At 36.1% G+C, this 72089-nt stretch overlaps 4 protein-coding genes and 1 long non-coding RNA gene across 7 annotated transcripts; 2 read left to right on the top strand and 3 right to left on the bottom strand.

The window, feature by feature from the left end:
- Positions 1-21463: 21463 nt before the first annotated feature.
- LOC137732528 (uncharacterized) lies at positions 21464-23619 on the top strand. The gene is made up of 3 exons (XR_011068345.1): positions 21464-21622; positions 21727-21868; positions 22607-23619. It is a non-coding gene; the product is annotated as an uncharacterized lncRNA (long non-coding RNA).
- Positions 23620-28427: 4808 nt separating this feature from the next.
- LOC137731640 (18S rRNA (guanine-N(7))-methyltransferase RID2-like) lies at positions 28428-33050 on the bottom strand. Its single transcript, XM_068470810.1, has 8 exons — positions 32824-33050; positions 32614-32697; positions 32438-32493; positions 32247-32303; positions 31585-31634; positions 31244-31396; positions 30710-30845; positions 28428-28894 (listed from the first exon to the last, which is right to left on the bottom strand). The coding sequence occupies exons 1-8, from the start codon at positions 32993-32995 to the stop codon at positions 28730-28732; spliced, it is 873 nt and encodes a 290-aa protein (XP_068326911.1). The 5' UTR covers positions 32996-33050; the 3' UTR covers positions 28428-28729.
- A 3194-nt stretch (positions 33051-36244) lies between these two features.
- On the bottom strand, positions 36245-43669 carry LOC137731593 (pumilio homolog 6, chloroplastic-like). The gene is made up of 10 exons (XM_068470749.1): positions 43531-43669; positions 41851-42526; positions 40276-41558; positions 40053-40194; positions 39837-39944; positions 38808-39020; positions 38588-38698; positions 37581-37775; positions 37251-37422; positions 36245-36683 (listed from the first exon to the last, which is right to left on the bottom strand). Exons 2-10 carry the CDS (start codon positions 42481-42483, stop codon positions 36670-36672), a joined length of 2871 nt encoding a protein of 956 aa, XP_068326850.1. The 5' UTR covers positions 42484-42526; positions 43531-43669; the 3' UTR covers positions 36245-36669.
- An 8865-nt stretch (positions 43670-52534) lies between these two features.
- Positions 52535-58953, top strand: LOC137731904 (mitochondrial outer membrane import complex protein METAXIN-like). The gene is made up of 6 exons (XM_068471158.1): positions 52535-52837; positions 53757-54091; positions 54200-54276; positions 54448-54508; positions 57707-57869; positions 58488-58953. The coding sequence occupies exons 1-6, from the start codon at positions 52696-52698 to the stop codon at positions 58658-58660; spliced, it is 951 nt and encodes a 316-aa protein (XP_068327259.1). The 5' UTR covers positions 52535-52695; the 3' UTR covers positions 58661-58953.
- A 3627-nt stretch (positions 58954-62580) lies between these two features.
- Positions 62581-67306, bottom strand: LOC137731915 (protein ALTERED PHOSPHATE STARVATION RESPONSE 1-like). Of its 3 annotated transcripts, XM_068471177.1 has the most exons (6): positions 67182-67246; positions 65610-65700; positions 64349-65521; positions 64024-64235; positions 63676-63899; positions 62581-63576 (listed from the first exon to the last, which is right to left on the bottom strand). In XM_068471177.1, the coding sequence occupies exons 3-6, from the start codon at positions 65487-65489 to the stop codon at positions 62853-62855; spliced, it is 2301 nt and encodes a 766-aa protein (XP_068327278.1). In that variant the 5' UTR covers positions 65490-65521; positions 65610-65700; positions 67182-67246; the 3' UTR covers positions 62581-62852. The 3 variants fall into 3 exon arrangements, with proteins under 3 accessions (XP_068327278.1, XP_068327277.1, XP_068327276.1); XM_068471176.1 differs by lacking the exon at positions 65610-65700 and having other exon boundaries at positions 64349-65609; positions 67182-67306; XM_068471175.1 differs by having other exon boundaries at positions 64349-65700; positions 67182-67254.
- Between the last annotated feature and the right edge of the window lie 4783 nt (positions 67307-72089).

Here is a 72089-nt window from a genome sequence, read left to right as displayed (position 1 = left end):
CTTTTTCCGATGTAAAGCAATCTTCTCGTCAAAAACAAATGACAATATTTCAGTTTCTATGCTGAAGCCAGTGATCTAATGTTGGTATTGTAATTATGAAAAAGAAAATCAATTTTATAAAATCTACAAGAGCTAAAAAACAAGGTCATGGGAACTGTTAATTTCACACAAACAAGTATATTCTTTGATTCATCTTACCACAATATTTCTACACTATTAAAATGAATATCTATAGACGAAGTAAAAATGATTTATGAGTTTGTACGTTTAAGTGCTAGGTTTAGTTATGTTGATGATCAATCAAATAGTCTGCCAATCTCTCAATTATATTTTCCCGATAAATCTGAATCAAGATTAACCGGATAGAGACCATGGGCAAATGCATCATGCATATGAAGCGGTCCATGGCACTTCAGTTGACCCAATTTGTATCTGACTATCACTCTCACTCCATTCAAATAGGATTGAAAATGTTTCCTCATTGTATCGATCTCATTACATGAAGGATTTGGGTATTCATGCTCAGAACTGAAGACAAAGTAGGCCTAATGGTTAGTGAAAATATTGCTCGGAATTTTTAAAGTTTCTAGAAACTATACAATATCGACTCATATTTTAGTTAAACATAAACATCATAACACGATATCAACTATTTGAACTATACATTTTTCTGCATTTGCTAAAAGATCATGTTTTCAAAAAAGAAAATTTGAAAAAACGAAATCCAATGAGAAGAATAGAGTGTAAACAACAATCGATGGTTAAATATAAATCTAGGGATTATGGATTATGATGTCAAATTCGAAGTTGAGCCCTTCACGAAAATAATAAAGTTTGTCATTATGAGCGATTGTATATTTTTTTTTACATTTTTCACACTTCTACATTAATTATTATTAATTTTTCACTTTAAAAAAAAAAAAAAAAAAACACTATCCATGAGGGTTTAGAGGGTTTTAAAAATCTAAACAACAATGTAAAGTATTATCTAAACGTTGGTGATGCAATTACGAGCATTTATATATTCTTTTACTTTTTTTTTTTTTTACTTGTATATTAATTATTATAAATTTTTATTTATTTTAGACTCCCTAAAAACACAAATCATGAGGGTTTGTAGGGTTTTAAAAATTCAAACAACAATATACCCATCGTCAAAGTGTAGAGGATGCGATAATGAACGTTTGCATATTTTTTTCACATTTTTCACACTCGTAAATGAATTATTGTGAATTTTATATTGTGCTTTGGTTTTAAATTGCTTAGTATTTTTAATGTGCATTGGAAATTTTTAACCTTACTTACATGAGTTTAAATACTATGGCTATTGTAGTAGCTATTATGATTTTTTTAGTAGTTTAAAATTATCAAACTAACCTTGTTCTCAATGGGTTGAAATGAACTACCTCATATAAATCCGTCAAGAACCCGTTAATAATAGGTTCTTAACTTGTAATCCGATAACGACCCGATTAGTTATCGTGTTAACCCAACACAAATCACACCCACCAAGAAAAAGTATTTTGTTTTGGTTCAACCCATAATCATATATGAAATAGCAGGTGGTCTAAATTTAGCAACACTTTCCCCCGGATCCATTGTGGGATAATCTAGAACTTAGAGTTGTAAATTTTCTAAATTATTACATATTAATCGAACCCTCTTTGTCAACCAAAAGATGGTGAAAAGACTATTTAGTCTTCTATCGTAACAAAAAGTTAAGGGCTTATAATGTGATTTCATAAAACGAAATTTTACTGTTTTTTGTTTAAGCATCACCTACAAGTGATTCTAATATCTCTAATTTTAAAATTAAAAAATTAAAAAAAAAAACATTTCTCCCTCTCTCCCTGCTCCCACGTTCTGTCACTCTCTTAATTTCTCCTTCAATCTTAAAAACAAAAAAAAAAAAAAATTCACACACACTTTGTGTGTAGGCATATACTAGTATACTTTATGGAAATGGTAAACCAATTCGGAGAATTTCTAGCACAAGTATTTAATTAGCTCAAACCTGTTTACTATTGAACTGGGACCAAGATATCCTTTTCGAAATCCGAAGAAGTTCCCATGGATCATTTGTCAACTTCTCAATCAATGACTTCTTCGATGGGAATAATAAAATAATCTTTTTATTAGCATTCCGACGAAGAAGTCATTGATTCTTTCGATCAGGATTCATATTGAACTGTTGTTCTTGTGTCGTATTAACAGATCGTGTAAGAAATTGTCAAATCTATCATTTTTGTAGGTTATATTGTGTCAAATCATTTGATAGAATTAATTAAACATGTTAAGTAAAGATTGATTAACATATGATATGTCATAAACTACGCAATTCACACGGCATCATAAGAGGCACTTTGCCATACCTAATGGAATCCACTTATTCAATCGCAACCACAATTCAGCTTCGAGGCTATGGAGTTTGGAACTCATAATTGGATCAGAAACGTTGATTTATTTTTTAAGTCCCTATTTATATTATTTTTACAAAATTCATTTAATTAAATTTTTTTATTCAATTTAATTTGAAATTATTTGTCCATATAGTCGTCACAATAAAATTTTAATGTTTTTTAGAACATAATATTCGTTAATTTCTTTGAACTCAAATAGATGTCTTAAATATTTACGATTTGGCTAATATTTTGTAAGAATAATCAATAAGGTGCAACTTAAAAAATAGACCATTCAAATCGTTGAAGTGTTTGAGCCAATCAACGCACGCATATATATGTATGTATTTATATATGTATGTATGTATGTATGTATATGTGTGTGTGTGCGCGCGCATGTGCACGCTAAAGGTTATGTAAAGTTTATATTTGTGATACGAACCGGCATGAAGGCAAGACATGAACGTAGAAATAACACGGATGCATGCAGTTTTCTCCAACTAATCATGTGTGGAAAATTTCAAGTCACCATCCACTCATGTATACTTTTCATTATGGATTTTTAGTCGTTCTTTCGTTTTACATACTAAATGAAGAAAGAACACCGTTCCCAGTCACTAGCAATTAATTATTTAATTCACAAATCTGCATACAAACATGTACCTACGAAAAGTTTAGTCTGTTTTCCATTATTTATAACTCTTTAGCTCAAAGCTTCCGTCTCCAAATCAACCAGCCAATGCATTGAAGCTGGATCCTATTGACTTTGAAATGAAACTCAGGTAAAAACCTAGTTCCCAGCCAGCTAGGTTAAGAGTTATGAGATGCCATAACTGAGAATTAATCCAAATATCACAGGTAATCAAATTATCATGCATCTGCCAGAAAAATAATTAATGATAAGATCATCTTCAACTTGCGTAAGTAAAATAGGCCTCAACAAAGATAATGATCTTCTGAATTATATGTAAATTTGTAATGAGTTCTAATCAAAGTATTCTAAATTTACATCACAGCGTATTTGTCTATGCCCTTTTATATTCAAGTCTAGAAGTGATTCCCAATAGATTTATTTTTTCTGGAAGTGATGGCCTAGCGTGTACAAAAATGTGAAGAGTTAGTATCATTCTTTGGGAACTTTAACGAACAGCTCTCGATACTATTCACTTTAACGAAAAACCACATTTTTACACTAAAAAATCAATCATTGTACTATTCACTTTACCCTTTATTTTATCCTTATCGTAAAAACTCAAAATTTTCAAGTCATTTTCATTAGTTTTCCTTTCTTTATATTCCCCTAAAATTATGCATAAGATTTTGAACCTTCATACAAAATCAAGGCTCTTCAGGAAGACATTAATGACACATTGTCCTATAAATAAAGCAATGCATCTCTATCATCTCAAGGAGAACATTATCAATAGTTGAAACTCTCCCATCCACGCCAAGCTTAGCACAGTTGGAAAACATAAAGTAGAATATAAATACTAGTGTTATGTGTACATCATGACATTTAATTACATTAATTCAATTCTAGAGTTACTTCTTCTAAAACATGGGGTTATAAGTATCAAACAACCTGCTTTACAAACAACACAATGCATCTCTATCATCTGGTTTAATAGTTGCATTATAAATATTTGAAACTACCTCATCCATGTCAAGTTTCACTAAATCAGCATGTGGAGGTTAATATCTATTTTATCCTCTCTTAGCTCATTACTAGCACAATTTCCACACATAAAATGAAATATAAATAGTAGCGTAATGTGCACAACATGGACATTAACTTCAGAAATCCAATTTGGAAGTTGCTTTATCAAAAAATAGGGCTATTGCAATATGTATGAGTAGGTGATTTGGGCTAACCTAGTCCATTTATAAGCGAGCTAGGCCTATGCAGTCCATTTATATGCGAGCACGTTTCAAGCCTAAGCTCGTTATTGGATTGAACAACGAGGCACAAGTTATGTATCTGTGTTAGTATAGCGAAAAGTTTGGTTTACATCCATGAGGAATCAAGTTTGAAGGTCATTTATGGAGATATCAAGGTTACTTAATGTGGTACTTGATCGAAATCATTACCCAAATATATCTCACTATGAATTGGCCAAGGTTGATGAAAAGGTTATAACGCATATTGTCAAAGAGTTCAACATGTTACTGTTCATATAGCACACTAGAGATCCACTTATACTGGGCAGGGAAAGGAATGATTGTCATTCCTTACAGAGATAACTATGGGCCTTTTATATTTGGGATTAGTGTGACACCAAGTAAGTTTTGCATATGTTGTAGAATATCTGCAACGACTCTCTCATCAAGGGAATATTTGCTAATTCCTTTTATTATTACACGAATCTAGTTTCTAGTCATTCATCTCAAGAAAACTCGTAAGTTCCCAAAAACTTGTAATTCGGTGTCCATCAAACAAAGATACATGCATGACTAAGCCTTAATTTTTTCAACGCGTATGTGGTGCTTGAAGAAGGACCTTCCTTGCTCCTCAAAACCAAAATGTGAGTTTAGGTTCATTTAATTTTTTTTCTTTCATGAACATTGGTAGGATGCTAGGATCATCTTAGTAAATTGGTTGGGTGTATAGTCCAGTGATTTACTGATACTTTTGTTGGATGTTGGTTAATCTGTCAATTCTCTATATTATTAGGATTGTTTAGAGTTGAATATGTTTGTTTGTATTTTCTTTCTCTTATTAATGAATTGATGGTTTGTGAGCTTAGAGTCAAGGTTCGAATGAGGTCTAACAAACATGCAACAACTTATGAGTTTATGGTCGTGATGGGGTGTCATACATAAGAATTTTGGATTATAAATATTTAATACTATTCTTGTCACACGTGCAGATCATTTTATATTTATCAATTGTAGGGGGAGGAAGACGAAATTGAGGGTCATACGTATGAAGAGAACTTAAGCAGTGCCAGATCGTCACGCTTTGTTCCATCGTCTCAAAAGTGGAGTTATACTAGTATGGGGGTGTACATGGACAAATCTGATGCAAATTGCATTGCAACAAATGCATTATCTTTGAATATGACCGGTCCAGATTTTTATCAAGCAACGCACGTTGCCCATTTCTATCTCAAGTATTATGCCCTTTGCATGCTAAAAGGCAGCTACAAAGTGGGGCTCTAACTTTTTTAGATAATGTTTATAGATGACCAGACATTTATTAGCCTCGGAAAATGCTTATTTGACATCTCAATTCAAGTGAGTGCAATTGTTATTGCGAATTTTTATTTATCATTTGTGATTGTTTGCTAGTTTATTTACAATTTTTAGTTTGTTGTATGATAAATGTGGTAGAAGCAACTTGAAAGACATTGCCTGGGATTGGATCATGAAAATCCCTTTGATGGAGGGTAGATTTACCACCAACTTTCAAATGTAGACGTTTATTTAAGTTCTCATTGCTCATTTGAACTAATGGTTTAAGCCTTATGTCAGTGCTGCCTAGTTTTCCTTTTCTGCCTAAGGTACTACTTCATGTAGGCTTTCTTTCATCCTTTGAATAGAAGTTCATTGATTTGATTTTACTGTCACCTGATTTTGTTTTCACTTCTTTTCTTTTTAGGAGGGAGATGTAGGTAGTGTTTAGCTAGTTTTATGTGTACAAATATATTATACTCGTTTTAGGAAGTTTGTTGCAACAGGGTTTAGCTGTAACTGGTACCCTATTTCATGACTTATCTCTAGTGGAATCGAAATACGAAACTGGAATTATTGTTGTTACATATTGAATTAGTGGTTTAATTCATATGCATGGTAATTTGGTCTTATAAGACTATAATATTATGGATGAAGCAAGAGATGTTGGTAAAGGCATTATTAGAGAATTCTACAATATTACTATTTATGGTAGCACAGTGGAGATCCATTTATTTTGGGCAAGAAAATGAACGACTGCCATTCCATATTGAGGTGTCTATAACACCAAGTAAATTTTGCTTATGCTATAGAATATATGCAAGTATTATCTCATCTATTAGATTTACTCAAATAAAAACATACTTGTTTTGGAAAACTTTGATCCTCTAACAAAAAGTGTAAGTAGCATATCTCATGGTAAAAGTCATGTACGTATAGGCACATCAGTTGGAATTGGGTAGCGAAGTTTGAAAGTCATTCATTGAAATATCAAGGTTACTTAATGTGCTACTTGATCAAAATCGTTACCCAAAGATATCTAGCAATGAATTTGCCAAGCTTGATGAAGAGGTTATAACTCACATTGTCAAAAAGTTCAACAATGTTACTATTCATGTAGCACACTAGAGATTCACTTATATTGGGCATGGAAAGGAACGACTATCATTTCTTACAGAGATATCTATGGGCCTCTTATATCTGCGATTAGTGTGACACCAAGTAAGCTTTGCATATGTTGTAGAAAATTTGCAATGACTCTCTCATCAAGGGAATATTTTCTAATTCTATTGATTATTACATGAATCTAGTTTCTAATCATTCTTCTCAAGAAAACTCGTAAGTTCCCAAAAATTTGTAATTTGGTGTTCATCAAACATCATAAGATACATGTGCGATTGTGCCTTAAATTTTTCAACGCGTATGTGGTGCTTGAAGAAGGACCTTCCTTGCTCCTCAGAACCGAAATGTGAGTTTAGGTTCATTAAATTTTTTCTTTCATGAACATTGATAGGATGCTAGGATCGTCTTAGTAAAACGGTTGGGTGTATAGTCTAGTGGTTTATTGATACTTTTGCTGGATGTTTGGTTAGTCTGCCAATTTTCTATATTCCTTGGATTGCTTAGCCAAAGGGTTAGAGTTGAATATTGTGTGTTTTTATTTGCTTTCTCTTGTTAACGAATTGATGGTTTGTGAGCTTAAAGTCAAGGTTCGAAAGAGGTCTAATAAACATGCAACAACTTATGAGTTTAAGGTCGTAACTGGGTGTCATACATATGAATTATGGAGTATAAATATTTAATACTATTTCTATCACACATGCAGATCATTTTATATTTATCAATTGTGGGGGAGGAAGATGAAGTTGAGGGTCATACATAAGAAGAGAACATAACCACTATCGGACCATCACACTTTGTTCCATTGTCTCAAAAGTGGGGTTATAGCAATGTGGAGGTACATAGACAAATCTGATGCAAATTATATTGCAAAAAATGTAATATCTTTGAATATGATTGTTCTAGATTTTTATCAAACAGCGCATGTTACCCCTTTCTCACTCAAGTATTATATGCCATTTGCATGCTAAAAGGCAACTACAAAGTGCAGCTCTACTTTTTTGAGATAATGCTTATTTAACATCTCAATTCAAGTGAGTACAAATGAATTTTTGTTATTGTGAATTTTATTTATCATTCTTGATTGTTTGCCAGTTGATTTGCAATTTTTAGTTTGTTGTACAGTAAATGTGGTAAAAGCAATTTGAAAGACGTTGATGGGGATTGGACCATGAAAATCCCTTTGATAGAGGGTAGATTTACCACCAAATTTCATATTAGACTTGTTTATTTAAGTTCTCATTACTCATCTGATCTGATGGTTTAAGCCTCAAGTTAGTGTTGCCTAGTTTTCTTTTTCTGCCTAATGTACTACTTCATGTAGGCTTGTTTTCATCATTTGAACAGAAGTTCATCGATTTGATTTTATTGTCACCTGATTTTGTTTTCTTTTCTTTTCTTTTCTTTTTGGGAGGGAGACGTAGGTAATGTTTAGCTAGTTTTATGTGTACAATTATATCATACTCATTTAGACCATCTCCAATGGATGGGCTAAAAGCCAAATTTTTTAGCCTGGAAAATTGAGCTTTTAACCCAGAAACAGTTTTTCTGCTCCAATCATTATGGCCTAAAATTTTAGCCCAGGATTATTAAAGAATGAACTTAGGCTATTTTTTTCCTTAAATTAAATTTTTTTTTTTTTTAAATAAATATGTAGACTATCGTAAATTAATTTTATGAACATTTTAATCTAAAAATATTTAAATTCCGATAAATATTGAAAAATCACTAAATTTTCCACAAAGCAAGCCTTCAACTTTCACTTCACCAACCGTTCCGCCGCCATTGCAATTTTCTTGAAACTTTGCAATGATTTTATCTCACAAAACTTTCTTATTTTGATTTGTGCCAACTACACCATCTTCGCTAACAGAAACTCATGCCAAGCATAAAGCAACATCTTCCTCGCAAGTCCAATTACGACCTCTAATATGCTCTCTTGCCATGTTGAACAATTTGGAAATGGAAAGAAATGGTAGAAAGATAAATTGGAAGAATTGTAGGAGAAAATTGAGTTTTGTGTGGATGTTTGAACAAATACATAGGTATTTAAAGAGTTTTTGGGTGAATTTTGAGTTAAATAATTTTTTTTAATTATTTTAGCCGTTGGATTTAAATTTGGGCCGTTAGATCTTTTTTTTTTTTTTTACCGTTAGATTTGATTATATTCGATCTCAGTTGTTGGATTCAATGTATTTTAAAATAACATATTCTTAAAAAATTAAATTTGAATCTAGACCGTTGGATCAACCAACGATCCTTAGATCTCAGCCCTTGGTTTAAAAATAGAGCCGTTGGGGTTTTTTTTTTTTAGGTGGCCGACAACCTATGATAGAGGGGCCCACCCCTATCAGGCAATGTCTGCAAGGCCATCGCGTGGGCGCGTTGGAGAGTGACCGGGCCGAGAGTGGCCCAACTGCCTGCGAGTCCACTCGCATGGGGGGGTATTTGGCCCAGCTTTGGCATTTGGCTTGGGTTGGAGTGGGTTTGGGGGGGAAATAAGGGGGCAAATTTGGCATTTAGCCCATTGTTGGAGATGATCTTAGGAAGTTTGTATGTTGCACAAGGTTTAGTTGCAATTGCTACCCTATTGCATGACTTATCTCTAGTGGAATAGAAATATGAAACTGGAATTCTTGTTGCTACATATTGAATTAGTGGTTTAATTCACATGCAAGGTAATTTGGTCAGGAAAGACTTTAATATCGTGGACAAAGCATCGGGTGTTGGTAAGGCATTGTCAGAGAATTCTACAATATTACTATTCATGGTAGCACACTAGAGATCCACTTATTTGGGGCAAGAAAATTAACAACTGTCACTCCTTACTGAGGTGTCTATGGGCCTCTTAAATCTCCTATTGGTGTGGCACAAAGTAAGTTTTACTCATGTTGTAGAATATCTACAAGTATTATCTCATCTATTAGATTTACTCTAATAAAAACGTACTTGTTTTGGCAAACTTTGATCCTCCAACACAAAGTGCAAGTAACATATTGCATGGTAAGAGTCATGTACCTAGAGGCACGGCAGTTGGAATTAGGTGCGCTACAACAGTCATCGTCATCATCATCATACTATTAACACTCGATATTCTTCAGAAGACAGGTCACCTAGGATGACAAAAAAACATTGGAGGATGGTATATTCTATATTGTCTGTCATCTGATTCAATAACTGCAATATAAATAGTTGAAACTGCCTCATCCACAACAAGTTTCACTAAATCAGCATGTGGAGGTTAATATCTATTTTAGCCTCCCTTAGCTCGTTACTAGCACAATTTCTAAAAATAAAGTGGAATATAAATAGTAGTGTGATGTGCACAACATGGTCATTAACTTCAGAAGTTCAATTTTGAGGTTGCTTTATCCAAAAATAGGGTTATGGCAATACATATGAGTAGGCGAGCTGGGCCGACCTAGTCCATTTTTAGGCGAGCACGTTTCAAGCCTAAGGTCATTATTGGATTGGACAACGAGGCACAAGATATATATCTGTGTTAATATAGTAAAAAGTTTGGTTTATATCCATAAGGAATCGAGTTTGAAGATCATTCATTGAGATATCAAGGTTTTTAATGTGCTACTTGATCGAAATCATTCCCAAAGATATCTAGCTATGAATTGGCCAAGCTTGATGAAGTGGTTGTAATGCACATTGTCTGAGAGTTCGACAATCTTATATTCATGTAGCACACTAGAGATCTACTTATAATGTTGGGGAAAGGAATGACTATCATTCCTTACAGAGATATCTATTGGCCTCTTATATATGCAATTAGTGTGACACCAAGTAAGTTTTGTATATGTTGTAGAAAATCTGCAACGACTCTCTCATCAAGAGAATATTTGCTAATTTTTTATTTATTAATACATGAATCTAGTTTCTAATCATTCGTCTCAATAAAACTCGTAAGTTCATCAAAACTTGTAATTCAGTGTTCATCAAACATCATAAGATACATGTATGACTAATTCTTAATTTTTTTCAATGCGTATGTGGTGCTTGAAGAAGGGTCTTCCTTGCTTCTCAAAACCAAAATGTGAGTTTATGTTCATTTAATTTTTTTTCTTTCATGAACATCGATAGGATAGTAGGATTATCATAGTAAATTGGTTGGTTTATAGTCTAGTGGTTTATTGATACATTTGTTGGATGTTGGTTACTCTGCTAATTCTCTATATTACTAGGATTATTTATCCAAAGGGTTAGATTTAAATATTGTGTGTTTGGATATGCTTTCTCTTGTTAACGAATTGATGGTTTGTGAGCTTAGAGTCAAGATACGAATGAATGTGTCATACATACATGCTACAGCTTATGAGTTTATGGTTGTGATAGGGTGTCATACATTTGAATTTTGGAGTATAAATCTTTAATACTATTCTTCTCCCACATGCAAATCATTTTATATTTATCAATTGTGGAGGGATGAAGACGAAGTTAGGGGCCATACATATGAGGAGGACTTTAGCATTGTCGGACCATCACACTTTGTTCTATCATCTCAAAAGTGGGGTTACAACAGTATGAAGGTGTACATGGTCAAGTCTGATGCAAATTACACTGCAACAAATGCATTATCTTTGAATATGACTAGCCCATATTTTTATCAAATAGCATGTGTTGCCCCTTTGTCACTCAAGTATTATTAGCTTTGGATATTAAAAGGCAGTTACAAAGTGCAGCCCTACTTTTCCGAGATATCGTTTACATAAGACCAAACATTTAGCATAGACATCTCAATTTAAATGAGTACAAGTGAATTTTTGTTATTGTCAATTTTTATTTATCATTTGTGATTCTTTGCTAGTTAATTAACAAATTTTAGTTTGCTATATGGTAAATTTAGTAGAAGCAATATTCAAGACATTATCGGGGATTGGACCATGAAAATCTCTTTGATGGCAGGTAATTTACCATCAACTTTCAGATGTAGACTTGTTTATTTAAGTTCTCATTGCTCATCTAATCTAACAGTTTAAGCCTCAAGTTAGTGCTGCCTAGTTTTCCTTCTCTGCCTGATATACTACTTCATGTAGGCTTTCTTTTATCACTTGAACAGAAGTTTATCGATTTGATTTTAAGGCCACTTGATTTTGTTTTATTTTCTTTGTGGAAGGGAGACGGAGGTGGTGTTTTGCTAGTTTTTTGTGTACAAGTATATATATTTTACTTATTTTAGGAAGTTTGTATGTTTCAACAGGATTTAGCTGCAATTTGTACCTTATTGCATGAGTTCTCTCTAGTGGAATGGAAATATGAAACTAAAATTATTGTTGTTACATATTGAATTTATGGTTTAATTCATGTGCAGGGTAACTTGGTCTAGAAAGACTTTAATATTATGGACGATGTAGGTGGGGTTAGTAAGGGCACTGTTAGAGAATTCTACAATATTACTGTTCATGGTAGCACATTGGAGATTGACTACCATTCCTTATTGAGGTGTCTATGAGCCTTTTATATCTGCTATTTTTGTAACACCAAATAAGTTTCGCCTATTTTATAGAATATCTGCAGGTATTATCTCATCTATTAGATTTACTCTAATAAATACATACTTGTTTTGTTAGACTTTGATCCTACAACAAAAAGCATAAGTAGCATATTGCATTTTAAGAATCATGTACCTATAGGTACAAGGGTTGGAGTTGGGTGTATCATCGTCATCATATTATTAGCACTCAATATTCTTCGGAAGAGAGGCCTCCTAGGATGACAAAAAGATTGGAGGATGGTATTTCATATTTCTTTATTATACTTTCTATCCTCTGATTCAAAAGAAAATTAATGAAAATGATTTCAAAATTTTGACTTTTAACTAAAAATCATCTAATAATTTTATTTAAACATTAGGACAAAACTCAATATCCAGTTAGCCCAATAAGATTGCCCAAGCAAAATAACTTAACGATTTTTCGATTTCACCCCTAATTGGAGCCTTAGCCCGTTTATTTGCTCCGTTTCACTATAGATGAAGAGAGAGAAGTGCTTCTGTGAATCGTAGAATTTCTACAGCTCTCAGATCATTTCTATGGCTGCCAATGCGTAGCCTTCTCGCATAAAACCTCTATCTTCTTCTCGGGCTGCCAAAGCGTAGCCTTTTCGTGTCTCCTCCACCGTTTTACTGCTATTGGTGGTGAGTTTTCCGAAATCAAATTGTTTTCTGTTCAAATCACGTTGTTGATGACTTTGTTATTGCTTATTTTTTGCGGTTTGAGTTTTGATTTGGACCAGAAGTGTGCAGTATAGCAAGCATCATCTCATCGCCTGTTAATTAGGCGCACGCCTAATTGTTTGAAAGCAAAGCAGTCTGTTTTTGAACCCGTTGATGAAGATGTATTTGTGTGAAATGTGCACATAAGATGTTGGATTAACTAATATATCCAAACTACCCAGAAGCATAGGAGTTTAATTCATTACTAATTGGCCATTTACTAGTTATAAATGGATTGGTTCCATATTATATATATATATATATATAGAAAATTGTTATTGGTACTTCAAAAATCTCATACTACACTCCTCACAAGTGTATTTTTCTTTCCAAATATAAAAAGTTTAGAGTGTAGAATGAGATTTTTGGAGTAGCAATAACAATTCCTTATATATATATATATATATATATATATTAAATGCATCTGAAACTTTAGATGATCGTAATCTGTTTATTACAATTGGTGCCTGGTTTTGTAACTTGGTAGCTGTGACAAAGTCCTTGTTATTTGGTGTTGGGGGGGATGGGGCAAGGCCCCGAAGGTTGCCACACAGTACTTTAACTCTAATTCCAGGCTAAAAAAAAATGGATAAATGGCAAATGGTACAAATTGTACAAGCGGGGCAAGATAAATGGACCTAGCTAGAAATTAACTGCAGATGACAGAAAACCTAATTTGTATCTGGGCTTTGTGTACAGGTTATTGTAGCAGAAGTATCAACACAAAGATTCAAGAATATTACCAAATGACTAATCCTTGGTAAGAACTGACACTCCAACAAAATACAATCATTTTCTTTTTGATCGAGTAGCTTTGCACTATGTAGAATTGCATAAGATGAGGTTTAGAACTTTATTGCATTTTTCTTTTCTCAAATAAAATTTTGTGTAGTTAACAATCGCACAATCCTTTCTGTTTGTTCGCATAAAACAAAATATATATTTGCGGGATCATGCCCTTCTTTTATCAAAGCGTCGCTTTTTTGTAACTTATAATTGAATTATGAATTAATTGGATTTGAATATTTTAACTTTTATATGTACTTACTATGTCATTTTCTCACCAATGGAGTTCAGTGACTGCATGACTAAACAGCCTGCAAGCCCTTGTTGACCATAATGCAATCATACTACCTGAAAAGAAAGATGATTGTAGAAGTTATTTTGTTGCATACGATTATCGATGTCTAAAGTTCTTGTTTTTCTTTTTTTTCATTTTTCTTTTCATTGTAACTAAATGAAAAGTTTAATTCTCTCCTCATGCGCTTCCTTTTCATGTAGCTTCCTCAAAATTGATACTTTCAAATTTAGTTCTAAAAATGGTGTGGCAGTATTTAGTTTTAGAAATAGTGGTAGTGTTTAGTTCTAGAAATAGTGGTAACGTCAATGTTTAGTTACATAAATAGTGATAGTATCAGTATTGAGTTCTAGAAATAGTCAGTATTAAATTTAAGAAACAGTGATAGTATTAGTATTTAGTTTAATAAATAGTGATATTATGTCACATCCCGGCCCGGGGCGGATCACTTCCCGGGCCCACTCCACCACCGTAGCACGATATTGTCCGCTTTGGGCTTACCATTCCCTCACGGTTTTGTTTTTGGGAACTCACGAGCAACTTCCCAGTGGGTCACCCATCATGGGATTGCTCTAGCCTCCTTCTCGCTTAACTTCGGAGTTCCTACAGAATCCGAAGCCAGTGAACCTCGTGCTAGGTAGGGATGGGAATATACATATAAGGATCACTCCCCTGGGCGATGTGGGATGTCACATATTACTAGTATTCAGCTTCAGAAATAATGATAATACTTGTTTTCAGTTTAAGTAGTTAGTGTTAAGTTTAAAAAATAGTTATAATAGCAGTGTTCAATTTAATAAATAGTGATAATATACACGTTCAATTGTAGAAATAGTCAGTATTCAGTTTAAAAAAATAGTGATAGTACTAGTATTCAGTTTAAGAAATTTACAAGACTATCAAATCTACCACAATTAATTCACCACGGGCATAAAGGACCCATTGTAGAAAACCCAATTTTACCACGGACATTGAAAGTTCGTAGTAAATAAATGGTTTTAACAATGGGCAAAACTGGCCCGTAATAGAAAATATTAAAATAATAACATGCGAGTAAAGCTGATAGGAGCATATTTATGCGACTTTGTTATTTTATTTCTTTACATTTATTTAGTTAATTTCCATTAATTGTAGTAATTTAAGTTATTTTCGTATTATTGTAGGTCTAGTTGGTAAAGATGACAATAAATAGCTAATTGGAGCAATTTGGAGCAGTTTTGGACTTAGATTGGATAGCATGCGTGGATAGCATATGGGCTGGACATTTCTGGTGTTTAAATGGTGTTAGATATGTGCTAAAATATGGAGAAATTAAAGTTGAGGCTTGGAAGGCAAAGAATTACACAAAAAACAGGAATCCTAGTTGGAAAGGAACATTATTTTATCTTATCTTATCTTATCCAATCTTATTTTATCTTATCTCCAGCTACAAGAAGGAATCCTAATCACATTCCAACACTCTCTACCTGATTCTTAGAGTCCTAAAATAATTCAAAATGCTAAAACCTTTTCCTCCTTGGATTCAGTCGTTCCCCCTATATATATGAAATTCCTGCAGCGATTTAGAGTGTGTCGCGCCTTCCATTCATCCATTGAAGTTGTTGGAGTTTTCAGAGTTCTTTCTCTCTTTGTTTTAAGTTTCAATATTTATTTTAGATTGCTTTTCAGTTATGATGAACATGTGTGACTAGGTTTCTTTTTAGCTAGAGGTGAATTCGAAGCCATGATCATATGTTTTATATAAATTGATTACATCCAATTATTGTTTCATAAAACATGAATGCGATTTACTTATCTACTTTATAAAGAACTTATTCTTATATGTTTATTAAGGGTGCACACTTAGTTGCATGCAGGGATTTGATGCTAGAATATATGGGAATTTCACCTAATCGTTATGAACTTATGTTTGTAAGTAGTAAAAGTCACTAGTCATGATTGAGTTAAGTAAATTCTTAGCAGGAGTATCATGCTTTTCATAGTTACGAATGTTTTGTCAATGCATATGATTTTCACAGAACTTAATGATCTTCAAGATGTATCTCTATCATGCTTTTCATAGTTAGGGAACTTGAGAAGAATTATTTGGTTGCGTCGTTGAGTCCAATTCAATGACCTTAGAAAAATCTGAGAGTTAATTAGTGCTATTCATGATTAATTTAGGGCATTGTCGTTCTTGATTTATAGAAAACATAACTGGAAATCGATTTGTATACAAATGATTTATGTGTGGAGAAGAATCCTTTAGCTATTCTTTCATCTATATTTCATTCACAACTTAATTTAATTTCTACCATTTACTCTTGTTTTTACTAAATTCGTCCAAAATCCCCCCCCCAGTCATTGTTTTGTTGTTAGTTTAACTTAGTTTTCAGTTTTATAAGTTTAATTTGTGTTGATTAGCATCCCTTCTAACCCCCGGAATAAAACGATCCCTACTTACTCGTACTACAATTGCATAATTTATAGGGTTTAATTTGTGTGTTCGTTTCTACCACATCAAAAGCCCATTGTATTTAATTGATATGACCACAAGGGTAGCCGGTTGTTTAAATAAATTTAAGGGTAAATCTCAATTACTATCCTCAAGTTTCGTAGTTTTCAACATTTAGTACATGAAGTTTTTCTCGTCCTAGAGTTATACCTAAAGTGTTATTTTGGGACAGTCTCATACATCCGTTAGTCTGGCTGTTAAGTCTCCCGTTAACTGATGATGTGGTGCTTATGTGGACAATGACTGGGCGCCATGTGTCATTAAGGGGTCCACGTGGAAATTAAAAATTCAAAAAAAAAAAAAAAAAAAATTTCAAAATTTAGAATTGGAACAGTTAAAAGTGAAAAATCAAAAGTGAAAACCACTTTTCACTCGAACACCACACCCCTAGAAATCTCGATCCCCCATCTCCGTCTGAAACCCTACCAACTCGTTGTCGCTCAACCTCGCTGTCGGTCCAACTCACTGTTAGTCACATGTCGTCGTACGTTGCGCACACCTTTGCACATCAAAGAAGGGGCACCGTTTCTAGGCAAGGTTGTCGTGAAGGCATCGATGGCGATGGGGTGGCAAAAAAGGAGGATTGAAGTAGCTGAAACACCAGTTTATTGTAAGTAACCTACCTTTTTAGAAGTGTAGATAATATGGGTTTAGGTTTTCTGATTTTTCAATTTTGAATTTTAGAGATTTGTGAGTTCCAATCCCTTTTTTTTTTATTTATGGTTTCTGGAATTGTGTTTTGCAATGGGTTTCTTGCATTGTTAATTGTTTTCAATGTGTATGTGGTTTTGTCTTCATTCATGGTCTCAATTGCAACCTTAAAAAACCATGTATTCATGGTCCTAATGGTTTTGTTTTCACCTTTTTGTCCTCATGGTCCTACAAGTTAGTGTTTTAGGTTAACTTTTTGGGTTTAAAAACTTTTTTCCTTGACTTTCCAGGCATGCCTGAATTATTTACCCTTAAAATTAACCACGATGGGAAGTGGTCTGAAAATGCATATACGAGAGGGTTTGAGGCTTGGTTTGATTACATAGACAAAGACTTCATGTCTTTTTTCGAGATTGATGAAATGATTAAGGAGTTAGGATATGACGGGTTTATCTTGTATCACTATAGGATTCTAGGGATGTCTTATAGGGAGGGATTAAGGCTTATTGAACGGGACCAAGATGTGGGTAAAATGTGCAAGTATGTTCCAGGGACTAGGGAAATAGAAATGTACCTAGAACATCTAAGTCTGAAACAAGCTGCCATGAAACATAAGCTTTTAATGAATCTAGATGAGAGTGGCATATTAAAAAAGGTGTCACTATAAAAGATATTCATGAATCGAGGGTGGCAATTTCGATTACAATGGGAAGTGGATCAAAATTGAAGAAGGGTAGAGCAAAAGGGGGTGCTGATCACTTAGAAAAACTGCTATTTCTTTTGAATGACATAGCCTACAATGGTGATGATGAACATGAGGCTGAAGCAACTGAGGGAGGACAAGGAAGTGGAGATGAGGCTGAAGATGGTCCTCTCAATGCTGATAGGAGCATATTCATGCGACTTAAATGGCTTGTTCTCGTGCATTTACGTTATGTTTCTTTAGTTATTTTAGTCATTTATGCTTCTTTTGTGTGTTTTCAGGTTCTAAGGGCAAAGTATGCAAAAGGATGCCTTTTGGAGCCTTTTGGAGCAAATTAGAGATTGGAATAGATATCATATGCTTGGAGCCAAGAGGATGGACGAAATTGAAAACTTGAAGTAGGAAAGTTAAATCCTAAAAGACCTCATGTTTGAGCATCATTGAAGACTCCTACGCATTTTAGAACACAAAAACAACATTCCTTGCTACCTTAGGACAATGCCGTGTGTTTTCCTTGTGTCTCCCTTCCTTGCCGTGCAAGGAAGGGCTTTGTTCCCTCTTTTAAAACACTTAAACACTTCCTTAATCATTCAACCACATAACCATACACTTATCACTTATCACAACAACAACCATTGCCGTGACTTCCCCCTTTGCATTTCAGCCAAGCCACATGCATTCCCCCTTTAATCCACATGCATTTCCAACCTAGCATTCCCATTCTTTAATCCAATTCAGCCACTTAATCATTCAACCACATTCACCCATCACCTAGAATAAACCATTGTCGTGCACTCCCACTCCAAATTTCCAGCATTCCATTTCAGATTGCATTCCCATTCACACACCAACAACACCACTCATTGCACATGCATTCACTCCTTAATCCACATGCATTTATCATCATTCACCCTAGCTTTAATTCACATGCAAACACATTCATTCCAGCCATGCACATTTAATCATTCACTCCCATCAATGCCGTGAGTTCCCATCCCATTTCCAGATTTCCACAACTTTTCCTAGCTGTTTTGCACATGCATTCCCTTCATAAATCAGCCACATGCATTCCCCTTTGCATTTCCAGCTTTCCACCAAGTTCCTAGCTGTCATATTCCCTCTTTTTCACCTATAAATAAGCATCCATTGCAGCCACAATTCATTCATTTCATTCACCACAAATCAATCACACAAGACACCATCACAAACACAACCTTTGTGCCGTGCATCCCCTTCCATTTTCTGCCGTTTTTCTCCTCCATTGCAGCCACTCCAACCACTTCCCATCCCTCCAAAACACTTCACACCATCACACAACCTATCCTTAGACCTTGTGCCACAACAAAGAGGAAGAGAAGAGGGCCTAAACGTTCATACAATTCAAGTTTGAGTTGTTGGAATGTTTAGGTGTTTCTTTGATTTCAATGTTTAATTTCAATTCTCTTTATCTTGTACGTATGAGGAACTAAAACCCCTTTAGCTAGGGGGTGATTCGAAACCATGTTTATGCTTGCAATATGAATTGATTACCTTTGGTTGGATTCAATTTGTTTAACCGTTTGATTGATAACTTATTTATGTATGTTTATTGAGAGTGCACAATTAATTTTCATGCATGAATATGACGCTAGAATATAAGTGAGTTTCACCTAATCGTTATGAACTTATATTCACAAGTAGTGGAGGTTGCTTATAAACAATCGCATTAAATGAATTCTTGGCACTAGTTTCATGCTCATCATAGTAACGAATGCCTCGTCAACACTTATAGTTTTCATGATGCTTAATGATCTTTGATTGTATCTTTATTGTGCTTTTCACGTAAAGGACTTTTGGAGAATGTTGTGAATTGCGTTGCGCAAACCCATCCAATTCATTAACTTAAGGAGAATTTGACGGTTAATTTAAGCAGACCTAATTAACCCGGAGTATTGAGTTTCATAATTTATCGAAAGACCAACTGAAAATCAATCTTCTATACAAGTGTAACATGTGTGGAGAAGAACCTTCTAGCTAGCATTCCATCCATATTTTCATCGCATTCATATTTACATTTTGCCCTTAATTATAATCTGTCCATTTAATTTAATTTCGTCAAAAACTCAACCCCCCCCCCCCCCCATATTTTGTTAAGTCTTAGTCATTTGATTTATTTTAGTATTTTACGTTTGTTTAGTTTTGCATTCTTTGAGTTTAGTTTAGTGTTTTAAACTCTATTTTACGTTTTTGAGTCAGTTTCCAAGTGATTTGCAATCCCTCCTAATCCCCGGTTAAGAACGATCCCTACTTATACATATACTACAATTGTCAAAAAGAGGGTTTAATTTGTGTGCGTATAAATTCTCACATCAAATGCTAATAATCAATGTGATGAAGATGATGAAGGTGATGAAAATGAAGAAAAAAGGAAGAAAAAGCAAGAAAAATGAGGTATAATTTTGATATTTTTTGTTGATTTTTCATTTCTTATGTGAATTTGTTATTTGTGAAGAGTAGTATATGTGAGTGCTAATGTTTTATGGGTTCATTACTTAGGCCTCAACATCTAAGGCATCGCAACCCTCTCAATCATCACAGCCATGCACTCAGGAAGCTCCACAACCTTCATCTCAGACAACTCAAGCCTCTCAAACCACTTCAAAGTCTACTGTAAGAGGTCAGAAAAGGAGGAGGAATGTTTCATGATGTTGCTTTAATGCTTTAAATTGTTTAAGGGTTCATTTCAGATAGATCTTTAGTGTTTTGGACAGATCTTTGGTGTTTTTGGTACTCTTATTTTGGTTTAGTTGTGTACTTATATTTTGAAAGAACACCTTGACCCATTAGTTGTTAAAGTTGTGGTCTTTTGATACTTTCCTATGAATTGGAGGGTGTACAACTTGGAATATTGACCTTTGTTGTGAATTGAAAGTTGTTAACAATTGAACTTTGTTGTGAACCCTTGAAACTTTGTTGTGAACTTTGTTGGTAGTTGGTAGTTTAAAAGATGAATTTGCAGATTTAGAATTGAAAGTCTGTTTGGAATTGAATTTACAAATTTGGAATAGAAAGTTGTTGCTTTTTCCCTATTTAATTTTTTTTTTTTCAAAAAAATTTGGCAAGAAAAAAGGAAGGTAGTACACAGTTATGGTTTAAAATGTTGGGTTTTTTGAATTTTTAATTTCCATGTGGACCTCCTAATGACACGTGGCACCCAGTCATTATCCATATAGGAACCACGTCATCAGTTAACGGGAGATTTAACATCCAGATTAACGATGCATGAAACTGTCCCAAAATTAACACTTTAAGTATGATTCTGGGACAAAAAAAACTTCATATATCAAATGTTGAAAACCACAAAATTTGAGAGTAGTAAATTGAGATTTACCCTAAATTTAATCACAGTGCCTTTTTGAAATCAACCACAGTTCATAAATGTTGTAGATGTAATTTATTTATTTAATCAACGAATATAATAATATAATCTGATATTTGTTATTAGTAAAATTCCCAAAATATACCAATTCCATATCTGACGACACCAACCACCAAGTCTCACCCATTCGCTTCCATCGGTGGTTTCTCCGAACTAAACTACTCATTTCTCTCTCAAAGTCCCACCCCAAACCTTCACCCCCGCCCCCCACATTTACCCCCACCTTCTTCGCAATCGCAACCGTCTCTCTAAGAAAACCCTAGCAGTCGTCGCATCGTGCTTCCGTCTTCGCGATGCCAAAGTTCACGCCGACCACCGGGAGCTGGATGCAATGTCCGGCCCTGTTATGGGAAAGATCTCCCTCAGGTAGTCATGCTCTCATTTTCAATTTTGATGTCCTCGAAGACTCAACGATGCTATCTTCGAGCCTATTTTTGTTTCCCTAATTTTTTTTTTGCCATTTTGTAAAGGAACTGCTATTATGTGACTAATAGAAGTAGAAACGAAGGAAAAACGGGTTGAAATTTGGGTTATGCCGCCGGTATGGATGTTTTTGCAAGTGGCTGGGTTATGCAGAGAAGGGGAATGTCGAATTTATTCGTGCTGAAGGAGGTATGAATTAGGGGAATTCTGAGGTGCTTAGCTTGAATTTGATATGTGATTGTTCCTTTTGAGTGTGGCCTGATAGAATTGGATTTAGATTTATTATGCAGTTTCATTTTTTAAAGAACAATTTCGATCAAGTTTTCTGTTATCAGTGAATTTAGTGTTTGATATTCTCAAATATTTTAGTATGGGGATCAATGTTTGCACTGTTGAACTTCAAGCATCTAAGGATTCCAATTTTAAGGATGCGGGTCTGTTGTTCTTTAAATACAACTTTCGTCGACTAGTCTTTTATTAGTTTAAAGGTCTTAATGCTTCTTTCTCTTTTACTTTTGCTTTTATTAACTCAGGGTTATACAATTTGCAAGTTACTATTGAATTATATTTGATACAATACAAGGTACAACAATAAATCCGTACCGTTCAATAATTATTTGGATTAAGACGAACCTCTACTCATTTGTTTGCATACACTTTTCGAACCTTAAGTTCTGTATTTACTCCATTCATTGTATATACAATGTTAATTTTACACTCATGCTCCTGCCAAAGTTGTTTTGTATATCTGTTCGAGTCTTTATTGGTTAATTTTTGGCTTCTTGTGTGGATTGTTGGAGACTCGTACATCTGTTCAAGTCTTACTGGTTAACTTTTGGCTTCAAGTTTTGTATATCTATTCACTTTTCTTGATTGAGATCTAATGTATATTCCCACCTATAGATCTATATGCTTATGTCCATGCAGATAGAGAGAGGCAACAATTGTTGAGGCTCAAGCATTATGGGCGTTCATTCTAAATGTCCTTGTTTGGAGGTGTCCAAAGAAATGTTAAGTCTTCAAATGACAATGTTCTTGTTATTAGAGGCGTATTTGATACTTTGTGGGTAGTTTGGTATTTCTTAGTATAATTTATCGATTTTGTTGTTAGCTTTAGTGTATAGTTTGTAATATTTGAATCATGATTTTTTATGGAATTATTAAATCATAGTAAATGTGCAATTTTATATATATATATAGAGAGAGAGAGAGAGAGAGAGAGAGAGAGAGAGAGAGATAGAGAGAGAATGATTTTATATTTTTGGAAATTTTGTATAACGGATTAGACTTGGTCAATCTGTAATTAGGGGTGGGCACGGGCCGTGCCGGGCCCAATTTTGAAGGGACCAGACCGGACTCGGGCTTAGAAGAGATGGGTTAGGCCAAGCTAGGGACAACGTCCACGGGTCCCTTGTTTTTTTTTTTTCGTTTATTAAAAAATAAAAAATAAAACTAAAATTTGCACAGATTCACTCCCTAGTCCCTGCACAGATTCACATCCAATCCAAACATTACAAAGTCCAACATCCAAGTCCATAGATTAACAATACATCCAAAATAACAACATTACATCGTCCAACATCGTTCGAAACATTAAATCCGAGACATTCAAAATAACATCCGAGAGACATCTAAAGATCAAACCAACATACAAAATATTCAAGAGTCCAAGACATCCAAATTTCAAAGTCTAAAATCAAATAATCCAAAATAACATAAACATGACATCCGCAATAAGAGCCATAACTAATAACAACAAATCAACAGAGTGGTGCCATCCCTATTTTTCATGGGCAATCTATAGAAAAATATCAAGAAAGCATTAAGTACTTACATATGTTGGGTTCCAAAGAAGAAGACTAGTACTTTCTCCCAATTAGCAGAGTAGCCCCACTTCTCTAGTTCACTTACTTGCAGCCAAAAAAACCAACTTGATAATCACTCACACTGAACATAAAAAGAGAATTATCTACATTCACCGTTACAAGAAGCAATCCAGTATCAAATAATAATAACTAAACCACAAAACACACACACACACACACACACACACACACACACACACACAACACACATAGCATGCTCAAATTAACAATCATCAAGCTGGAATGATTTCAAGAACATAAAACAAAATCATACCACACATTAATTTCACAAAATTATTATTACTTCAGAATGCATAAATTGCTTTTCCAAACAGCACATAGTTAAATAAGCATATTTTACATATATACAACCTAGCAGAATAAGCATACACGAAACCATAACCAAAAAAAAAAAAAAAAAAAAAAAAAAAAAAAAAAAAAAACCAAATCTGAAAACACAGTTCTTGATTCAATTAAATTCAAAAAAATCCTAATCCCAATCCCAACCAGCCGACCTAGCTTTTCATTTCTAGGGTTTCATGATCAATAACCAAACACTCCAAATCCCAACACAAATCCCAAATCCCACTCCCATCCAAATAGATCCACAATTCCTTCACCCAAATGTTCATGCATTCATCAAATTACTCCCACCTAAAGATTTAGTCTCTAATCAAATCTCATTATTCATGCTACTAATCCTTCGCATCAATAAAAATAAAATTCGAAAAAATTAAATTAAATTTTAAAATATATTGGGCAGAATTATGGGAGAAGTAGACTTACGGTAGCCGACCAAAAAAAAAGAATCTAGGTTGGTAGCAGTGTCCTCGACGTCGGTGATGGGGTGATGGTGCTTGCGATGGCGGTGGTGTTGTCGAAGATGAGAGAATTGAGGTTCTGGGATCTGGGATCTGGGTTCTCTGGGTCCTAGGAGTGGGATGTCGTCGAGGAGGATGGTTGGATAGGTGGTGCCGTTGTGTTGGTCACGGAGACGATGATAGGCTGGTTCTCTTAGATCTCGTCAGAGTCGAGGGAATGACGGATGGTGGATAGGTGGGAGTGAGTGTGAGATTAATTTGGAAAGTGGATACCTGGACTTGGGACTAGGGTGGAAACTAAGAACATCTCTAACCGAAGGGTCCAGAGGGCTAGAAGGCCAAAAATAGCCCGAAAACCGTCTCCAACCGAGGGTCAGACCAAAAGGCTCGTGGGCCCCACTGGACAAAAAAGGGCCAAAGGGCCAACTGACCGGCTCAAATGAGCCAGCCAACCAGCTCCAGGCCGGGCCACAAGTTCAAACTCAACGATACCTAGCTGACGTCAAGGTGACGTCAGCCAACCAGCTCCAGGCCGGGCCACAAGTTCAAACTCAACGATACCTAGCTGTCGTCAAGGTGACGTCAGCTAGTCGTTATTTTTGAATTTTTTTTACAAATTTTTTTAAATTTTTTTTCCTATAACTTCCTAAGCCATTAAAAAATATTAAATTAAATTAAGTAACATGAAACAACATTAAACAATATGAAACAACGTTAAATAAAAAATATTCAACATAAAAAATAAAAATAAAAACAACATGAGTTTTTAAATTTTTATTTTTTTTCCTATAAATTTAAGTTGTTGTACTTTTAAAATTTAATTTTTAGTTTTTAAATTTAAGTTGTACTTTTTAAATATAAGTTCTAGTTATTAAATTTAAGTTGTTGTAGTTTTTAAATTTAAATAATAAATTATGTTTGGCCTATGGCCCTCGGTTGGAGATAGTTTTTTTTTTACAGAGCTAAAACGAGCCCTATGGCCTTTTGGCCCTCGATTGGAGATGGTAAGAAATATAGCCATGCATTGTTCATTAAAATATTAATTTCTTGGAGAGCCAGAGGGCTAAAACTAGCCCTCTGGCCCTGCTTCAGTTAGAGATGGTCTAACGGTTTAGATTAGATGATAGGTTATCATTCAATCTCGACCATTGATTATAATTAGAAACGGGTCGATCTGAGGCCCTGTTTTTCTAGGGCTTAGGACTTGGCCCGCCCCGCTTATTTTCTAAAACATTTGGAACTAGCCCATACCCGTCACGAACCTAGATTACCCGCCCTAACCCGCGGTTCTTCTACCCGCTTGCCCACCCCTATCTGTAATCCACAACGGCCATAGTGCACGTGGTTTTAGATCCCAATTTACCACGGTCACAATATGTGGTTATATCACATTTAACAACAGGCATAGCCTGTGGTAGAAACTGAGACTTTTTTTCACATTTAGATTACTAACGGACGCAGTGCCCATGGTGGATTGCAATCTATCACGGGCATTCACTGTGGTAGATGAGCTTTTTCCTACTAGTGAAATAGTGATATTACTAGTATTCAGTTTCAAAACTAGTGACAATACCCGTTTTTAGTTTAAGAAATATTAAGTGTTAAGTTTAAAAAAATAATGATAGTAGCAGTGTTCAGTTTAAGAAATAATGATAATAGAAATAGTCATTGTTCGGTTTAAAAATTAATGATAGTATCAGTGCTCAGTTTAAGAAATATTGATAGTACCGTTATTCAATTTGAGAAATAGTTAGTGTGCAGTTTAATAAATAGTCAGCTTTCAGTTTTAGAAATAATCAGTGTTTAATTTAAGAAACAATGACAGTACTTGTGTTCAGTCCTAAAATAATTTGTGTTCAGTTTAAGAACTAGTCAGTATTCAATTTAAGAAATAGAGATAATATTAGTGTTAAGTTTAAATAATAGTGATAATACAAATATTCAACTTACGAAGTAGTGAGTATTCAGTTTAAGAAATAGTAATAATATTCGTGTTCAGTTTTCGAAATAGTAAATGCTCAGTTTACAAAACAGTGAAGGTTCAATTTAACAAATAGTGAAAGTATCAGCGCTCAGTTTAAAAAATAATGATAGTACCCTTGTTTAATTCAAGAAATGATTAGTGTTCATTTTAAGAAATAATGATAATACAAGTGTTCAATTTAATAAATAGCCAGATTTTAGCTCTAGAAATAGTCAGTGTTAGTTTAAGAAATAGTGACAATACCTGTATTCAGTTCTAAAAATAGTCTGTGTTTAGTTTAAGAAATAGTGATAATATCACTGTTAAGAAGAAATAGTGATAATACTTGTGTTCAGTTTACGAAATAGTGAGTGCTCAGTTTAAGAAATAGTGATAGTATCAGTGTTCAGATTAAGAAATAGTGATAATATTCATGTTCAGTTCTAGAACTAGAATAGTCAATGTTCAATCTAGAAATAATGATGGTACCAGTTTTCAATTTAAGATTAGTGACAGTACTCATATCCAATTTGAGAAATAGTTAGTCTTTAGTGTTTATAATTGATAATTTTGTTTACTTTCCTGTTTTTACTCGAAGACATGAAGTATCAAATTGTTAGTACGATATCGATGCATTTTTTGTTAATTTGTTTTCAGGTTGTTGCTAGGACAGAAGAAAGCCACGAACAACACCGTCGAGAAAGACAAATAACGAGGAAAAGGTGGTGGTGTTGGAAACATTCGAGCCGGTGAAAACACCGAAGCTCTATGGGCAAATCTATAAGACCACTGTTTTATCCGTCAAGAGTTGAGACCCCACGGGCAAATCTACAAAAACTCACCAAGTGAAAATGAAACTGGGATAATTTCCAATGGAAGTGACTCCTGCATTCTAGGAAAGTGGGTTCTAAGTGACAAGCAAAATTAAGGGTGGAGATTGATCAACAAAAGAATCTGAACCACCTAATTACAAATAAATAATAATATATATATATATAATAAAAGAGGAGGTGGCCACTTTCCTTCGCACACGTTATGTTTTAATTCCCTTTCAAGTGGAAAGAGGACGACAAGAAGAAAACAAGAAGGAAAAAAAAAAAGGCAAAACCATGAGAGAACAAACGGCTAAAAAAAAAAAAAAAAAAAAAAAGAAAGGGAGAAGGAACTTGCTGATAGAATGGCATACTTGTAAATAAAGAGAAGTTTATTTCTAACAGAATTGGCTGACATAATGGGATTGCTGTTTGGGGCAAGGGTGGAAAAAAAATTGTTTCATTTTGGGCTTTAATTCAGCCCATGTGTGTTAAATCTGTGTAGACGTGATATAGATTAGTTTTGTCGTTATAATTAAATATGAAACTCTTTTGGTTAAACAATAGCATAGGGTGATTTTTGGTTAAATTAAACTTAACCCAAATCCTTTTCATTCATTAAAGCTCCCGATTCAAAGTGCATTATAAATAGTTGAAACTGCCTCATCCATGTCAAGTTTCACTAAATCAACATGTGGTGGTTAATATCTCTCTTAACTCGTTCCTAGAACAATTTGAACACATATCAAGCAGTTTCTCCAATCAAATAGTTGAAGGAAGAAACCAAATTGAACCCTAAAACTAGGTCTAAATGAAGATTTGAAACTTAAAAGCTAGACCATGTAAACAATGCAAACCTATTTCTCAATGGGGAATTTTTGTGCATGAAAAATAGTTTGGCAGCTAGGGTTCCATAACTGAGAAGAGGCAAGCTCAAAAGCTTTTGAAGGCACTCTTTCTCTTTGAAATTTAATACGGACAACCAAATGAAAAATGAAGCCAAGCTAGGGCTTTAAGCAAAAAGATTGCTTGTTCTCAGCTAGCAAGTACAAGAAGCACTTGTCAACTCAAAAAACGATCTGAGTAGATCAAGTGCTAAAAGCAATCCCTCTCGCAAAAAAATATCAATCAGCCCATGTGCGGAGCTTTAATTTTCGTGGCCAACTAGCTGGAAAGCAACCTTTGAAGTGGCCCAAACCCTTGTAAATTCCAACAATAGCAGCCCTTTGTGCGGTTGTCCTAAAACTAATTCGAGCATGTATGGTACATATTTACATTATTGACAAGGAAAGCCAAAAACATAAGTCTAACTTTACGTAAACAACATTTAGCATTTAGTAATTTTATGTTGGAGAATGTCGTAAAACAGAATAAAGTCTCTCTTTTCTTGAACTAGTTAAGGTTACAGGACTGAATCATGTTACAACCAGATCCGTTGCCCGGAGAGATCTGTTTATAATCTGCTTTACACGGCACCTTCCAACACTGAAGAGAAAATGGTAATGCCTTCGTAGACGCTTGTATAAACTGTGTAAAGCAAACACTAAAGCCATCGCTCCAAAACGGCACGATATAGGCTGGGTGCAAGATCAAAATCGAGCTTTTCTTTTCCGAGCTGTGTATTTTGTGTCTGGCGGAACAACATTTCCTTTTTTTCTCATCTGTTCCTTCTTCTTTAGTATCCATTCTCTTCCCTTGCCCTTCTTATTTGTCTTCTGCTTTTTCCTCGGCCTGTGCCTGTCTGAGTTTGAAACCTGCTCCCCACGAACAAAACATAACGAATTAGAAATTCATGTAAGAGCACACAGATAGATTTAAGTTTAGGAGTGATAGGAGCATATTTATATGACTTTGTTAGCTTGTTTCTTTGCATTTAGTGAGTTAGTTTCTATTTATTATAGTGATTTAATCTATTTTCGTGTGTTTGTAGGTCCAATTAGCAAAGATGACAGTAAATGGCCAAATGGAGCAATTTGGAATAGTTTTGGACTTGGATTGGATAGCATGTGTAAGGAGCATAATGGATGGACGTTTTCAGTGACAAATGATGCTAAAAATGTGCTACAAATCTGAAAAAAATTAAATTAAGACTTGGAAGACAAGGAATCAACTGAAAACAAGGAGATCTTATCCAACCTTATCCTATCTTATCCAGTCTTATCTTATCTTATCCTATATTATCCAAACATTATCTTATTTAATCCAACATTATCTAAACTTATCTCCAGCTACAAAAGGAGTCCTTATCCTATCCTAAATCCTTCCCATTTGAATTTAGGAGTACTTACCATGTTTTACAATGCATATCTAATTCTAAAAGTCCTGAAATCATGCAAATAACCTTATCCTTGTCCTCCAAGGATTGGTGCCGTAAACCCTACCCTATATATACACACTTTGTGCCGCAATTTTGGGGGAGGGAGAGAGAGCCATAGAGAGAGAAATTTAGAGAAATTAAACACTTTGTGACGCAGCTTTGTAAGGAAGGAGAGCTTGGAGCCATGCCTGCCATCCAAAGCCTTTGGATTACTAGAGCGTTTCTAAATGTATTCTATGCTTAGTTTTAGTCCAATGGTTGTTTTAATTAGGTTTTCAATTATGATGAACATGTGGAACTAATTTCATTTTAGTTAGAGGTGAATTCAAAGCCATGAACATATATGTGATATGAATTGATTACATCCAGTTATTGTTTCGTAAAACAGGAATGTGATTTACTTATTTGTTTTATAGATAACTTATTTTTGTATGTTGATTAAGCAGGTCTACTTAGTTTGCATGCATGAATTTGATGCTAAAATATAAAGGAATTTCACCTAATAGTTATGAAATTATATTTACAAGTAGTGGAGGTTGCTAGTCACAATCGCGTTAAGTAAATTCCTGGCAGGAGTATAATGCAGTTCATAGTTACGAATGTCATGTCAATGCTTATGATTTTCATAGAACTTAATGATCTTTGATATGTATCTCTATCATGCAGTTCATATAAGGAACTTGATGAGAATAATTTGATTGCGTCACTAAGTCCAATTCAATGAATTTAGGAAAATCTTATGGTTAATTTGTGCAGTTCACGGTTAATTTGAGGCATTGTCATTCGTGGTTTATAGGAATAATAACTGGAAATCGATTTGTATGCATATGTATCATGTGTGAAGAAGGACCCTCTAGCTGGCCTTTCACCCCCTTCATTCACCTCAATTTAGTATCAATTAGTTTGTTTCCTGCAAATTACTTAGTTTTAGTTTTAAATTTCGTCCAAACAAACCCCCCTTTCATGTTTTGAGTCCATTTAGTTAGATTTTCGTCCAAATCACCCATTAGTGCTTGTTTTGAGTTATTTGAGTCAGTTTAGCTTAGTTTTATGTTTTTTAGTCTAATTAGTGTAGATTAGCATCCCTCCTAATCCCCGGCCTAGAACGATCCTACTTACGCATACTACAATTATCTAAAAGAGGGTTTAATTTGTGTGTTAGTTTCTACCACATCAAAGAGCTTTGAATTTACATTAGACTTCGAGAAAAACAAGAAATATAGTAATAGTAAATGGATCCGTAAAAACTTACTGTCTGATTTTCTTCATCTTCACTACTCTCATCATCAGAGGAACCCTCGCCATCTTCGCCTTTTCCCTTGGGAGTAGAAGTAGTAATAGATGGTGAACCGCAAGTGAGGACAAGGTACTCCTTTCGTTTCTTGGAACTGTAACAAGATATTCCTTAAGTTAGAGGAAAATACTACTGAAAGAATTTAGATATTAAAAATTCCATGTGAAGTCAGAATCCGACATTTTGCCCTATATTTCGTACTAGTTCCCTGACCCTGTCTCAATAGTTTCCTTGAAGCATAAATATTCAAACTCCATGCATGTGCATTTTTGTTAGCAATGTTCAGACCCTTTATGTATTATAAAGGCCGATCAGATGCATTTTGCAAAAGCTGATGCAGAAGCCCTACAAAGGTTCATATACCAGAAGTCATTTGTTTAGTGGATATGTGGGATCATGCATGAGCAGCTTAGAAAGTAATCTAGTAACCACATTGTTTCAGACGAGCTAACAGCCTATGACACAAGATCGCATAATTGGTTTCTAGCATACCTGTTGGGAAAATCAACAACGACGCCCCCCGCAAATCCAGCACGCATTGCAGAACTCAAAATCAACTCGCGCTGGTCCAGATTTTCAGGATAAACTTGAAATGCTGCCCTTGCTCCCCTTGCTAAGCATCTGTATAATGATCCAAAGAAAGCCCTGCAAAGGAATTAAGACAGCAACATTCATACTGAAATTGAAAAAGGGATTGTAGTCTCAATCGATGCTTAATGTCGCAAAAAGTCCAAGAATAAGAAGATCATGGCACACTTTTCATTGCATTTCAAGCATATAATGATATAGAATTTATGACGAGGATATAAAAACCAACAAGAAACACAACATACTTCAATCGTAATCGTGGATTATGTGATGACTTATCAGCATTGCACAACCACTGCATTGAACAAAATGATAAAGAGAAATTGGCGTAACATTCATACAGTAAACCGTATCAAAACATAAAAAATGCATACCTGAAGTAATCTCAGTAGTTTCGAAAATTGAAGAAACAAAAAAAACAGGTACAAACATTGCAAAAACTTCAGCAAAAATATTCAAAACAGAAAGGAAATAATTGAATTTTGAGATCTTTACTATTGGGTATATAAATATAAAATAAAAAACTGACAAAACAAGGGACACAAGCTAAGATAGGAAAAAAATCCAAATAAACAGAGCCTTTAAGTGAAGGGATTGGGAACCCTCTACATCGAACTTCAACGATCCGAACCGTTTATTTTGTAACCCTTCAATTCAATCCAAAACCATTTGCCTATTTAATTATCACAATGAAATTTTAGTGTTTCTTATAAAACAAAGTGTTTGTCAATTTCTTTGAACTCAATTAGATGTCTCAAATATTTCCGATTTGGCTAATATTTTGCAAGGATGATCTAAGAGCTGCAACTTAAAAAATAGACAGTTCGGATTGTTGAAATTCGATGTGGTGGGGATATATCCATTATCCATTGTTGCAAGTATTAGTGACTGAAAACACAAAGTAAACCTGAACAGCTGAGATGCTTATCGCTCCATCAATAATTCCTGAACGAAGTCCTAAGCCCTGAAACAAAATCGAACAATTACGATATGCTAATAGAAAAACAATTTCAGGTTGAACCATATCATATTTGTATGCATTTTTTCTTCCTTTTTCCGTCCACGAAAAACTGAAGCACGAGGCATTAAGTGTGATACCTGACCCATGTCCCCGAGCAAAAGGTCACCCTCAACTTCATTCTCCAATGCCACATCTCCAATCATCAAAGAAATGTAATTCCCATTTAGAAACAAACCATGGAATCCATCAAAGCAGCTCAAAACCAAAACAAAACATCGAAAACGAATAAACGAAACCCGAAAAAACCACATACCAAGCATCGACTGGGAAATATCTAAACCAATCCACTGATGCCCACTCTCTGACAATGTATCTCCGCTGAGCCCCGACCCACAACCTGCAGTAAAAAGCTCAATCACTCACTCCGATTTTTCACCATTCAGTGAATAAAACCAAACCCCTTTGGGACTTTTTTACGAAAACAGAATTGAAAGATTGCGGGAGTTGGGTTTTGAAGGACTACCAATATCGAGGAGCAACCTGGGGACGCCGTCGTCGGGGAGAGCGAGAAGCTCGAGGGCTCGGTGGGAGAGCTCCGACTGAATTTCCATGATTCGGGAATTGCGAGTGTACTTTCGAGCTTCCTCTTCATTGTAGAAAATCTCGGGTGGAGCTTGCAGCTCCGGCCGAGACATGTTCGCTTTTCTCTTTTGTTCCTTGAAAGGGGAGGGAGAGATAGGGGAGGTGGGGGAGGGAGGGAGGGAGGGAGGCAGGGAGGGAGAGAGACAGAGAGAACTTAAACCCTAGCAGCGTCTTCCTTCGTGAGTTTTAGAAGTTTTGGGCTCCATGGGCTTCCGTTTACGTCTCTAATAGGAGTAGTCTAGTTTGTGGCCCAGCCCCAAAATGCGAGGAAGAGTTTTGTTTGGTGTTGGGGATACAGGTCCCAAATTTGTATCCCTACCACCTGGATCATTGGTTGAGGTCCAAGGTTTCAAGTCTTAGACACTAGAGTTTCAGACCTTGGTATTGAGTGGCGATGTCACCCAAATCAGTCTCTAGGGGCCACAACCCTGAAATTGAGCTTTAGGCATTAGGGTCTCGGTCATCAGGTTTTCAGAGTTCGGTTCAAGTTCCACAGTTGGTTGATTGAGTGAGAGTCACGCAGTTCAAGTTTTACTTGTCATTGAGATTTTAGGTTCAATACTAAATTATTATTGCTAGTCCATTGTGCAGTTTAGCTTAAATCACAATTATTGTATAGAAAGAAAAATCAACTCCCCTCTCTTAAAGGACTAAGTTTCTCCAAAAGATGCACATGATGAGAATAGGGCAAATAACAAACTCACACCTCAGCTTTTAAACAATGTCATGTCATACATCAACTTACAATTCTTTGCAATGTTAGACTTTATTAAATTTTCTATCAATTTGACCGTTAAATGATGATGTAGCAGGTGTAGGGGCCCACTCCCTCGCCCAAACTTTAAAAAATAAAAAAGGAAAAATTACATTTTACCACCTCAACTTTGAGTCACAAAACAAGATCATACCTCATATTTTGAACATTACAATATCATACATTAACTTATGAATTTGTTGCAATGTCATACCTCTTTTCCTTGTCTGTTAATTTGTATGTTAGCTATTGACGTGGTAAACGTGAGGCCCACTCCCTCGCTCATAGGAACTCTATGCTATTAGCATGTCAACGGTGGAGTGTGGCCAATCCTATTTGCTAAATATATCCAAAATATCCTCCGTGTCCACCCACTATCCTTGTCTTTTTCTCGTTTTCCGCCACATGGCTCTCTCCCTTGCTTCCGTCTCCAATAAGGGTGGGCACTTGGAACCGAAAACCGAAACCGAAACACGAATCTAATCAGACCACACCGAACAGTTTGGTTTTGCGGTTTTGAAACGGTTGCGGTTTTGAAATCGAACCGTGGCAAATAAAACGGTTTGGTTTCGGTTTTGGGTTTTCAAAACCACACCGAAACCAAAACCAAAACTGCACCATATATTGAATGTTTTTGCTACATTGTTGTTGCTGTTTTTGCTGCACTCGTGGGATTCTGGACAAGTCATTATGTCATGAGAGTGAAAATTGCTTTGGCAGAGAAGGGAGTTCATTACCTCTATTTGGAAGAAGAACATCTTCTCCCAAAAAAACGAGCCCTTTGCTTCTCAAAGTCAACCCAGTGCATTAGAAAGTTCCTGTCCTCATTCATAACGATATTGGTGTGGCTCAATCAGATTCAGGAGACCAACCACAATGTACTTTCCTACGTACATGCAGATGCAACAGTAAACAATCTTCTTCTCTGAGTGAAACCGGGCCAACATCACAGTAACTATTTCAATAAGGTAATTATATATATGCAAAACACTATATTTTCCCTACATGTTGCATCAACTATATAGAACTATTTAGCAAATGAAGAAAACAAAGAAGTTGAAGAAGATTGACTGCTCAGGAGGATATATATATTGATAATCATGATGGTGAAATTGAGGGCAAAGGGTGTAGTGAAAGCAATGAAAAGAAAATTGGGGATGTCATGGATCAATATTTAAGGAAAAGAGAGAGAGAGAGAGAGAGAGAGAGAGAGAGAGAGAGAGAGAGAGAGAGAGAGAGAGAGAGAGAGAGAGAGAGAGAGAGAGAGAGAGAGAGAGAGAGAGAGAGAGAGAGAGAGAGAGAGAGAGAGAGAGAGAGAGAGAGAGAGAGAGAGAGAGAGAGAAGTATATTGCAGTTGCAGGGTGCTGGTAGTGCATTAAAAACCTGCAAATAGGTGTATATTTTAAATTGTACATTTTTTTTCTCAAAAACTGAACTGAAACCATTTGAAAACGCACCGAATCGAACCAAACGGTTTGCTTTCATTTCAGTTTTGGCTTCAAAACTGCACCGAACTGCACCGCAAAAAGTTTCGATTTTGGTTGCGGTTTCACTCGAAACCACATCGAACCGCACTGTGCCCACCCCTAGTCTCCAACTGTTTCCCTTTCCCCTTTTTCTCCCCCTCGGAAAATCTGAACCCAAAAAACCCTAAAGATTTTCAAAGTTAAATGTAAGAAGAGGTTAAGCCAAATTTGGGGCTGTTAATCGACGACATTTTTTGAAACTTAGAGAAATCGAAGTTGGCTAACGGATTCAACGTAGATCTGAGAGAGTACGAGCACCAAAGGGTGTCATCCTAACCGAACGAGCCGTCTCCGTCGCCAATCGAGTCATCAAAGCCGAAGAGCGCACTTCTGAATTCACAGATGAAGTGGGAGATGTAGGCGTTGAAAAAGTAGGAAGCGAAGAGAAAGCCGAAACAGAAGAAAAGTCGGGGACGAAATGATTCTCAAGTGATGAGCAGTCTGCAGTGAAGAAAGAGAGAACAGATATGAACGTGAACGTGAATCTGAATTTGAGTAAAGACCAAACGAAGCTGCACTACTCAGTTCAACAATCACGTCAGTATCCGTACTCGTTGGTTCAGCAAATAGGATACATTTAGCGAATGGGATTAGCTACACTTCCCCATGTACAAGTCAGCAATATGGAGTTTCTGTGGGTGAGGGTAGTTAATAGACAAATAGACGGACAAGGAAACAAGGTCTAACATTGCAACAAATTCGTAAGTTGATGTATGACATTGCAATGTTCAAAAGATAAGGTATGGGTTTGTTATACCCATAGTTCAGGTAGTAAAATGTAATTTGTCCTTTAAAAAAAAAAATTGGACTAGGGAGTGGACCTTGTGCCAATCATGTCATCATTTAACAGTCAAATTGAAAGAAAACTTAACAACAGTCTGATATTGCAATGAACCGTAAGTTGATGCAAGACATTGTAATATTTAAAAGATGAGGTATGAGTTTGTTAAAGGAGTCAGAATGAACCTTATGCTTGCAGGGGTGGTCACAAAACATGGTACTTTGAATCAAAACGCCTCTAATTTTTCATGAATAACCACACCATTGCAACAACTAACGTGCTAAATAGATTTACACCATCAAGTTTTCCTACCAATTACTATTCCCACTGAATTGTATCGCAATCAAATCATCCTAAGAGTACTTAAGTATATACTGCTTCACCATAAAACATATATTTACTTGCAACTACCAACCCGACGGACCCCTACCTACAAAACATCAACCCTCTCTTATTGATGGTCGAATTGCACATGAAGCCACATGACAACTTTGGTTCTTACTGAGGCTACACAGCCAAGCTACAGCTCCAACGAACAGGGTGCCACAGTAAACCAATCTCATGCTATTCTCCTCAGTTTCAACTGGGTGCACATTCCCTGTATGCATTGACAAACCACCGATTCATTGAAGGTACTTGGACATTTTCCCTTTGTTGCCATCACGATCATGATAGATTTTCTGCAGGCCAAAGAAAAACAAGCGTATGGTTCAAATAACCGAAAATACTTGTGAGATTGTGTTTGCAAAATGAGGCACGCCAAATATGTTTCCCTGTCATTTCCTCTTTCAACCATCCATTTCTTGCCATATGATCAACTAAAGAGGACATACAAGCCCCTAATAATATTACACTTTACCGAAGAACACTTCAAAAAGCCAATACTTTGGAAAAACCACCTTCTCACTTTGCAATGGAAGAAGGCACCAAATTTTCCATTTTAGATTCAATTAGAACGTGACAAGTGGATGGTCGAAGGGTTTTTTCTCTGATTGATTTTTTGAAGTGTTTTTCTTTTTATAAAACTGATAATTGTTTGGATGTTTTCTCTAATTTTCAGAAGAAAAAAAAATTAAATAACAGAAAAGAGATTTCAAATGTAGTTGAAGCTACTTCAACCACATTTTGGTCATTTCCACCTCTCCAAGTTAGTAGAGTGCTCAACATGCGTATTCCATATTCAAATCCATGCAGCAGTAATCATTATACAGTACACCAACAGTGATATAGAGTTTAAGAATACACACCTTCACCAAATAGCTGCTCAAACCGAGCTACGATGTGCTTCCCGTAAGTGTACTTCTTCAATGTGTTTGTATGGCCCCTTATACGATTAATTAATAACACCCGTTGACTATCAGTACAGATTTCGAGAGTCTTCTGCACCACATAATTTGCATATTGGTCCTTCATCATTACCTAGGACAAAAAAGAAATGGAGGTTAAGCAAAGCTTCAAATGAACTTGTGCTGCTTTGTAAACTATAAATTGGCATATGTGTGTGCATATACACGTAAATAACACAACTAATGGATTTTTCCTCTAGGACTAAAGGGTCAATGAAGAATTCCTCATACCAACAAATTATCATTTCCTTCATTATGCCCAACAATCTCACTAATTAACAGTTCTCGTTCCGCTGCACCACCATACTCCAAACATTTCTCAACAACATTTGAAGCAAACTTGTGCTGGCTCAGCGGTACAAAATGACCCGACAACTTGTTAATAATTTTCCTTCTTTCATTAGGTTTTCCCCTCTCCAATACATGCTGTCAAGCATAAAAAAAAAAATTCATTAGCCAAACAAATGATGAAAGATCAATCACATGTATATAGAGATAATGAAATATGTAGTTGTAACTAGGAAGCATAAAGCACATCAGAAATATAGTTGGAAAGAAGTGTTGCACATATAGGACACGAAATATACGTGTCAACATTCAACTATTAGGACAGAAAAAAAGGCTAAACATGTACATGTATACCTACAAAGTCATGAGGTTAGGAGAACCAAATAGGAATGAGTGAGATGGTTTTTCAACACCTCTCTCGTGTCATTCTACTAAAAACATGTGTGCCTAACAGTGTAAGTAGGTGTGTCGAAGGCAATTTCTGGACAACTTCTGGTGTAGACAGTGACACACTGAACTACAAGCCCTCTTCTATTGCAAAACAGCTAGTCAACTTCTGGAGTCATGCCTTTCCAATAAAAATTTATGCCATCTGAGTTATTCTCACTATTGGATGCCTGTTTCTCCACAAATCCATGCCTCTTTCAAAGAAATTTCCTCCATCAATTAACTACACCATTTACTGCTTGAGCCAAACACATAAGAGATTTTGAATTGCTAGTACCTTATGGCTATCCTCATCCTATAAGAGGGCAAATCTTCTCATGACATACGTGTGACTGTGATACCTATACGTAATACCACTGTATTAAGTATGACCACTAAGACGTCGACTGAGTTCCAGTATGCATAAATTAAATGTTCAGCAAGGCACATTAGTTCTTCAGCGTGAGACTATGTGTCATAAATTCATAATGGATAGTAATCATAGTAGAGAGTCCAATACAAACCTGTGTGACATAGTTGCCATACTGGTCCTGGGCAAGACCAGCAACAGACTCCAATATCTCGTCAACTATAAACTGGCATTGCAGCTCATCCGTACAATGCTCCAGAACTCTCTACAGCAAAACCAAAAAACAGAGAAACAAGTTCATCTTTTGTCTGGTAACCAAAGGAAGGGTGGCAAAGGGGAAGAGAAGTGCTCCAACCCCTCAAGTTTAGTGATACCTGTATAACACGACAGCCATAAGGATGGATTGAAAGTGTTGGAACTTGACCACGGAAAGCAGAGATTATAAACCCAATTTTTTCTGTAGGAATGCTCTCAATGCACTTTTGTATGACATGGTTTCCATTTTGATCACGAACACATCTCAAAATATGCCCATCCAGCTCATGTACAAGCTGCACTTTCTGTTCAAGTTTAATAACCTCAAGTGCCTGTACCCACCGTAACAATAAATGACATAGGCATATTATTATTGAACCAAGAACACTAAGCTGGGAAGGCAATTATGTAATACACATTGCTTCCAATTACTGTTAACACTTTTTTAAGAAACAGACCATGTCATTATGGCAAATATCGTTAGCAGCTTGTCAATGGGTGCACTATTCTAAAAAGAATATTAAAGCATCTACACTCCTCAGCCCCATCTCAGAAAAATTAAAGAAGATGCAAGGAGATAGAACAAGTCAGACATAAAAGAATAAAGTGCATCGACTCTTTCATGAGCCAATAACTACAATAAAAGGTTCTTATAAAACATAAAACACAATACAATACAACGAAGGCAAAAGCCATAATACTGCTGTTGCAAAAATAGCAATATTGATAAACAAATATTTGATGTTGGAAAAGATAAATAATAAATGTTATCTAAAAAAATCAGAAATATAAGCAATTACACCCACAAATCTCTGCATTCAGTTTTGTACTTTCAAACATCACTGGTAATACTACTTGGTATCAAAAACCTATTCAGCACCTCCAAATACATCTATATGTATAGCATAAACATCTCAACAATACAGAGCTAAAATTTAGCATAATTTCCAGACAAGTCAAGATAAGCTATCAGTCAATTCAATACAATTAGACCCCTTTAAAACTGTTCTAGACCACCCGCACACAATGAAATAAAAAATAAAAGCGAAAAGATGAGCTGTATTATAAAATTGCAAATCATCAAACATGAACGTGCCACATGAAGTTCATTCGCACACAATCTGCAACACCTTATCACCCTCTCATACCTTTTGGATTACACGACAGCCATACATCTGCAAACTTAAGGGCAAAATTTGACCTAAAAGTTGATTGGCAAGTTCCTTCCTCTGCTGAGGGGTTCCATACTCAAGAAACTGAAATAACAAACGAAGTTGAAATTAATAAAATGGCATGAACCTTGACATTACAGAGAGAGATAAAATAAAATAAAAACACAAAACAAAACAAAACTTAGAACATACCTTCTGAATCACATAGTTACCGAAAACATCAGTCATTAGTTTAGAAGCATGCGGGACAACTTCTTTGAATACAGAAGCCTTCTCTTCAACACTACAGTTTTCCAACTTCTGCTGAATAAATCTACTCCCATGTTGATCAGCACTGAAATTGAAAAATTCACGATGACTTACTTGTTCCAAACAATTAATAATGAAATCAACAACTTGAGCACAAACAAAGTACCTGAATTCAACAATATGTCCTGTGATATCAGATAGCTCAAATCTGCGGCCTTTGCCAGATTTCAACTCTTCAAGGAAATTATAAATCTTGGGGTCGTCATAACTCTCAAAGCCTCTGTGCCCTGGCCATGCATACAAGCCAGTATTTCTGCCTGAACCTATGGGTGGTACTGGCGAAACTGGACTAGTAAGGGGAGGGGTTGGATACTGCATTAAAATACCAACATTTGGTGCACTTCCAAAATAGTTAGAAGTCACTGACCCTCCTCTCTGAGGGTTCAAATTCCCCATGTTTCCAATTCTCTGATGTTGGCTTTTGTGTTCATCCAAATAAGTACCATGACTGGACACTTTCTTTGAGTCAACACCACCTCTTGATGCCGATGGATCAAATTGGCTAGGAACACCATACGACTCCACAAAAGGCCGTTGATGGTATTGCATGTACATAGATTCAGAAAAAGAAGATTGCAGCGGATATCCAAGTTGACCATAGAACTTGCTTGAATGTTGCATATCAGCACCAGGTGAAAGGATGCCCGCAGTTGCAACCCCAGATGTTCGAGCATTCAAGCTTGGACCCACAGTTCCATCAACAACCACAGGGACAGCAACCGGAGGATGGTATCCACCAATATATGGAGAAAAAGCAGTAGGATTCATATATCCGCCAACATACTGTGGAGGGAGAAAGCCTGGTCCTTGAATATTTGAGTAATATGGATTAGCTGAATTCACGTAGGCTGCTGCAGTTGCATATAGTGGTGGTGTGAACCCAGATGTCTGAAGAACTGGTTGTACATCCGCCGCAAACTTGGATGTATTATGGAGATGCTGATCCATGCTAATATATGTACTGTCAGTTCCTTGAGAAGTTATTTGCTTCTTGCCACTTTGAACTTGACAAAAATTGTTTTGTTGCTGAGCCTGCTGCTGCAAGAAATGATTCTGGCAACTGCGCTCCCATTGTTCGTGTTTCTTTTGATTCTCTATCAAGTCCGATATGTTAAGAGCCTTCATTTCAGGTTCAATGACCGCAACACATGCATCATTAACAGCCGTGCTCCTGGAAACAGAAGTTGGCGAGGAATTATCATTTGGTGAAAGTTCTGTAGCATCGGCAGTATCTGCACCCACGCTGGGCCTAATGGTGGTTGTCGCATTAATAACAGGATCATGCAAGGAACTGGAATCACTACTGTGATCAATGAATTCCTCAGGTATTCCATTGCCCAATGTATGAGAGTGATTAGGTACAGGTGGTGCAGAGCCTCCAAAATCTTCCTGAAAGTAAAAAGATAAGTTACATTTACAAACCATGATATGGTAAGGAAAAAACAACTGGTGACTACTTTACTGACAACAACTCCTGAGTTTCTCCAACAGTAATTTTTTTCTGGATTCAAAATATGGGCAAAATTTTAAGTTCATTTGGACAATAGAAGCTATTCTTTAAGAGAAATATTTCAGACATTACAACCCAACTAAAAATAAACAAGAATGAAATTCTCAAGGTAATCATAAATAGGAATATATGCACCTTGTTGAGTAAAATGTCAAGGTATCGAGTTCTAACCTGTATTAAATCACTCGCATTTTGGTGTTGGTGGTCAATAAATGATGCTGCACCCTCACCGGACCAAACTTCACTTGTCTGATCTACCCAATCATTAGAAACGTGTTGGGAAGACTGATCATCCTCAGATTCTTCCTTGTGTGTAGGAAGTGATCCTTGAGACACATGCAACAGAAAATTGCCACTGCAATCTTCAGGTCCCCAGTTCTGGCTGAAACTACCAATATGGCGTGCCAGACGTCGATTCTCCCAAGAAATAAGTGGACGAGGAAGTCTAGGATTCAAATTGACATTGGCACAATAATATGCCAAATAAGCTGGATCAGCCCGTAATTGTTCCTCAGTCTCACACCTTTCAATAACACTACTTAGACTTGCCAAGCTTCCATTCATGCTAGTGTCCTGCTGGGATAGAAGGTCATTGATGGCCAAAAACGAACCCTCCATACTTGGGGGTGCACTTCCACTTCGATTAGGAGAAATATCCTGTCTGCTGCTTTTAAACTTATGGCCCCTGAGAAGCAATTTCAACTCCTCTGCTGCCATAGCAGTCTTCTTATGAGGCGCCCATTTTGCACTAGTTTCTGACATTCTTATTGGACTTTCTGTCGCCATGCTATCAGAAAATAACATGCCCCCTTCTTAGTATGATAGTATAAGGAACCTCACATGCTCCCTGAAAATCCAAGATATAAGGGGCATTTCAGTCAGAATATGGGGGAAAGAGCAAGACAAGATGCAAAGTAACTAGAAAGGTGACAAGGACCCCCTAGTCCTTAAGCAGCATATGATTTGTGGAGAAATTCACTACTATGTTTGGATGAGGGAAATAAACTTGGAATTTAGATTAAACTCGAAATTTATAAATTGATAATTCCCTTGTTAGGATTCATTAACATGGAAATTTAGAATTTCCGTGTGGAAAAAAATTTGGAATTTGGGACCTCCAATTCCCAAGTTTAAATTCCATGTAAATAGGTGTCATTTCCTAATTTCTATGATTAAGAGTTTAAAAATAACATATTCCGTATTCAATTCCATTGTTCTTTTTAAGTTAACCAAACAAGAAAATTCACAAATACTAGGAAATAAAATCCCGTCATTCCAATTTCCGTCATTTTAAAATTCCTTAGTAATCTTAAATTTCTTCATCCAAACATAATGTCCAAGAAAATATGTTGTCCTAAAGAAGCAGAGGTATTAACAAATTCTCAATCATATAATCGCTTCATCGGTCTTCATATCCACCTTTTCTCAAATAGTCCTAGACAAATAGACTGTATGCTCAATAGGTTTCTACCCTTTTCAATTTTGTTCTTCACTTCCAAATATCAGCAAAAAAATAATAATTCTGAAACGTCATTGCAAGTGAGTGCTTGGACCAGCAGATAACGATCTTAAATATCATACATGAATGAAAAGGAGCAAAAGAAGCAAAGCCCCAGCAGCATATTACCCAGCCAAAACCATGTGAAAACCCCACACTTTACAGCAGCAACCATTCAAACAGATAGAAATGGAAGAGTAGAAAAAACCCATTACAATCCAAGCATTTAAATTCAGAAAAATAACTGGAGACTAAGTAGAAATACAGAGACAGAGAGAGTTGAGTTTTGAAAACCCTAGGTGGACTTTCTCTGTGACAGGAAAGTTTGGGTGAAACGTTAGAGATTCCCTTACCAGTAATACCAGCAGCTGACGGGAAAGGAAAGATTCACCGTTGCAAACAAACCCTAGATTCTATTCGGGAGGGGAGAGAGAGAGAGAGAGGGAGAGAGCGAGAGGGAGATGCACTGGCCCCCTCCTATTCCTATCCGATGGGTCTACTGAAAAAAATGATGTATTTGGCTCGTTTCAGCGGGTATTTACAATTTAAAGGTTTCTTTTTTTTCTTTTTCTTTTTTAAATAAAGAAAAGAAAATAGATTTAGTTTCGCAATAAGTTAGTAATAATGTAGTTCAAATTCACTGGTAAGAATCGAACTCAAGACCTATCATTTACAAATGAAAAAGACTGTTACTAGACCTTAGTACTAAATGGTTAAAGATCTCTTTCTTTTAGTAAAAAAAAAAAAAGTGGCTAATTTCAGATACGGTTTTCACTAATTACCATTTCAAATCATTTTTATTTCTGTTCCTCTTTCGAGTGATGATTTTTTTCCACTATTCAATGTCTGTATTACATGAAAAATCACTTTAAGCTCAAGAATTTTAAAAATAATAATAATAATTGAAATTATTTTGTAATGAGAAATGACACCACAACTAAGAATAAATTATGAAGATAAATGAAGATTTTTCTATAATTAAACTTTTAAAGAATCGAGGTAAATAAACTGAATCTACCAAATGCATTGGAGATTAAAATACTCTTATTAGGGACATACTAGAGTTCCAAAGAAAAATTAATTTTTAAAGTATAAACATTCACTTACTATTACAGTCTAGTAGTATGAAGAAAAAACAAATTTTAAAGTATAAACATTAACAGTCACTTAGTACTACGGTCTAGTAGTATTGTAAGTGAGAAGTCTTAGATTTGAATTTTGTCAAAGGCGAATTTGAACCATATTATTGCTAGCACATTGTGAAGCTAAGCTAAACCTTCCCTCTTAGTGTAGATAATATCATTTGTTCAAAAAAAAAAAAAAAGTTTAAACACTAACAATTATTGGTGGGGTTATGGGTTTGGTTGACTTGAAGTGGCACGGAGAATGGACAAACAAAAATGTATGCTTTAATTAGGTATAGCAAATGTGTCTTATTTGTTGTGTTCGTATTGTTTTCATGTTATACTCGTTATCTTTATGGGTTATGTCGTGTTAAACTCGTTATCTTAACGCTAACATGTGATCCAATAACAACCTGATTCATTAAAAGGTCGTGTCGGGATAAGACTATACAAGAAATTATTATACCTAATGTCTAGATCTGAAAAATGATATCTTATTGGATTTTTAATGAATGACCCGATAATAACCCGACTCGTTAATCGGTTCTTAAAGGGTGACTTAGTATCGTCAATCATTAACGTATCGACTCGGAACCTATTATTTTGTATCGTTTAGTCTCGAGTTAATGGGTCATCCACAAAATTATCATTCCTACTTATCTATACTACTATATAAAGCCGGAAGCCCATTTGGGATCATAGGCTTCACCAAAATAAATGGGACAAAAATGCCCACCCAAACAAAAAAGTTCAAAAGCAGCCCAAAATAATACAGGGGCATTATCGTCATATAAACAGTGTTTTTTAATAGGGTAAATCTTTGTTTACTACCCTCATGTTTCATGGTTTTCAACATTTAGTACATCAAGTTGTTTTCATCCAGAGTCCTACCTAAAGTGTCAATTTTGGGACAATCTCATACATCCGTTAGTCAAACTATTAACTCTGCCGTTAACTGATGACGTGGCGCCCATGTGGGCAATGACTGGACGTCACGTGTCATTAAAGGGTCCACATGGAATTCAAAAATCTAAAAAAAAAAAAAAAACACATACACCGTCTTCTACCTTCCCCCAACCTATCCCTCCCATTCTTTCCTCTGCAACCCCTCTTATTTGCACACCCCCTATCGCTCATCTCCACTCACGAACTTTGTCAGATTGACACAATCGCCCAAAGCCAGAGGCATCTGCGACCTCAGAGCCTCCAATTCCTTCTTCTTCGCCGTCACGAACCTCCAGAACCCATCTTCAAGCATAACGACTTGAGATTCATCAACAACCCCTTGCTGTCGTCCACCTCGCAGTACTCGTCGTCGTTGCGGACCCTCCATATTCTTTACCCTCCTCCTCTGCTTTCTTCCACTTCCAAACCCTAAAAAAACCAAAAAAAATCACCTTTTATTGCAAATGGGCATCTTCCCCAAGCCCTAAAAACCCCATTGCTCAATCCCCACCCAAATTCAACTCCAACCCACTTCATCCATGGCCGCATCTTCCATCTCCACCCATTTCGTCGCATTAGCTTTCCTCGTTTTCTTCCTCAGAACCACTTCCTCCCCCTCCCCCCAACGAGGTCTCCTTCCTCCGCCTGCTCGAGAAGGTCTCTAATGACTGGGTCGTCGAAATCAACAAGCAAGTAACCTCCATGGTTGAGTTCCACCTGGAAAAGCTTCAGGTCAACGATGTGGGACTAGCGGCCATCTCAAATTGCTTGGATCTAGAGATTCTGCACCTGGTTAAGAGCCCCGAATGGACCAATGTAAGATTGGTCTCCGTCGCCGAACTCTGCAAGCTGCTAAGGAAGCTTCACATTGACGGATGGAAAGCTAATCAAGTAGGCGACAATTTGAAGACGAACGGGGTGAAGCCGTGGAGGGGTGTCGGGTGTGGGGAAGTCGAAGGGGTTGGGGTTTTTTTTTTTTTTTTTAATTAATTATTTTAATATTTTAATTTTGGGCGAATTTTTTTTTTAAATTTTAAATTCCACGTGGACCCTTTAATGACACATGGCGTCCAGTCATTGTCCACATGGGCGCCACGTCATTAGTTAACAGCAGAGTTAATAGTTTGACTAACGAATGTATAAGACTGTCCCAAAATTTACACTTTAGGTATGATTCTAGGACGAAAAAAAACTTGATGTACTAAATGTTGAAAACCATGAAACATGAGGGTAGTCAACAGAGATTTACCCTTTTTAATAATTAATTCTTTTTGTACATTTTTTTTTTATATATAATTAGTATCTTACAATGGACTAGTAATAATGTGATTCAATCAATTGTTTATTAAATACTATTTTCTCTAATTTTAAACACATTCAAAATGTGACGACCTGTCCTCAATTCATATATATTTTATCCTCAAATGTGTGAAAATGACGATTGTACCCTCGAGTCGTAGTGACGTGAATGTACGTATATGGTTTTAAATTATTTTCCTGTTGACGTAATTAAATCATACTCGATGTCACAAGAGTGTTGACGTGATTTAGGGCTGAATTAGGTTCGTAACGAAAATGTTACGAATAAATGATTGTGTAATTGGGCTAAGGAAATGGACCAATCACCATACCTCCCACTTTCTTGGGTCAAATTAGAATTTTAGGCTTGTTTTGGGGTCAATTGTTAGCCCTAAACAAGCAGCCCAATTAGGGCTTAAGATCCCTTTTATCTATGCCCAATCCAGACCACACGCACACACTCACACACACGTACATATTCTCATCCTTTCTCTCGATTTCCATTGCTTTCGAGAATGGTTTCTAATTACGTATATATTTTTATTTTCTGGGAAACTATACGGATTTTACGGTGAGGGATTATTACTTTTGGAAAGAGAAATGGTTTTGAAAAGCTTTGTTTTTGCCCGCTCACGTTTTCTATTTTGTGCCCCTCCAGGTTCTAGATAGAAGTGCATGTTGGTGGCTCACGAGAACTCTACAGCAGTTTTGACAGACATCCATCAATGTAGGGTTTCTTTCATACCCTATATAATTAGTATATAGCTTGCTGGACTGCACATTGGCACCTACGCTCTGATACCAAACTGACATACCCCGACCTAAATCGAGGCATGTTGGGCGTCACGTGATGGAGACGTAGCCATGTGCGCAGTGAGGAAGTGACAATGATATGAAGATGTGAGAAGTCAAAAACCAATTAATTAATGCACACAAGACAGGTAAATAAGTGTGGGAAGAAGTGTTAGAGCGTAGATACTTGGTGAAGTCGCCTACAGACTTGAGTTACCTCCAGAATTATCACGGGTGCACGATGTTTTCATGTTTCTATGCTTCGTCATTATGTGTCTGATCCATCACACATGATACCTCCTCAGCCTTTAGAAATTAATCCAAACTTGAAATATAATGAGGAACCAATGACGATTTTAGATTAGAAGGATAAGGTTCTTAGGAACAAAACTGTGCGCATGGTGAAAGTTTTGTGGAGGAACCACTCGATGGAGGAAGCCACTTGGGAGATGAAGGGCCATATGCGAGATATGTATCCACACTTATTTTATGGATATTAGTGGTTTGTTATGTTAGTGTATAGAAATTTCGGGAACGAAATTTTATTAAAGGGGGTAGGTTGTGACAACCCATCCTGAATTAATATATATTTTATCCTCGAATGTATGAAAATGATGATTGTACCCTCAAGTCGTAGTGACATGAATGTACATATATGGTTTTAAATTATTTTCCCGTTAACGTAATTAAATCATATTCGATGTCATGAGAGTGTTGATGTGATTTAGGGCTGAATTGGGTTCGTAACGAAAATGTTACGAATAAATGATTGTGTAATTGGGCTAAGGAAATTGACCAATCACCACACCTCCTACTTTCTTGGGTCCAATTAGAATTTTAGGCTTGTTTTGGGGTCTATTGTTAACCCTAAACATCCCAATTAGGGCCAATTAGGGCTTAAGATTCCTTTTATCTATGCCCAATCCGGACCACACGCACACACTCACACACATGCACATACCCTCATCCTTTCTCTTGATTTCCATTGCTTTCAAGAATGGTTTCTAATTACGTATGTATTTTTATTTTCTGGGAAACTATACGGGTTTTACGGTGAGGGGTTATTATTTTTGGAAAGAGAAATGGTTTTGAAAAGCTTTGTTTGTGCCCACTCACGTTTTCTGTTTTGTGCCCCTCTAGGTTCTAGATAGAAGTGCTTGTTGGTGGCTCATGAGGACTATACGACGGTTCTGACAGACATCCATCAATGTAGGGTTTCTTTCATACCCTGTATAATTAGTATTTAGCTTGCTGGATTGCACCTTGGCACCTACACTCTGACTATGTGTATCTACGCTCTAACACTTCTTCCCGCACTTATTTACCTGTCTTGTGTGCATTAGTTAATTGGTTTTTGACTTCTCACATCTTCATATCACTATCAGTTTCGCACTGCGCACATGGCTACGTCACCATCACGTGACGGCCAGCATGCCTCGATTTAGGTCGGGGTGTGTCACAAAATATCTTAAAAGGCACGTAGTGCCGGTTATAGAAAAAAAAAGGTTTTCGCGCGCGCATAATAATGTGATTCAATTAGTTGCCAAATGATTGATTTTTTTTTTGTTAAACAAATGATATTATCTACACTAAGGGGAGGGGCGCGCGTGCATGAAGGCTAGTAAGTTCTAACCTAACATCTTGTTTTGCATAGGCTACCTAACCTAGCAGTACGCACGTGCATGAAGGGCTAGTAAGTTATAACCTAGCATCTTGTTTTGCATAGGCTACCTAACCTAGCATCTTGTCTTTGCGTTTCTAGTTAAGTAACATCAAGCATAACTGATTATGTACAAGAAAAGTTTACATGATTAATATACTATTATATTTAGCTTTTTTATTTTCAAGAAACTTGATACGGGACCTATTAAATTTGGGTAATGCTAGGAGGCCAAATTTTTTAAACCAAATGATAGATGATTTGATTATTAATTAAATGTCGATTAACATACTTATTTCTCATTAGTGACACATCATTTGGTTTACAAATTTGGTTTAAAATTTTGGTTTCCCTAGCATTACCCATTAATTTTTGTGTCTTGACAATTTTTTTTTTTTTCAAACATCGTTAACTGTTTTGGGAGCATGCTTACTTACATGGTATGGACACGAGAGGGAACATTTATGAAATAAAAAATGAAAGAAAATGAATACGCATGTGATAAACATATCTTCATTTTTCACGTGTCATACCCAAAACTAATAGAACCCATCTACTTTTTCATTTATTTGGTTATTATTAGGATCCAAAGATTTCAAGCAAGGCTCAAGAGGATTGAAGGCCCAAAAGCTTTATACTGTCATACAATTTTTTTTTTTTTAATACACAGTCATACAATTTCGTGATAATCATATTTATATTATACATATTTATCTAAAAAAGTAGTAGTTAAGCAAGGTTTTAATTAATTATCATGTGACGCCAACCAAAAAATATATCATGCTAGATTGTGCACATTCTTTTAAACACAACACCTACCAAACTCATATGGAACCCAAGATATGTAGTTTAATGGGGCTTGCTTGAGGGGTTGAGATGTGGAAGGTTACGGAGGTCCACAAGACACATGGGAAACTCTTTGATACTGGAGACATTGGCATACTTGGGAGTACCAAAGTCCAATCCCAACTTAGAGTGATCCTATGCTGGGTAAGCAAATGACATATTTTCCTACATGTTATTTTAGTCGTGCACTGTCATTGGCCCCCACTCCACTACAACTTATCTTCCCAAGAAACTTAATCTTGCACCAAGCTATTTCATCATGTTACTGCACTAGACATATGTTACCCATAAGCATATTCCTACTGCAAAGCCATCTCAACTTTTGGTCTATAGGTTGCTAAATAAATTCTGTTCCACTTTTTAACCGTTGGAAATAATATATTTTCAGCATTCCTTATTATCCATAGGACATATAGAGGTTCTAAGCCATCCATTTACTTGCTGGAACAAGTAGTTTCCAACACAACTTTCTACCCAAGAGAAACAAAAAAGAGTCTTCATCCTTTGTTAAAACAGAGCAAGGATCAGAAGCAAACGAGGAGATCATGCTCAATTGCAAGTAGGGGATACACATTATCTTAGTTGCAGGCCTAACCTTAACCCTAAGTTTCCCACTCTCCTCACTCCAATGTTTTCCTTCATCTACTACAAAAATATCAAATCTACAGACCAAACCTTCTCCAACACGCCATTTCAACCTTATGCTTAGAGAAGACCATCTTTATTTTGTTATAGGAATGCTTTTTTCCTGTTGTAGGAATTCTTTATCCCTGTAGTAGAAACTTTTCTTGATGACTGCAAACCTTCCAGCAAACCGTAAAATCCAGGTTTAAGCTTTCTCATTTCACGAGAAAACCCAACCAGCCACTACACCAAAACGGCTCATGCACTTTCATTTGCTAAACTTTGTGGATTTATAGCTCCCGCAATTCAAGCTTCCATGCCAAGCCTTTTTTAACGTTAACTCATAACTTCAACAGTCGCATGAAGCATTTCAACAGTTGCTAAAAGAATATCGACAACCGCAAGAAACACCTTAATAGATCATCCTCAAAGCCATCAGAAACACTCCATCAGTGATGAAGCATTCAACATAACACCAAACCAAGCACCTATAAGCTGCTGGAAGAATAACAAAGCATTCATTCTCTAGGACTTGTTTTTCCTTCGGGATGCTTTGTGGATAATTCTCGCTAATTAGAATGGGCACATGAAAGAAACGATATTAAACTGGGCATGACACTCAAATTAGACTAGAGCAAGAAATGGTAGGTAAGCAAAGCTTCAAGTATTCGTCTAGGTGTCAGAATGATTTTCTGACCCCTTTTTCTGTCTTGGAGTCTCGTATTTATGGACTTTCTAAGCCTTGCCTATGGATAGATTTGACCTTCATTGTGTGGCTTTATTAATTGACGAAAGAACTGGGACTTGATATGTGGCTTGGTTCGTGATTTAACTCCATCAATTAATATTTGATTCAATTAAATTAAAATCAAAAAATTCATTTCCGCCAAGTGTTGACACGTTTATTTCTTGATGACACATCCGATATGGATGAGTCACATCCATGTATACGATTTGTGAGACACATGGCGCATGCCACATAAGCCATGATATATCGAAACTTTAATCTATTGGTGAACATTTACTTCATCAAAATTTCGATATTTGCAATATTTTGCCTTGCACAATTAGTTTGATATATATCCATCTTAGTCTTGCAAGCTAAGATTCCACAACAATAACCACAACTAATCTTCGAAACTAATAACAAGTGTCAAACATCTAACAAGGGTCCCTTGAGCTAGTAGAGATATACACATCCACATTAATTTGGATAACCATTCTTAGTATCCTATCAACACCTCAAGCTCGGAATTCCTCAATGGAAGAGCTGGGTGCAACCCTTTGAAAATCTAAGATGCCTATAAAAGATGCTTTCCAACTACTCCACGAATTGACTCTAGGGGCACTAGGCAGGGTAGTTGCTAGCCTCATGCCTTTGTATACATTTCTATGGGCATCTTGTCGATATGTTCAGTTGGCATATGTTGACATCTGTAGGTATGATCATTCAAAAACTATTGACATAAGTCGACATGCTCGTTCAGAACCTATTAGCATCTGGCGACATGCATGCAATATGACTTGACAAATAACCTTAGGGCTACCAAGGCTTGATTAAATACCAATTTGCATGCTCAACTGTCCAAAAGATTTTGCATGTTGCGCTATTTGTACTGACCCACAATAATATTCCTAAATCCGCCACTAGTACTAAGATGAGTGTTTGTTGGATGAGACATAAACTAAGCAACAAATGCAATTTTTGGACTAGTTAAGGTAATATATTGTAAGGAGCCCAAGAGATGCCGAAATTACTTGTCATGTTTCAAGGTGCAAATCCCGACGACATTCTATTAGAATCTCGTGTTTCCAGTCATGAAAATGACTTCTCGAAGTCAAGTTGCAGAGGTCACCGAAAGTCGATGATGATTGGGGGAATTAGACAGAGAAGACACCAGTGAAATGAATCGTTCCGATCCAAGGGTTTAGGGTTTCGGCATGTAGCGGCTCAGCGGATACAGTAGTTTGAACGAAAAATTGAAGTGAATGCCCTAGGCCTTTTGTAGTTGGGCCTTGACTCGGATCCGGCCCATTTAATACTCCGCGACCCATTTGCGGAAACACCCAATTTCCCAGAACCACGAGGCAAGAACCTCTCTCTCTCCCTCTCTCTCTCTCACTGTTATTCTGCAACACCCGCCATTGACAAGAAAAAAAAACCCTAACCTGCTTGCTTGTGGATTTGAATTCAGAAAGGCAGCATCTGACTGGGTTTTACAGGTTATATGGAAGATTACACCCTCGTCGCGAGAAAGTCCTGCTTCGGCTTGCCCACTGCATGCCCCTCATGCTTGACAGTCTACTTTTACCTCAAATTTGCCAAAGTTCCCTTCCGCTTAGATTTCAATCTTACCTACCCCGACTCTGGTAATCAAATCTTTCCCTTCCCTGCAAATATTTAATTTAATTTGATTTTATTCTTTTTGGGAGGGTTTGGCAGGTTTGGTGGTCTGAAATTCGTTGCTGCTAATTTTTTGAATTGGGGCTTTATTTTTACATGCATTGAGTTGATTGTTCCAACTTCCATGGCATATGGGTTTTGGATTTGTTACATTATTTATTTTTTGAACTATATTATCTACGCTAAACCTCATAATAAACTAGCAATAATGTGACTCAAATTCGCCTTTGGTAAGAATTGAACGTAAGGTTTCTTACATACAAGTGAAGAGGAATGGCTTGCTACTTGAATGTGTTCTTAATTACCAACTTCTTTTTTATTCAAGTAGTTTTGTATTATATTGGCAACTGTAGGAGAGTACCTTACGTGGTAAGGGTACACTGCCACTGTAGGCATCCTGTGCTAACAATTCAATGACGGGTGGACAGAAACTTACACGTCATTATATCATTGGCGCGGGTCGCCACGGTGGCTGTGTACCCAAGCTACAAGTCCCTCTCCAACTTTTTTGGATGTATCGTTGGTTCTGTGAATGGTGCTTGTTATGTGTACAATTGGGATATATACGTAGCTAAACATATATAGGATTTGTGTGTTTGGTATGTATTTAAATGGGCTTCTTTGTATAGTTAAGGTATATCTTATGTAACTGGACAAACATGGCCAGAGCAATTGCCACTGTGTTTGTGCCGGAGCCTTGACATTGGCAACTGTTTCTTTTTTCACTTGCAGAATATATTTGAACTAATATAAGAATGAGTCTAGTTTCTATGGTTGCACTTCTGTTGGTTTATTGTTTCGCATTTATATTTTAGTATGCATGTAAGCGTGCACATATATATCAATAAGATGAAAATCATGGTATCGGTTGTGGCTTTTGTGTAGACAAAATCCCTTACATTGAATCTGGCGAGTATGTGATCTATAATAATGAGAAGGGTGGCATTATTGAAAGACTAAAAGAAGATCGCATCGCTGATTTGGACACTGAATTTCACACAATCCCAGAATGGATATCTACAAAGGCAATGATCAGCTCCTGGATTTCTGATGCCCTTACGTATGAACTCTGGGTGGGAACTGATGGTTGTTCTGCCAAAGAGATATATTATTCTGATCTCCCATGGCCAATTGGAAAGATTCTATTCTATAAGAAATTTTACACTGTAAAGCAGCAACTTGGGATTACTAATGACAGCGCTGAGAAAGTAGAGGAACATGTACTTTTTTCTCACTGACCCTACTACTTTGTGCTAAGTAATAAGTGCTGTCTTGTTTGATTATTATTCAAATCATGTGGTTTATTGATTTGACAAATTGATGGACAGATATACAGGAGAGCCAGCCTTGCTTTTGGAGCTCTGTCACGTCGGTTGGAGGAAAAAAAGTTTTTATTTGAAGACAGGTGATTTTCTATCCTATTCTAGGTACCTATTTCCTTTTACATGAAATCATGGGAACTGCTTGTTATTATTTAACTTCCTTTCTTTAGTACTAGTATTTTTTTTACACGAAAAGTGGCAATTAACAGTATCATGCTGATTATGTATCTACATGCATTGTTCCTTTTATGCAGGCCATCAAGTTTGGACGCAGTCTTTCTTGGGCAGGCACTTATCACTCTTCAAGCATTGCCAGTAAGTCATTGTATTTATAGGCAGACAGATTAGAAAAGTTTATATTAGCAATTAAACAACATTTGCGTTCTATTAGCTCAACTATATAGTTTAAATCTATTAAGAAGTTGAGATTCCAACTTGAATCTTGAGCTTATCTTGAATATTGGTATTCTGCATGAATTCAGATAACATTATTTGCTTGAATGGGAGATGAAAGAGATAGAAAACGCATGCCAATTTTAATTTGGAATGGTACCCTGATGTAGAAAATTAAGACCAGCACCATTGTCTTTATCCGTCCCTTAATTACTTTTAGCATTAAAACTTTATTGAGCTTACAGAACCTTGTGTAAATTTTAGTGCCCCTAGCGTTAATTCTAAGAGAAATATACTTCCATAGAAGTGAACATTATGCTTCTAACTTCCACCATCACTTCTACGAACTTTTTTTTTTTTCGCAATATAAAGAAGGGTATCCCAAATGGTCCTTGATGTTTTGGAAATCATAATTTCGTCCTTTATGCTTCAATATTTAATCAATTTGGTCCTTAACGTTTGCTCCCACACATCAGTTTGGTCCTTGCCATCCAAATCCGTTGAAAACTCTGTTAATGTGCTGACATGGCACATGTATGGGACTCATAACTACACTTCAGTGTTGCCATGTGGATTAAAAAAATATCAATTTGTAAAAATAGCTTAAAGTTTTTCAAACCATAAAGAAAAACTAAAAAACTGAAACGAAAAGGTAAATTAATAAACACCAACCCAAAAGGGCCAAAACTCAAAACTTCATCCACCATCGGCCCCCAACTCTGAACGCACAAACCACCTCAACCCAGATTGGACCCCTCCCTTGACATCACTGCCCCTCACTACACTCCCCCACCCACCCACCGAAAATCCAACTATACATTTCCCCAATCTCCAGACCTCTGTCACCTGAGATTTTCCCAGTTATCTGTGCAAGACCGACAAAAAAAAAAACAATCTGTGCAAGGCACAAATGCTACCTCTTTGTCTCTAAACTTTCTCTCCTCTCTACAACCCAAACAGAACCACCTTAATTGTTTTCATACTGATACAATAAATTGGTGATTGAATCAATTGAGGCACATCTTCTGTACAACTTCTTCTTTCCATTTTTTAGAGAGGGAGAGTTGGGGGGGGGGGGGGGTGTGTTTCGGGTTGAATGTGTGCCACATCACACAATTGTAACTTTAAACGAATTTGGACAAAAGGACCAAACTGATGTGTGTGAACAAACATGGAGGATCAAATTGATTGAATTGAAACACAGTGAATGAAAATTATGATTTTCCAAACATCAAGGACCTTTGTGATAAAAACCCATACATAGAATAAACATACAGTACAATATGTATAATTCAATAGGAAGCAGAATTCTTCGACTCTATTTTGGGTCAGTGAGATTAAAATTTTGGTCTGAACGACTTGGATTTCAAGTTGCACTCTCAGCTATCAAAATGGGAAAATCGGCTTTGATATATACACTTTTGCATCTGGTCTGGAACTCTGACTGAATTTGAGCTTAGGAAGAGGTACTACACTTATAAATGACAGTTTCAGTTGCAGAAGACTACCTTTTCCACCAAAATGATAAATTAAAACCAAAAGAAACGATACTGGTCTGAATTTACACTCAGATGTCAGTGTTTTGTGCACAAAATTCGGACCCCATAAATAACCCAGTTTCAGCTGGCATAAGACTCATTTCTATCAAAGTTAAAAGTTTGAACAACTAAAGAATGATACTTGTTCTGACCTCTCTCAGAAGCAGTATTTTAAAAGGCTTGCCTAGGCGGCCTCTGAGGCTGGGCATCAATGTTCCCGCCTCTGTTTTGAGGGAGTGGGCGGAAGGCTTCGCCGGAGCGCGTATGGGCGGCGGAGGCGCACCTCAGGGCATTCAGGGCGTTCTGGGCGTTTTTTTTCTTCAAAATCCAGGTTTTCTGAAATGTTTTCTGCCATTCTAGTTTCAACGAAGAAGAAGGAGAGACTTTCTCTCTCCAAATCCCATAAATTTCCATAATAATTGCTCCACTCAGCCTTTATTTCATTTTAAATACCCTATATATACTCCACTCAATCCTTTATTTTCCTTTAAATTCCCATAATTATTGCTTTATATCATTTTAAATACCCTATAATTACTACACTCAGCCTTTATTTCCTTTTAAATTACTTATAATTGCAACATTCAGCATTTATTTTGCTTGAAATTTTCCTATAATCGTGACCATTCATCCTTATTTTCCTTGAAGTTCTCTATAATTGCTTACAATAAAATAAATAATTATAACATTTTGAGACCATATGACAGTTTCCAAGTACAACTAGACTTAGTAATAAAGAAGATGATATTATCTTTGATTTAGTTATAGTTATATTTGTTTTTACAAAGTATTAAATTGTTATAAATATACTTATATATATAATATATATTAAAATTTTAGGTTCGAAGCCTCACGCCTCATGCCTCACGCCTCGCTCCTTGCGCCTAGGCTGGGCTATCCATTGGACGCCTCTGCCACGCCCCCGCCTTTTAATACATTGCTCAGAAGTCAGTGTTTTGGTCACAGAATTAGACCATGGGATTTAATTTTTGAGTTAGTGAAGTCTTGGAACCACTTTCGTAGATTTTCATTTTAACTTCCCAATTTGTATCTTTGTGTTCATCACTCAAATGGGATTATGCGTGATCTCCCCTTGGCCCTTCAGATTTCCTAATGGCATTATACTCTCTCTCTCTCTCGCTCTCTCTCTCTCAATGGAATTATGAGCATTACATTATTTAGTTACCTCTAGTTTCAAGTATCATGCCTTCAATGTTCGTAGCCCAGTTTATATATTATTTTATTTTCTTTTATTGCCTCGCATTAAACTTGCCTCCTTACTTTTTATCGTGCATTAGCCTAGTTTCCATGTGACCTATGATCGGCTCTTAATACAATCATTTCTTTATCAATCTTTTTGGTATTTCAATCTTAGATAATCAATTATTATACTCACGAGTTAGTAGGAATTTGATCTTTGTACAGATGACTAAACTTGTGTAATTAATTTATTCATTACTATAATTGGTTCCACTGAATGAACTTGGCCTATGGGCAACACCAAGTTGTACAGTAGATTTTGTTCAATCTTATTAGTTTTGTGGAGTATTTGGTCATGATTCCTGACACTTTGTGCTTTTAGGAAACATCGGTACTGCAGAGCAAGCTTTTAGAACATGAAAACCTGGTTAAGTATGCTGATAGGCTTAAGTTGGAGTTCGTGGACTCAGGTTCACCATCTTCAGTTCCAAACTTTCGTAGAAACTCTTCATCAGCAGCTCCTAGAAGAGGTCCTTCAAACTCGTGTGAGATACTTTTACATTCAAGGCTTGTGTCTCTCTTTTTATCTTTTTCCATGCTATAATTTAAAGGATTTATTGCCTCTACCAAACCGGATCATTTTTTGCTCCATTTTCTTTTTCTTTAGTGAACCTCTGTTCTTATCGTGGAAAATTCAAGAGTAGATTTGGCTTGCACACATGCAGTTTCCAACACCATATTTTTGCTTTAGAAAACATAGTATTTTACTTCAGAGTGTTAACAGTTAGAAACTTGAGCAAGTTGCACATTAGGCCTCTCTTGAAGTGGAAGCTGCATTTTGCAGCTCGGAATCTGAGATCATGTGATACTTCCCACTTTCTAGCATAACTAATGCGCTGACTAATAGGGACATGGGTGATATAAATCATCTGAAAGAGGTAGGTTGTAGGTTTTTGATGAGCTAGTATCCACTTTGCATGTGGACTTTAAGATGCAAGTTTTCCAGTTGTATACATACGGCGACCTATTTGTATATACGGCATTCATGGGATTGAAGTTTTATTTAATCATATTGGTTCTATCTATGATATTTGTATCAGGGTCACCTAGGTCGCAACTTAATTCTCTCAATTGCAATTTTTCTTATGCTTATTTGTTATCAGGTTCTAAGCCCAAGAGTAAACCCAAAAGGGAAGAGACAAAGGAGGAGAAAAGTTTTAAGAGAAGGGCCAGATATTTTTTAACAGCACAGCTGGTTTCGGTTGTACTTTTCGTCACTCTCCTAAGTCGAGTTGATGAGGCTGACGTCGAGGTTGATGATGATGGGTATGAATAGTTGTGTTCTTCGCACCAGCATTTTTTACATGAAAACCAGCTAGGATTAGCAGCCTGACGACAGAGAGAGAATTTCTGTAATCCTGTTCTTTCAATTTTGTAGTATGACGTTGAAATTTTGGGAAAATAAGCACCTGTATAAATGCATGATATGATTTGCTGGAAAGTTGAAGTTATAAACCTAGAATTGGAGGTATTCTTCACCTGCAGGATTCCAATGTTCGACTTTTGAAGCAGTGCTGACAATTTGTAAATTTCATTGGATATGAATTGGTGAGAAGGGTTTAACTGTGATGCAATTTCATACTTTTATGTTTTTTGCCCTCGTGCGCTTTGTTTTTATTCTGTGGAAGTTCTTTGTTGATTTCTTAGAAAGAAAGTTACAATGTCACATATACAGTAAGACTGAATTCTGGAACCCATCAGGTGGGTGTGTTTTGACAGGGGTCATGTAGCTGCTAGGATGCATTTGGTTGACTTCTAGCCGATGTTCGAGCACCTGGATTAGGGTTTTGAACGTTTTGGTGCCTCGCCGAGCCATGTCGATCGGGAACTGCATCGGAGTAGTTTGGACTGCCTTGGTTGATTTTACAAGGAATCTTGTTGTCCAAATGAATTAGTATTTTGCTACGTTTACTACAGTCCAGGTTCTAAACGAAAAAAAGGCAGCACTTGGATTTGTTGTTCAATGGTGGTTATTCCGGCGTATGATTATTTTCGAAGAAGACACGATTGGGTTACGGTGCAGGGAAGACTCGATGACAAGACCTCGTACGATTTGGGAGGTTTATAAGTTTTTATTTTTATTTTTTATTTTAGTCAAACGATATATTTGTTAGATTAGATGTTAGATTAAAGAGTCGACAAGGTTCGAACCCAAGCCGTGATGCAAGGGTAACACTTCTCTCCACCACTGTGGTAGAGGCCCACTTGCGGGGGTTTATAAGTTCACCAGGCATGGTTTTGACAACCTTTTGTTACCAAAATGATTAGTGCAGATTTACTTTCCCAGTGACAAAAGGGCTGTAATTAGATTAATTATACCCATCAGCCAGCACACTCCGACCCGGAATGTCCACTAGGATTTCGAATTGAGTTGTGCTGGCCGATACCTGGAAGGTGATGAAGTCATAAAGTGTAGTGATGTGGAAAATGTGAATAAATTTAAACTTAAAGTGCCTAAATACAAGAGTGCTCTTGTGAGCGGGAATGAACCCATTTCACACATGATGACAAAACATAAGTAAAATACAATAAGGTAAAATAAGGATTATATCATCAAAGGTAGCCTCCTATACCGAGATTTGCCAAGAATCCTCGTCGATACGTAAACTCAGCTACTAAAACCTAGAGGGGTGAAAAACAAGGGTGAGTGGGCCTAAAAATAAAGTTTTATAAAACCTTTTTAAAAAAACATTATAACCCATTGTCGTAAAACAAGTATAGTTTCCAAAATATACATACTATGTATAGTATAAAAATCCTTACCATAGCCTGCAAAATCACAGAATGCCATACGTTGCAATATTGAGTAAATAAACACACAACAGCCAATATCGTATAATCTTGCATAAACAAACATGTCATATCAAGTGGTCATCGACACATGTTGACACACGAGTTCATGCAGAGATATTCTGACATGAACAAGACTAGGTGTAATAATGATATACGCTATAGTACTACAATCACATGAAGACTGGCGCTATGTGTTGCACATAAGAGTCGGAGTTACCTAAGGCAACCTGTACGACATGACTGGCACCTACAATGGATCTAAAGTGAGTGTATGGTGCGATGTGCACATACACGTGAAAGACTGGCCCTGGCTTAGGCGAGTACCAACACCAGTGCAACAAACGATGAGCAAATACCATAAATATAGTCATGTCACAACCATTCAACAATTCTAGTCAATATCATACTATTCATGACCATAAATATAATCAAGGCATCCCCTTATAGTAAGCTTACATGTGCATCCCGTAGGATTATTTAATCATTTCCCAACATTAAGGTATTTCTTATAAACGTTAATTTAATCATGACAATCGCATAGAGAATTTATTAATGATTGTATATATGGAAACTAACCATTATATATATAAAGAAAACACCCACTCATAGATTATGTCGTCAAGTCTGACCTGTTCGAACTAGAATAGTCGAAGTCACCAATAATAATCGCACCTAAGCATAATATTAGGACCCATTAGTAAAACTCCACTAAAACAATTAAATTTGGAAAAATGAAGTGCGGATTTGGAATCAGGGCGTTGAAATACACTATGGAGGGTCCCCAGCATATTTTACAAAAAGTCAACGGTTAACCCTAAAAGTCAACCGAGACGCCCCGGTGGACAACTATGTTAAAACTTTATAATTTCACTAAATGGATGTCAAAAACGAACTCGGGACATCAAAATTAGCTTAGGAGGGTTTCCGAAAAATTTCCGAAAAAGCCAACATAAAGAATATTCCCAATCCAACTCAGAAATGGGTTTGGGCTAGATCTGGCCCACGGATCTGGGCTTGGGTTATGGGCCAACAGCCCAAAGGTTTGGGCCGGGTTTTGGGCTTAAGGCATTTTTTTTTCTTCTCTTCTTTTTTGGCAGGTGCCGAATTCTGAGCAAAAATTCCTGAGCTCCATACGAGCTCAAAACTCAACCATTTTTCACCCTCTTCCTACCAAAATGAAGATAAGCGAGTGTAGTTTAGGATTATACCTTCCCCCCGAGTCACCCGTGGTCGGAGTTGGCCTGAAAAGGTCTGCAACACATGTCATATATCACCGGAAAACTGGGGAAGACTCCCCGAGGTAGCTCTGCATTCAAATGTCACCCAAAATCCTTAAGAGCACTAGAAACGTAAAGTAAAACATGATCCATGAAGATTTGGGTGGTTTTTGGAACTTACCATCATTGGAAGTTAAGATCTCGTCGGAGAAAATATAAACAGTAATGGTGTCACTGTGCAAAGTGAGGAAGAAGGAGAAAGAGGTTTCTGCCGGTAGGAGATCGCGGCTGAGGGAGTCTGGGGGTTGCGGTGCTTGCTGGAGACGACATCAAAATGTGGTGGTCTGGTGTTGGTGTTGTTGTAGAGGTGGAACACGAGACACAAATGAGGGGGAGAGATGTAGGACGAGAGACAGAGAGGGGTGGTCTGGTAAAGAAATGGTGGTTCCATGGCCTAAGGGCTCGCCGAGTTGGGTGTGGTTCTCGACGCAGCTGATGTAGTGGGAGGAGAGAGTTAGAGAGAGACATGGGAGAAGACTGAGAGAAGAGAGAGAGAGAGTCCGAGAGTGTGATGTGAGGGAGAAGAGACATGTGGCGAGAAAAGGGTGGAGAGCTTGTGTGGGTGTGGGCCCCACGAGCTAGAAAAATGATAAAATATTTAAAATATCCACTCAGAAAATATTAAAATAAGAAAATACTCAAAATTCAAATTTCATAACACACCCTTAAGTTTTGTAGTTCTGTAAAATCTTCATTGTAACTCCAAATTCATTTCCGCTTGAGACTACGGGTTCATAGTGACGAGCACTACGAGGATATGCTAAAAGAATGTTTCATACGTCTCCCAATACGCTAGTCAATGAAAGTCAACATTCTTACCTCTAGGGACATTTTCGTTAATCACTCATTAAAATCAATAAAAACGTAAAATTAGGGACGGGTTGTCACATCAGTGATATTACAGCCAATGTTTAAAATTTATTCGATACGGTGGATATTTTCATGGAAATATCCAAAAATTAGAGAAAGATATGGAAATGGGTGGTGAAGTCTAAACTTCACCTCATATCATAGAAACTCTTTTAGGCTAAAAATCGACAAATATCGTCGATATTTCTAACACTACTTTTAAATATCAGAGAAATTCTTATATTTCATCCAAAACAATGTTTGATAATCCCTAAAGTTTCATTTTAAATTTCCATAATTTCCGTTAGAAGCAACCAATATCGATATCGATATTCGATATATCTGTTGATATTTCCACAAATCTGCATATCAACCTTTCTACCGATACCAATATTGTAAACACTGTTTATAACTATATCAGGCACTGGCTAAAAGCAATTAGGGTGCAAAATCTCTATGCTAAATTGCTAATATTCATAGATATTAGATTAATTTTTATAATTATATTGACAACCATCACTAAACTACCCCATAAACATGAACACCACGTCATAATATTGCAGCAGCTCCAGCCTTGGCCTTGTCCCATTGATTCACAAGCTCAGCATATCCCTCAGCCGAAGCGAAAGCAAACTCTGTCAGTGAGCTCATCGTAACTGACATTCCGGCACAAAGTACTCTTATCGCGACCTCAGCCTTTTTGTCTGCAGTCATTACTTGTTCCACTTCGCCAGCTTCCACCATTTCCATACCCCCGCTGAACTCCTCTGCTGATCCACCTCCGAATCTTCTTGAACCTACTCTAACTCGGTGTGAATCCTCTCTAAGCTGTTGTGCGTATAGGGACCCCATACCAGCAGCAAAGAAATCTAGTCCATCCAGCACCGGTGTCTCCTGTACGGAATCCAGAAGTCTTGACCATTGGATGCAAATTCCAAATATTGGAAGAGCCCCACTGGAACGGCGAGGAGAGAATGGGAACTTTGATGTGTCGGGATCAGCCCTCATGCAACGGAGGAGCCAACCTGTTAATGCGTGCACGTAGGATCGTTGAGAAGTGATCCATGACTCGAAATAGGATCTCCAGTTCCTCAGCTCTGTCTCAAGACTGGCTGCTGAACGTGCTAGCTGGTTTGGATCAGCAGCTGAAATGGAAGACTGTCGTTTAGCTTCCAGTTTTGACGGCGTGCCTGCTAGTAAAAGCTTGGCTTCATCTAGGCTTCGTTTCTGCGACTTATGACACTCTGCCATTACTTTCCACATCCTTGCTAACCTGGTTTTGTTAATCAATTGATTAATACAGAAGAATAATTACACGAAGCATGGAGTACATATTTGAGCGAACGATTTATAAAAGCTGCGTGGCATATACCCTTTCACCAATTCTGAGATTTGAGGCTGCAATTCTGCATCCCTTAAGGTTTCAATCCTCTTTGAAATAGCTTCAACTGTGTGTATTGAAACCTTCATCTGAGTATGCAGATCTCTAATTGCTACCCTTGTTTTTTCTACCGCAGAATGGTCATCTCCTTTTACATCTTGGTTCCGTAGTTGCGTCACTTTCTTTTCGTATGCAATCCGAACTTTTTCTCCGGACTGTTTTAAGTAATGATGCACATATTAGTTCTTCATGATTTTCTTTTAATCTCTTTTAAATATTTAAACTATTTGGTAGATCAAGTATTTTGCAACAGAAATTGGTGCCATTTAGAAGTAATACCTTGACTTCCTCGTAGAGTTTCTTCTCCCAAGCATATAATCTGTCTAATGTTGATTGGTGGCTACCCGAAAACATGCAGGTCTCGTCAGAGACATCACTACTGCTTTCATAACTTTCATCTTTAGCGCACGAAGAATTCATTAAAAATCTGGACGATGCTGAGCGAGAAGAAGCTGAACGAAATAATGCTACTGGGTTCAACATTTTCATGGCTGCAACAACAAAGTACTTACTATATAACAGCCTGAAAGTTTAAATAAAATACAAAAACCAAAATGTTTTCTACTGCAGAATAAGCATTCATGAACCAAGTAAGCAAGCAAACCTGAGAGTTCATTGGAAGATGAAGAGTACTGCTCTTTGCTCGCCTCCAACAATGCTGATACCTCATTGGCGGCATTGCAAACAATTTTGAACTGAGTTTCTAAATCCTTGATAACTTCTGCCATACTCGTTGGCCTTCGGTTCACATAAACAGTAAAGCCCGGTTTTTCTTCCTTACCCTCCCGGAGACCAACGGCTCTTTCTTGGCTATTAGTTTTAACTTGTCTAGCAGTCTGAGATCGTGACACCTCCATAGTCACACTATTATGTGATGGCATTTGTACTTCATGCTCAATCTCTATTCCGCCATCCGTTTCCTCATCCTCCTCTTCTTCCTCCTCCTCCTCCTCCTCAACATCTTCAACAATAACTTCTTCTCTATTGCAGTTTAGATCAACTTTATCCCTTTCTTGTGGCACATTTTCCTCATGATCGCATTCCTCCTCCTGTTCGGTTTCAACTTCTTCCAAGTCAGGGATCCCCTCTTCTTCTCTGACCTGCCTTAGTCCTCTAACCTCATCATCCATGACTGTCTGATCAAGACTATTTCGAGTGGGATAACTATAGTAATCTAGTGATGAAAACGGGTTCCAGAAAAAATCCCACTGAGAATTTTGAGGCGAAGGTGGAGGGATGTTTGGCCTATTGTTAGGAGAACAAGAGAACAATGACGAAGAATTCATCGCTGAAGATTGCATTCCAAAAAACCCGTCCATCCCATAATGGTGCATTGGAGAGTAAGCTTCAACTCTGCCTGTTTCGGGGGATTGAGGTCTCTCTTCTACTGAAACTGCTGGATTCCCTCCTGATCTTAGATAACATATTTTCACACATGAACGGGGTTCGGACTGGATTGTTGCAGGGGAGAAGGATTTTGGGGAAATTGAGATAAAACCAGGATTTGCTTTCTTAACAGGTGTGAAAGGTGGGGTTACGAAGGAATCTAATAAGAACTCACGAGGCTCATCGCCTTCGATATAATCACGAAGAGCAGCTGAAACTCTTTTTAAGGACTGAATATACGCCATGTGTCCAGAGGCGAATCGTGTTCTTTGCTCAAGAGCCTGTTTAATAAATCTCTTTCGATCTTTGCAAAGCTGAACTGCTTCTTCATCATCTAGCTTTGATGTAGAACATCCCATCTCTTGCTTCCTTCTTACCTACTTCTTTCACCCTATGAATTTTTCAGGCTAGAATCAAAACCGAAATCACGAGGATAGTCGCCTGTACTTCTGGCCAGATTCATAAGGATATTTACCAACCTGATCAACGAAAGTAGAGTTCGATAACCTCACTCCAACATGAAGAATTATAACATGTAAAAGCGAGAAACGAACGACAACAGGAAAGATTCTGCAGAGAAATCAAATTTTAATTTGTAAATAACTACATTTTCAGATATCTAATTTGCTCTACAGAATAAAAAAATACTTGAAAAAAAGGTCTGAATACTTTTCTTTATATCTACATTTTCAGTCACAAAGAAACCTTCAGCACATCTAAACTGTTCTACCGAGTTTTACCAAGCGTGAAAAATATTATAAGAAAAAGGAGGGAACAAAGCATATAACTTTTGGTCAGGAAACTACTGCCAAATTAAAGAGGAGTGTGATATTTACACATTTATTTTTACTTCTCACACACTTCTTTAATTTTCGACAGTCGGATCGAATGAATTAAAAAAAATTAAAGTATATAAATTAACAAGAGGTGTGTGAGAACGCACACCCTATTAAAGAACCTCCTACCATAACATGAAAAGAAAGATTTATCTTTTATAATTGTTGCATAAAATTAATGGGATAAAAATTTCATATCTTAATTTTTTTTTTTTTTTTTGTTTTGCAAATTTGAAAGAAAAGAATCGAAGGAAGATTTGCAAAAAGCATATTAAACAATGATAGAAAAATAATGGGTTGTCAAATAAGAGACGGGCACCGCAAAAGAAGATAAAGGTCTAAAGTCGACTAATAAAAGCGATATAATATTCGTACACTAACTCTAGTAATTTCTGAGTTTTAGATTCGAGTAAATCAAACGAGAATAAAGTGATAAAAATAATATATAAGGTGTGAAAAAAAAAATACTGCGCTAAAATCATTTTACTATTGAAATTTGCAATAGAACATATTCTAAAAAGGAGAGATTACAATAGGAAAAACCATCCTCTCTTTTTTTTCTTTTTTTTTTCTTCTCATTTTCCTTTTATTTTCTTCTAAAGAAAAATTGCAATTATTCAGATATAATAAACAGAGATCTAATTGGGTAAAAAAAAAGGATAAACAGAAATTTCGAAATTTGAAAACAAAATTAAATAGCTAATATTCATGAACAAAGAAGACGAGCTATAATCATTTTTTGGAAAATAATAAAGCAGTTTAAAACATTTATGATTTATGAAGAGATCAAAAGTAATACTGACATAAACACGAGAAACCAATTACAGTATTTCTTTCCTGCTTCAAGTAATGTGTATAACTTAAGTGCTCACCAAAATCTCGTATGAACCAGAAAACCAGATCACCCATTTAAAAAACTGGAAAACTGAAAATTTCACAGGTTTTTATTTGTAATATGGTGAAGATTCAAGCCTAACTCAACACACAGATGCAAAAAGAAAAACCCATTTCATATATTGATTTATTTATTTTTTTAAAAACTAGAGCTGAAAATTACTGATAAAACAAAAAGAGCTTCCAATAGCAAAGAAGAAATAAAACTCAGGAAAAAAAAGGAGCTTAATTGGCTGTTTTTTTTTAACAAATAATTACAACAAACAGAAAGAAAATAATACAAATTAATTGGTGGAATGGATTGCAGTTGAGAAGCATTACCTGGGATTGCGGGCTGGAATAAGAACAGGAGCTGTGATCACTGATGAATGTGAGAGAGAGAGAGAGAGAGAGAGAAAGAGAGAGAGAGGGAGGGAGATAGGGAGAGAGAGAAGCAGAGAGAGACGTTGGGCAAAAGTAACGGTCAAAAACCAAGTGAGAAGAAAAAGAAAAAACATAAAAAAACAAAACTTAAAGTTCGAGGTTGGGAGGACTCGAAAAAGAAAAAGAAAAAGGGGGGAACAAGCCAATGGGCATAGAATATGACAGCACTAGAACTTTGCCCTCCATGCTTGCTTAAATTCCGGATATGCCATTTTCGATTTTTGTTGTATTTCTGAGCGATGACAGGTCACCAGATCAAGTTGTTGTATTTTGAAATTATTGTTTTGGGTTCCCATTTGATCCAGTTAAAACTTTCTGGATATTTGAAATCAAATTGTTGTACCAAGTTGTTGCACAACATCCTTAAGATAAAACAAAAATGCCAAACTGAACATGAAATTACAAAAATGAAGTCGCCGGTTAATCTCATTTTATAAAAAAATAAAAAAAGATAAAATTACAGAAAACTAAAATTTTATGAAACTAGATTAATATTCACATTATTAGATAGGAAGATGGTTATTGGCTTTCTTTTTTGGTTCAAATATGTTATTTGACACTTTAGATAATACAATTGGTTGGTGCCTGCATTTTTTAAATTTTCAATCAATTATATTAATATTAGAGAAAATTTGATATGAGTTCAATTTTGTGAGCCTTTATGAGGTATAGTCCAATTTTGTTTGATTATTGACTTAGGTCCAATGGCTCATTGTACACATCCGCTTATTTTTATTCTCCTGCCAAATTTATCCCTAAATTGACTAATTAAGTAATTAATATATTATTAATTTTTTTTTCTATTCTAAAACTCTTTCTTTCCTCTTCGTGTTTTACTCCCTCAGCATCATCTTTTTATTCATCATTTTCTATGGATCTTATTGGAATATATATCACATTATTTTTCTAGTCTACCTCTGTGTGTTTTATACTACTTGTGTCATGGATAAATTGTATTATCTACCTATCACACATTATTGATAATCTATCTCAAGTTAATTGTGTTTATCTACATGTATCATAGGTTATTTTGTTCTATCTACCTTATACCACGGATTAATAGTGCACACACACATTAGTTCTTGATATTCTAATTCAAATTAAAAGTATTTATCTACCTATACCATAGGTTTTCGTTCATTGCTTATATTACAGGTTTTTATTCATAGTCTACGTATATCATAGGTTTTTGTTCATAGGTTTTTTATATATCATTCATTTCAACTTAAGTCGTGGGTTTATAGTCATACACATGAACTTACTTTTAAATTTTTCCTTAAATTGTGGCTAGACTAAGGAATTTGAAGATTCAAATTTGAGTAAATAATGCATAAATTAGGAAATTTAAATATATATTTATTTTTACTATAAAGGGAAAAATGGGAATAAGATGAGATCAATTAGACCTAAACTGGTAAGAACATCTAACTGGACTCAATGCAAAAGTAGCTGATTTTTTGGACCTAAATATAAATGCCCCATTATATTATTACATTTGGTATATCAGACAGTGTTTCCGATATATTGAAAAATGACTCTTGCAATTGATGCATATTTATGAACTATTATATCATATGATTAGTTAGTGACAGAGTGTGATTATTAAAGAAACTCCTAACCTCACAACATTAGTCTTCTCATTTTACTTTTGAGGAATTTCAACACACATTTTATAGTCGTAATTGAACATGTACATGAAGATATTTGAAAGAAAACAACATTGTTATTGGTTGTGGAAAGAAAATTTAAACTAAGTTTTGCTATTGGTTTACAAATTAAACGCTCTAATCTCTTAAGGTATTTTCTTCTTGTAAATATTTATTAAAAATAAATTTTAGTTATAATAATTTGAAGAAAAAAACAGAACCCTACCCAAAAACATGGGATCCTCGTTCTCACTATCACACGTGCACAGTGTTCTATGTACACGTGGCAGATTGTATTCTCACACCTCACAAATGACAATTTTTTATGTGACTAAAACATGAGATTGTGTCAAATGTAATTACATAATTAAAAAAAAGTATTTTTTTAAAATATTTTTTTAATTATATAATGACGTATGTGTAATCAATGTGTTTCTGATCATATCGAAAAATCTCTTCCTCACAAACCGTGTTTACTTTGCATTCATAAGGCAAAAGAATATTTTGGTAATTTTAGCCAACATACCATACATTGGTAAATTTAGAGAACAAAATTGAGATAAAAGAACTTTGAAAAGCAAAAGAGAGTCGGCTTAAAGAAAAAGGAACGGAGCTGGTCCCACTAAAGCCTTGGGATGCCGCTAGTGGGCCCTTTGTACCGAAATACCCTTCAATTCGGCTGAAATATCAGAAATGCAATTGTGTGCTGTGTAATGTAAAATATAAATAAAGAGTGAATTACATTTTCATACCTCAGGTTTGGCGCCTATTTAAATTCCTTACAACATCTTCAAAACATTCCACTTTCATACCTTAAGTACTATTTTATTTCAAAATAATACATTCGTTACATTTTCCAACCATTGATCTGTTAAATGCTGATGTAGCTGCCACATATATGCCACGTGGCTGCCAAATGTCTGCCACGTGGCAAATAAAATAATTTTTTAAAACATGAATTTTCTCAAAAAGAAAATAAAATTGAAACCCACTATCCACCCCTCCCCCCCTGCGCGCGCGCGAGACCCACATCCCTATCCCTAACCCAAAACCCAACAAGAAGAAGAAGAAGAGGGAGGAAGAAGGAAAAAAAAAACCTGCAGTAGCAGGAAAAAGAAGAAGAAGAGGGAGGAAGAAGAAGAAGGGAAAAAAAAAAACCCCAAACCCAGTTCATCCCCCTCGGGACCCACCTCTCTCCCCCCTCCCCCCCCCCGCGGGGGCACCGCGCGACCTTCCCCCCTTCCTCGCCTCTCTTGGGTCAAGATCTCGTGATTTTCAGTATGGGTGGGTTTTGAAAATACTTTGAGTTTGAGATGATTTTTGGACTGGTTTTGTGGTAGATCCACCTAATCTCGGGTGGAATTTTTGTGGGAGATGGGGGATTTTTGGGAGGGGTGATAGAGGATGGGAGAAGGGGGTGGCTCGAGTGGGACGAATTGGGGGCTTTTTTTTTTTATTTTTTTTTTATTTTATATATATATATATATATATATGTTTTATATTTTGTCTCCCTCTTCTTCTTCTTCTTCTTGTTGTTGTTGCAGGTTTTTGGGTTCTGGGTTAGGGTCGCTCGGCGGGGGAAGGCACTGGTTTCAAATTTTTTTTTTTTTTTTTTTGAGAAAATTCAGGTTTTTTTTTTAAAAAATTAAAAAATTATTTTATTTGCCACGTGGTAGACATTTGGCAGCCACGTGGCATATATGTGCTAGCCATGTCAGCATTTAACAGATCAATGGATAAAAAATGTAACGGAGGTATTATTTTAAAATAAAATAGTACTTAAGGTATGAAAGTGAAATGTTTTGAAGATGTTGTAAGGAATTGAAATAGACCCCAAATCTAAGGTATGAAAGTGTAATTTACCTTTTTTTTTTTTTTTTTTTGAGAAAATCCAGGTTTTTTGCCATGTGGCACACATTTGGCAACCACGTGGCATATATGTGGCAGCTACGTAAGCACTTAATGGATCCATAGATGGAAAATGTAACAGATTTATTATTTTGAAATAAAATAGTACTTAAGGTATGAAAGTGAAATGTTTTGAAGATGTTGTAAGGAATTGAAATAGACCCCAAACCTGAGGTATGAAAATGTAATTTACCCATAAATAAAATGTGAAATTTACATTTTTAGGCATTTCTTAGTGGTTTACATCACGGTAATACCTATATGGAAGAATCGGACACTGTGAACTTAATTCTTATTGGCCTCCATATGTGCGTGTGATTTTTTAAATCACAGCGTGTTACGAGTGACTTTCATGTTTTAAATGTATTTATATGCTTAAATTGACAAAGGGAAAGTCAAATATTTGAATAAATGAATAATATTAGATTATGCTAGAAAAAAATCTCTTATAAACCAATCAAAACAGCTAAATTCACATAATAAAATCGGTCTCTATTGAATTTACATTAAGAATATAGAAAATAATATAATAAACAACTAATTGAATTACATTATTACTAGCTCATTGTGAGGTTAAGCCCACCTCCTCCCCTTTAGTGTAAATAATATCATTTGTTTAAAAAAAAAAAATCAATCATTTGACAATTAATTTAATCACATTATTATGCGCGTGCAAAATATATTTTTTTATAATCGGCATTATACGCCTCTTAAGATGTTTTGAACTTGTTTAAAAATAGAGAAAATAATATTTAATGAACAACTAATTGAATCGCATTATTATTAACCTATTGTTAGGTACTAATTATAATAAAAAAATTGTACCAAAAAAGAAAAAACTATTAAAAAAACACTGTTGAAAATGACGAAAATACACCTGCCACATTTGATGCATTATTTTGGGCTACTTTTTAAGTTTTTTGTTTGATGGGCATTTTTGTCTAAAAAACACTGGTGAAGCTTGTGACCCTAAAAAGGATTGTTGGCTTTATATATAAAGAAGATTACACTATTGTCCTAGTTGTTTAAGTTTGATACAACTGACATTGAAACCAAATTGTAAGTTTCACATAACTATTAATAGATGTATGACAATGAAATTAAATCATGAGTTTGTGTATGACATTGCAAAGTTTTAAAGATGATGTATGAAGTTGCAATTGGATCCAAATTTAGGAGTGTGTGATATAATTTATCCTTTTATTTATAGGAAAACTAATGAAAATGACTTGAAAACTTTGAGTTTTAACGA

Source organism: Pyrus communis, chromosome 4 (assembly GCF_963583255.1).
Source record: "Pyrus communis chromosome 4, drPyrComm1.1, whole genome shotgun sequence".
Classification (NCBI taxonomy): domain Eukaryota; kingdom Viridiplantae; phylum Streptophyta; class Magnoliopsida; order Rosales; family Rosaceae; genus Pyrus; species Pyrus communis.
This window is presented reverse-complemented; position numbering and strand designations above follow the sequence as displayed.

Bases quoted from the DNA above. Each gene is read 5' to 3' on its own strand.
- LOC137731640 (XM_068470810.1), bottom strand. From the start codon at position 32,995: ATGTCTCGGCCGGAGCTGCAAGCTCCACCCGAGATTTTCTACAATGAA. The intron at 31,635-32,246 runs GTTTACTTTGTG...TGTTCAATGCAG, and splicing joins TAAGCATCTCAGCTGTTCAG to TGGTTGTGCAATGCTGATAA. The intron at 30,846-31,243 runs GTATGCTAGAAA...ATCTTGTTACAG, and splicing joins GTTGTTGATTTTCCCAACAG to TTCCAAGAAACGAAAGGAGT.
- LOC137731593 (XM_068470749.1), bottom strand. From the start codon at position 42,483: ATGTTATTTTCTGATAGCATGGCGACAGAAAGTCCAATAAGAATGTCA. The intron at 39,945-40,052 runs GTATGTTCTAAG...TTGTTATTTCAG, and splicing joins GTAACTATGTGATTCAGAAG to TTTCTTGAGTATGGAACCCC. The intron at 37,776-38,587 runs GTTTGTATTGGA...TATGCTTGACAG, and splicing joins ATGGCAACTATGTCACACAG to CATGTATTGGAGAGGGGAAA.
- LOC137731904 (XM_068471158.1), top strand. From the start codon at position 52,696: ATGGAAGATTACACCCTCGTCGCGAGAAAGTCCTGCTTCGGCTTGCCC. The intron at 54,092-54,199 runs GTACTTTTTTCT...ATTGATGGACAG, and splicing joins CTGAGAAAGTAGAGGAACAT to ATATACAGGAGAGCCAGCCT. The intron at 57,870-58,487 runs GTGAGATACTTT...ATTTGTTATCAG, and splicing joins AAGAGGTCCTTCAAACTCGT to GTTCTAAGCCCAAGAGTAAA.
- LOC137731915 (XM_068471176.1), bottom strand. From the start codon at position 65,489: ATGGGATGTTCTACATCAAAGCTAGATGATGAAGAAGCAGTTCAGCTT. The intron at 63,900-64,023 runs GTATTACTTCTA...TACTTAAAACAG, and splicing joins AACTCTACGAGGAAGTCAAG to TCCGGAGAAAAAGTTCGGAT. The intron at 63,577-63,675 runs GTATATGCCACG...TAACAAAACCAG, and splicing joins ATCTCAGAATTGGTGAAAGG to GTTAGCAAGGATGTGGAAAG.